This window comes from Bidens hawaiensis, unplaced genomic scaffold (assembly GCF_021521415.1).
Source record: "Bidens hawaiensis isolate Kalapana, Puna unplaced genomic scaffold, B.hawaiensis_p1.1 tig00009922_1, whole genome shotgun sequence".
Classification (NCBI taxonomy): domain Eukaryota; kingdom Viridiplantae; phylum Streptophyta; class Magnoliopsida; order Asterales; family Asteraceae; genus Bidens; species Bidens hawaiensis.
Genome location: NW_027491747.1, coordinates 328,746 through 400,834, shown reverse-complemented (window position 1 = coordinate 400,834; position 72,089 = coordinate 328,746). Strand labels below are relative to the sequence as shown.

Here is a 72,089-nt window from a genome sequence, read left to right as displayed (position 1 = left end):
TGAAATGGTATGTAATGTTCAGTTGAGCAAATGAAAAAGGAGTATGGTCCAAATGGGCTCCTAGAGAATAATGTCGGGTAAGGAATTTATTTAGTAGGGAATTATGTACGGAATGAGTTTTCTAAAGTCCTAATCTCCATATAGGTGGTGGTATTAAGATCTCGATAAACATGTGACAAGCAAGTTCTAATTCTGTAAAACATACCGGTTTCCCTTAATAAATGCCAAGACATGTTTTATATTTATTATATAATATGTGTATTAAGTATAGGTGCTAATCTCACAATATGCCTGGAAATACGGGCTGCCGATATGAAACATGTATACTCGTCCCCTTGACTCGTTATCCCCGCTTAAACGATTCCATTTTCAACTTCTCATTTTAAAAATATTTGTCGGGAAAACTATCGAGAAGCTAAAAAACCAACCATGACCATAAACCTCTAACTTGGCATTAATAGCAATAAGTGACAGTTAATAACTTAAGTTTCTGAATACTCTTCGAAGTACTATTGGGCTAAAAATTTCAATTTTCCCCCATCCCCACACTTGAAGTTGACATTATCCTCAATGTTAAAATAATAAACAATTAACGAACATTTGAGGGACGGGGTTGAACTGACAGTTTAACTACTTAAAAACTTAGGGAACAAATGTGATGGGTTTAAGCAAATTATACCATTACATTTCTAATGAACAAGCTTGCTAACGTTTCTGACGAGATGGCCTCAAGTATGGGCAGAAAGTGAGCACTCTTGGTCAAGCGGTCTACAATCACCCAGATGGTATCATGTTGCTTAGCTGTACGAGGTAGCTTAGTTATGAAATCCATGGTGATGTGTTCCCATTTCCACTCAGGTATCTCTAGCGGTTGCATTTTCCCATAAGGCTTTTGGTGTTCGGCTTTGACTTGTAAGCAAGTTAAGCACTTACCAACATAATCCACTACATCGTTCTTCATTCCTGGCCACCAGTAATCTCTTTTCAAGTCTTGGTACATCTTTGTAGCTCCAGGATGGATTGAGTACCTTGACTTATGAGCTTCATCTAAGATTCGACTTCTAAGATCACCATGGCGTGGGATCCACATACGGTCGAACCGAGTTTTAACTCCATGAGTGTTTTCCATCAACCCATCTTGCTGGCCATAAATCCTTTCTTTCTTTACTAACCCTTCGTCTACTAACACTTCTGACTGCACTTTGATGATTTCTTCAAAAAGACTTGAGTTCATGATTAACTTGTATGACTTCACTGCTACAAGGACTTCCTCATTCTTACAACTTAGCGCATCAGCGACCACGTTAGCTTTACCGGGGTAATACTTAATCTCACAGTCGTAATCCTTTATCAATTCTAACCATCTTCTCTGTCTCATGTTCAATTCTTTCTGTTCGAAGAAGTACTTTAAACTCTTATGATCTGTATAGATAGTACACTTAGTACCGTACAGATAATGCCTCCATATCTTGAGAGCATGCACTACAGCTGCTAACTCCAAATCATGCGTCGGATAAGTACTCTCTTGGACCTTCAACTGCCTAGACGCGTAGGCTATCACCTTCCCTCGTTGCATCAACACGCAACCTAACCCTTGATGCGAGGCATCAGCACAAACAACGAAATCCTCGTCGCCATCGGGTAAAGTAAGGATTGGAGCTTGCGTGAGTCTCTTCTTCAATTCTTCAAAGGCTTCCTCCTGAAACTTCCCCCAACTGAACACTATCGACTTTCGGGTCATACCGGTCAGCGGTGCGGCTATCTTGGAGAAACCTTCGATGAATCTCCTATAGTAGCCAGCTAACCCTAGGAAGCTTCGTATATCAGTCGGATTCTGCGGAGTCTTCCAATTCGTTATCGCTTCAATCTTAGCTGGGTCCACGGTAATTCTTTCCGGATTAATCACGTGACCTAAAAATTGCACTTCTCTTAACCAGAACGCGCACTTCGAAAACTTAGCATACAACTTCTCTTTCTTCAGAGTCTCCAATACCTCTCTCAGATGCTCAGCATGTTCAGACTCGTTCTTGAATAAATCAATATATCGTCAATGAAGACGATAACCGACTTATCCAACATCGGTCGACACACCCTATTCATCATGTCCATAAATGTTGCAGGAGCATTGGTTAGACCGAATGACATTACGAGGAACTCGTAGTGTCCATACCGCATTCGGAACGCTGTCTTAGGGATGTCTGCCTCCTTCACCTTCAGCTGATGGTAGCCTGATCTGAGATCTATTCGTGAGAACCAACTTGATCCTTGCAGTTGGTCAAACAGATCATCAATCCTTGGCAACGGATATCTATTCTTTACCGTAAGCTTATTCAACTCACGATAGTCTATGCACATTCTCATACTTCCATCCTTCTTTTTCACGAACAACACTGGTGCGCCCCACGGGGAAACACTCGGTCTTATGAAACCCTTGTCGAGTAGTTCTTGCAGTTGGGACATCAACTCCTTCATCTCAGACGGTGCTAGACGGTAAGGCGCCTTTGCGACAGGTTGGGCTCCTGGTATTAAATCTATCTGAAATTCTATCTCTCGCTCTGGTGGCAACCCCGGAAGATCCTCAGGGAATACTTCTGGGTAGTCGCGCACAATAGGAACATCTTTCATCTCTTTCGTCTCGGCCGTAGCGTTGACGACATACGCCAGGTAGGCACAACACCCTCGCCTTAGCAAACCCTCGGCTTTCATCATCGAAATGACATTAAGCCCAGAACTTTCCTTATCACCATAAACCGTCACCGCACTACCATCCAATGACTTTAACCTTATCATCCTACTTTTACATACTATCTGAGCCTCAAACTCAGACAACCAATCCATACCCAAAACCACATCGAACCCTCCCAAGGTCATAACGTACAAGGTAACCGGGAACTCATGTCCCTCCAGTTCTATCCTACAGTCCTTAACCATTTTCATTATTTTAACCGAAGTGTCACTAGCGGTTTCTATTATAAGAGTCTCAGACACTCGGCAACATTTCATTGTAGCTAGTTTACTAAATGTTATAGCTACAAAACTTCTATTCGCACCAGAATCAAATAATACGGCAGCAGAAATGCCGTTTACTAAGAACGTACCGGTCACAACATCAGGAATCTGTCTAGCTTGCTCTTGGGTTAACATGTAGGCCCTAGTCCTCGGCCTTGCTTGTTCAGCACCTTTCATCCCACTACCTCCAGCCTCACCTTCAGTGCACTCCCTTGCCATATGGCCTGGCTTGCCACATTTGTAACATGCTGGCTTTGCTCCGCACTCATTAGCATAGTGCCCTACCTTTCCGCACTTATAACAGACATTCAACCCCATTCTGCATTCGCCACCATGAGCCTTTCCACATTTGAGACAAACACCTGAACTTTTACCTCACTTGCACTCACCCCCATGCATCTTTCCGCAGGTCTTACACGATCTCTTCTCCCACACTCTCTGCTTCTTATCCTTGGGGTTCTACGACTGAGTACAGGGTCGTTTAGCAGAAGCGACCCATTTCTTCTCTTTCTTCTCATCTCCCACCACTACATCATCTGCAGCCAGGTCCTGCATAGACCATTTCTGCGAGTTCAACAGCAGAATCGAAAGTAGTAGGTTTACTTGTCCTGACTAACATGCGGATTCTCTGTGGTAATCCCCTCACATAACACTTGATTCTCTTAGCCTCAGTGCTGACCATATCGGGTACCAACCTAGACATTCGGTTGAATTCTGTAGTGTACTCACGATGTGTCATCGTCCCAGCTTTCAAGTTTAGGAACTTCATCTCCGCCCTTTCAACCTCGGCGTCAGCACAGAACTTCTTCATTACTAACTCCTTCAGATCGTCCCACTTCATCTCTTTGATCTCTTCTCTGGTCTTCCTCTGCTCCACACTCTCCCACCAATACATAGCCTCATCTTCCAATGATTGAGTAGCATAACCTACCGCTTGATCGGGACGGCACTCGCTAATGCGGATAACCTTATCCATGGCGGTTATCCACTGAAGAGTAGCGATTGCGTCTCCTAGACCAGTCAGCTTAGGCGGGTCACAACCTCTGAAGGACTTATAGTTGCAACCGCCTCGGCCCCTCTTCCTATCATCATCTTTCACAGACCTTACCTCACTTGAGTCACCCCTTTCCCTCTCGTCATCATTTCTGCCATTACCACCTGCCCCTTCAACAGTTCTTTCACGGCTTCCAGCAGACCTTCCCGGGGTAATATTCTTCACAGCAGTGGCCACAGCTTGAACAATAGCTGCTTGAATGGCGGGATCCAGTTGAACTCCTTCATTGTTTTCCGGGTTCCTTCCCGCTGCGCTTCCTTCAGCTTCAGTGTTGGAAGCGGTCTCAACCGAAGGTTGCTGGACACGACGAGGCCTGCCACGTCGTCCACTGCGACCTCCAGCCCCAACAATGTCTCTAGCTCCAGCCATCGTATTCTAAAAGGGAAAACACAAACATCATCATTCAAGGAACTATTTAGTACAAGGATAGCAAGGTTAACAGGTAATAACAGTGGCCACTGTGACTAGCTGATCACATTGCTTTCCGTGTCCTATACACTTCCCTTTATGAGTCTATTTGTGCTGATTCTACTTAAGCAATTAGTCAAATCAACAATCAATTATTCCTATCCCTTTTGTTCACATATATTCTCTTTCTCATTAACATATATCATTTAATCATACAATTTACCTTTACTGATCTTGCTTGAGCGACACATGGCATTCTTGGACTGGCATCTTCTTTCATTTCTTACTTATATCCCATACTCTGTTCGAGTCTAAGCATGTAGGATGCTTAAATCTCTCGAACTTTGCTCTGATACCAACTTGTAAGGCCCCGTTACCGGTAACCCTACTTTCGTGTTGGATTTACTCATAAACACAGTTCTAAATATCAGAGTTAATTAAAACATTTACGCGGAATATAAAACTTTCATAAAACATTACAATATTTCATAACTTGTCTCAAAACGTCCTTTGTCTTTCACATTAAAACATTAAAATTAAAACATCGTAAGTCTTCAGATGCCAGGCTCTTATTCTTCTGCCATATGTCCCCACTCAAGCCAGTTGTCTCATCCTACTCACCTGCGTGCATACTAAAAGTCAGCTACGCTGAGTGAGTTCTAGTTAATCACATAATCATACAATACATTCTTTACATTTCATACTTAACCTTTTAACTTTCTTTCATATACACCTAAGTGCTTTTACTTTCATTTTTACTTTCATACTTTCTTTACATTCATAATCATACTTTTTAAAGAGCCTTTCGCCCTATAACCTCACAGATATTATAAGGGTCTGGTCCCTAGTTTTCGAATATTAGAAGGGTTCGATTCCCTAACATCACAGATATTATAAGGGTCTGGTCCCTATCATCACAGATATTATAAGGGTCTGGTCCCTAGTTTTCGAATATTAGAAGGGTTCGATTCCCTAACATCACAGATATTATAAGGGTCTGGTCCCTATCATCACAGATATTATAAGGGTCTGGTCCCTAGTTTTTTAATATATTAGAAGGGTTCGATTCCCTAACATCACAGATATTATAAGGGTCTGGTCCCTATCATCACAGATATTATAAGGGCCTGGTTCCTAGTTTTCGAATATTAGAAGGGTTCGATTCCCTCTTCGTTACCATACAACCATACATCATACCTCGAGTATTAGTAGGGCTCGGTACCCTTTTCGTAACCATACATGATCATTTCGTTCTTCTATTATCTCTGTCATGTTCATACACATAAACATACATAACATACTTACCTTATACATAGCGTTACAACCTGACAGTACGTGCAATATCCGAAGATCGTTCACGTACTATCAAGCAATCATAAATACATTTCACATTATCCACATAAGGCATACACTTATCTCTTAGGATAAGTGTATTAACAAACATATTGAGTATGCACACAGCCCCGAAAACGTAACACATAAATGGGGCTAGAAACTCACCTGAACACGGTTACGTTCTCCGTTGATCGTAATCCCTTTCTTCAGTTGTGCACGGCTGACTGTATAACAAGTATACATATCAATTTAACTATCACTACTTATAACATCTTTCTAGTCTTAATTACTACCCACAACGAACGGGGGTCCGGGGGTAGCGCCCCTGGCAGCGGGTCTAGGGGCGGCAGCCCCTAGCAGGTCCAAGGGGCAGAGCCCCTGGCTGGGGTCGAGCTGCCAGGTCAGCTTGGAAAAATTTTATTTCCATTAACTGTCTTAACACATTTTTCATTAGATTTTTAATTTATTTCCTAATCGAACTTGACTTTAGGCGAAGTTAACCTTAGGCGAACTTAGCTTTAGGCGAAGTTACCAGCTAGGCGAACTTAGCTTTACAGCGAAGTTGCCATCAGGCGAACTTGGCTTCAGGCGAAGTTGTCATCAGGCGAACTTGGCCTCAGGCGAAGTTATCATCAGGCGAACTTGGCCTCAGGCGAAGTTACCAGTTAGGCGAACTTAACTTTACAGCGAAGTTGCCATCAGGCGAACTTAGCTTGCAGGCGAAGTTCATCGGGCGAACTTAGCTTGCAGGCGAAGTTCGTTGCTTTGAAGGCGAAGTTGCCCAGATGAAGGCGAAGTTGCCCAGATGAAGGCGAAGTTGCCCAGACAGCCGCTGTTTTAGCTTTTGATCGGCATTTCGAGCGATTTTAACACCCTTGCTATGGTTCAATATCACCCACTACGCTACCCGGCCATTTTCGGTCGTTTATACACTAAAAAGCTTGGATCTTTAAACTTCAAAGATCAAGAACCATACCTTTTTGGGCTTGTTTGGATCTCGTTTACTTGCTTAATCACAACCAACCGCTCTCTCTTTCTCGGACCTCGCTCTCCCTCTCCTCGGCTGCCGCCGGCGGTTGTAGGTGGTGTGTATGTTATGGAGTGTTTTTAGGAAAATGATGGAAATGAAGGTATTTTGGGGTTTTGGGGGTATTTATATCCCTGAAATCCCATTCTCATTTAACCCATCTCAATTAATCCAAGTCCAAGACCCGCTCCTTACCCGATATTAATTAATTACGTGAAATCACTAAACATAACTTCCTTTATTCATCAATAAAATTTTAGGATGTTACACAATAAAACTCTAGAATCGCCCAGACAAGTGTACTTTGTTTCCGGTTAGGGCATATATGTTCACACCCCTCACCCTATCAACACTCCACTGGGTTTAATATCTGGACTAGAAAAAGATGTGCTAGTATATGTCTCTGCCCTCAAAATACCTCGTATGAGTTACAAATTAATATGCTTGCGGGTTAGTCTTATCTCCACCCATTACCTACCGGTTGTATAAAGACTCGGACTAAGGGTTTTGCTGAGGCTTAGGTTTGGGTGCGGATTAGGCTTATTTAGTGACTCAGGTGGATGAAACCCAGTTAAACAAACCAATATACAGACTCACAATACAAACAAACTAATTACACAAATGACAGCTATTTACATACTCAACTGCTGATTACAACTGAACATAGTAAACAGATAACTTCTTTTTGTCTTTTTGCTGATTTTTCAATTTTTTTTGACATCACTGATAATTACATGTCAGAACTTTACAGCTTTACAACTCGTTTGACTAAGTACAACTCGATATATACTACCCGATAACAAACTGGATTTTCATCACACGGGTTAAAATAAAATAAAGGCAAAGGCTGAAATGGTATGTAATGTTCAGTTGAGCAAATGAAAAAGGAGTATGGTCCAAATGGGCTCCTAGAGAATAATGTCGGGTAAGGAATTTATTTAGTAGGGAATTATGTACGGAATGAGTTTTCTAAAGTCCTAATCTCCATATAGGTGGTGGTATTAAGATCTCGATAAACATGTGACAAGCAAGTTCTAATTCTGTAAAACATACCGGTTTCCCTTAATAAATGCCAAGACATGTTTTATATTTATTATATAATATGTGTATTAAGTATAGGGGCTAATCTCACAATATGCCTGGAAATACGGGCTGCCGATATGAAACATGTATACTCGTCCCCTTGACTCGTTATCCCCGCTTAAACGATTCCATTTTCAACTTCTCATTTTAAAAATATTTGTCGGGAAAACTATCGAGAAGCTAAAAAACCAACCATGACCATAAACCTCTAACTTGGCATTAATAGCAATAAGTGACAGTTAATAACTTAAGTTTCTGAATACTCTTCGAAGTACTATTGGGCTAAAAATTTCAATTTTCCCCCATCCCCACACTTGAAGTTGACATTATCCTCAATGTTAAAATAATAAACAATTAACGAACATTTGAGGGACGGGGTTGAACTGACAGTTTAACTACTTAAAAACTTAGGGAACAAATGTGATGGGTTTAAGCAAATTATACCATTACATTTCTAAAAACTAAAATAAAAATATCAAAATAGTGTATGATACCGAAATCACTTGATAATAATGACAATGAAATTTTGATGCTAAACTCAGGCCACAACTCTCAACATACTTGTGACACATGTCTCCACTACTGACCAATACCGACTAACCACATCTGCACAAATCTCGAGACATGTATAAGCAACCACTCACAAGTATAAGACTTAGGTCATTTGAGAATTAATATTATATTATGAAAACATTACCAAGCCGAGTTAATTAGCTTCATAAAAAAAATTTTGTTAACCAATTAAAAGTAATAAAAGACCTAACTCACTTTCGTAGGAATCACGGTTGCATTTAGAGTATGCAACAAGCCCTTTAAACCCTCCGGTAGCCCGGGTGGACGAGCGAGGTCTCATGAGGGTTTATAGTGAACACACTCACAAATTTTCAAAAGCAACACAAACATATATACAAATATACAAATATACAAATCAAACGCAGCAGACAAACATCACAAGATATATATACACTGTTACCCAACAGGTTACCCATACATGTTTTCCCAAATATAATATAATATTACATAGGCTAGCTGATAAAACAAAATGAAAGGAAAAACATCCCAAAATAGTAACCGACGTCTGCTGCTATCTAAACATCCCCTACTGGGTCAAGCTGATCAGCTGCCTGACCCGACCCTGATGCCACCGCCTGATCTCCAGCCTGCTGATGAGTCTGTAAAGATGCTGGGATCGGTACCTGCAGATGAGTAAATAAAATACGGAAGTAGTCATCCTGGCGGCCCATGTGGACCCGCATCTATGTCTGCATAGCCTGCTGCTGCTGATGAAGGATCTCCAATGTGATTGGCTGCTGCGGCTGGCGGAGCAATTGTTGCTGCGGTCTCATGATATGGGGGTCAAAGCAGGACCTGGGGTAAAATAGTCACGGAGATAGCGATCGAATACCCCAGGCTCTCTGCAATGCGGGTGATATAAGGACCCGTAGATAACTGGACTGACAGGCCCTGCCAACCACGACTTCGGGAGAACGACGCAAGAAATAGCGTCGCTATATTGGCCTCCCGGCTGGTAATCATCGATAGCAAACAAAAAAGATCAATGTTGCTGCACTTCTCGTGGCCCGAATGACGGCCAACGATAAAGCAGGCAACAAGGCGGTGAAAGTATCGGTAGACGGGGTCTCGAATGGACGACTCGACAACAGAGCTCGAGTGGGCCCCATCCGCTATCTTGGCCAAAAACTGGTCCAACTGGGCCTCTGTCAGCCAGAACTCTCGATGGGTCTGCGATCGGAGAGTATAACCCCAGATGCTCGTAAGGAACTCTGGGGTCAGCACCTCCTCCGCGGTGTAGTAGCCAGTGGCCACAGCGAACTGTGGTATAGACATCTCGAATGTACGCCAGCCAAGGGAAAACGACACCGCATGGGGCTTTGAGAAGTCGGTGGTTACTTGTCGAAATGTAGAAAAGAACTCACGTGTGAGCTCGACATACTATGCCGAGACACACGAGAGGACCTGGACCCACCGAGCACTCAACATAGCCCGGATGTCCTCCTCCCGGCCCACTGCGGAGAGTAGTGTCCAGTTGATTGTCCTATGTCGGAACAGCTGCATCGCCATGAAACAGCGATACAAGGTCTGCTCCTCCGACAAAGGAGCGAATCGCAAAATGATATGCGGGATCTGGAGGCCGTCCCCCATGATTAACTCCCGAACCGTATCGAGAGTGATCAGGATCTCGTCCCCATCGTACCTGATGACCCGTGGCGGGTGCACCACGGGCTGCGTGGGATCTGGAACTCCCCTTGGACGCGCGACGGGACCGCGTCGTCCCACATCTGCTGGCCTCTACCTCTTGCGCACGTCGGCGCCTCCTGAAGAACCAGGAATATCTGACATACCGCACAATCATAATAGAATATCAATAGAAGACACGAAAAACGAGAAAAATTCGGGATATCCTATTTACATCTAAAATAAACCCAGGTGTCTCCGCCCGAATGGAGATTGAGTACCGGCGGATAACCTAATTTCGATTAACACGAAATGACATAACTGACACGAATACAAACACAATTGACTACTTTCTCGAAAAACGTGCAACACAACGAAAATACTTCGGGATTCACAGAATCGGGCGGATCGATTCCAAAATTAATTTTGTTATTATAATATTATTATGTTATACTATTATATTATCTAATAAAATATTATTAAGATAGTATTAAATTATATTATATATATATATTAAATTAATAAGTTTTATGAAATTTGTTAAAATTTTATATATTATTAATATTATTGTTAGTATTAATTAAAATAATTTAAATATTATTATATGATATTATATATATTAAAATGTTAAAATTAAGTTTTTTATAATTCTTAAATTAAAATAATATTATAATATTAAAATATATTAACATAATAATAAAATATTACAATTTTTTATTTTTTTTTTAATTTTATAGAAATTCAAAACCCGACCCGTTCCCGAACGTTTAAAACTCGACCCAACAAATTCCGTCTCGCCAAAGACCAAACTGCCCAAAACCGACAACCAAAATCCATGACACATAATCCAACACCCAAACTAATTACTCAATTGGCTCAAATCAAACCACAATCATAACTAAACTCAACCACAACTCGAGAATCGGCTATCATACTACCCAAACAATATCCGACAACATTTGAATCCGACAACCCGAAACAATAGAGTAACATTACACTAACCTCGGAATCAAGATAAACTACAGAAATGAGTGGTGACGATGACAGGAGTGGAAGGCGAACGACGATGAAGTATGAGGATGATGATGGTGATGGAGGTGGATGGTGGATGATGGCGGTGGTATGGTTGGTAGTGAGAGGGGAAACAAGAGAAGATGGTTGCGATGATCGGCGATGGTGGTGATGTGGGTGGTGGTTAAAGAGGACGGTGGAGTGGCAAGTGATGGGGTGGTGGTTGGCTGGCGGTGATCGAAAAGAGAGAGAAAGGTGAGAGGGAAAGTGAGAAGGCAGTGGTGGGGTGTGTAATATTTATATATTTTATTATTATATTATAATTAAATTTTTTCTTCGGATTATCCATGGCCCATCACGTAGGGCGATGGGTCATGGACATGGGTATCGCGCTACGCGACCCAATTATTTAAAATTAGGGTTTCGCCACCATCGCGTAGCGTGATGGTGGCTGGTCTGGCGTCATCGCGCTACGCGATGACGTCAAACGTCCGGGATGTCCCTGTCATCATCGCGTAGCACGATGGTGTGATGTCCAGGGCCATCGCGCATGCGATGGTCCCCAGTGAACAGAAAGTTTTTTCCGATTTGGGGTCGGGCATTTTCGGACCGAGTCACTTTTCGACATCCCGACATTACCCTGAACACGTTTCCGAAGTTGGAATTTGCAATGCGTACCTGGATTGACGTGAAATTAACTAAATGCTTACCGGGCTTCCATGACTTGCACCTCACCAAAACCTCGCCACACTTGGGATTTGCTGCACAAAACTCGAGACAAAAGTTAAACAACAACTCAACAAATAGAAAACAAACTAGAACACACTTACAAACCCCGAGTTGCCTCCAATTCAGCGCTGAATTGTGTGTCTACAGCTTGGCAATGCCTCGAATGCTTCAAGTATTTTCATAAACCGACTAGGTCTCCATGGAACTCATCGATTCCTTTTTTCTCCTTCCCTTCCTTGCTGTCGGCTTCTCATCATCCTTCATCTTAATGACTCTCACATTCCACCCTTTTCTCTTCATGCTACTCTTCAGTTCGTTCCTATCAGTTACAAAACATTCCTCTCTTGCATGATTCGTGCTTAAAGATACACACTTGTCAACAAGAGGGTTAGTAGCATTTTCAAACAATAATAACCGCGTATCACGGTTCCCATACTTAATTCCTAAAATTCCCTTAGCACAATCAATTACCGCATGTGCTGTGGCAAGGAATGGCCTACCCAATATGACTTCAGATTGTGTAACATTTCCTTTAGCATAATCAAGTACAAGGAAGTCAACCGGGTAGCTATATTCATCCACCTGAACCAATACATTAGTAACCATGCCCCAAAAGAGTGTATAAGTTTGATTCACCAAAACCACAGTGGTGTTTGCACTTTCTAACGGGCCAAACTCATACTGATCATATAAACTGCCGGGCATGATACTAACACATGATCCAAGATCTAGAAGTGCCCGATCAGTTTTAAACTCCTCAATTTGAATTGATAAAAATGGCACTCCTGGGTCTTGGAGTTTACTCGAGGTGGTATTATCCTCCACCTCCCCATCTCTTGTGTTGGTCAATTTGCTATTTGAACATTTTTCACAAGTGCAATTTTCACAAAAATACAATTCATTTGTTTTTAATTTCAATTCATTTTGGAAAATTGTTTCCATTTGACCAACACAATTCTCCTTGTCACTAACATCTTCTGTCACCGCCTCAACATACTGTGGCGGTGAATCGACTTCGACACAAGTAATTTCAAAATGAGGTAAGAGACTTATCGCGTTGATGTGCACACTATTACCTTTCATAGAGCTTGAACTGGCAGGTTGCGGGTTGACCGTGGTATCGCTCGGTAACTGACCCGCATTTTTCTGAAATCTTGCCACATCTGCTGTGAGCTGACCAATTTGTTTCGCCATAGCCTCTGAAGACTTATTGTGACATCCGTGGCAAAACCGAGTACACCTTAGTACTTACAAACTCGAATAAGCGTTTAACCACTTATTGCGTAACGAACAAACTAATAACCAAACAAGTCTGGTTATGGTCCGATATCCCGGGGGGCCATCTATATGTGACATACGATCTATGCAAGCTAAAATATTAGTAATATAGCCTGAGTTCGATAGCAAACAAGTTAAACGAAAACATGCTCGTTTAACTACCTGCTATAGATTTAAACGCGAAAGATAGTTACAAACCAAGCATTGTATCATCCGTTAATCCGAAAATGACTTACCAAATACTTAAATGAAATGTTTTAAGCGATTCGTGAAAATATTTTTGATTTTTACAAACGTATAGTATGTTTTTATAAATTTACACAAAAATAGCCGAAAAACACTCGTTTTCGCACTGTTTGTCGTACCCGATATATTTTTCGTACAAAAAACGAACCCGAAATAAATTTGGACTTGGAATTTCATGTTCGGGCACGTAAATCAAGAAAAGTGGGCCAAATGGGCCCAAAAGGGGACCCAACGAACCCAGCCCGCCAAAGAAGACTTTTCCCCCTTTCTTTTCCTTTCACATATAAACTAGTTTTGAGATATTTTACAACATCACTTTCCTGAAATTTCTGGACACAAGCTGTTCTCCAGCCATAACCAACAAGAAACTAGGTAAGAATGTCTTAAATAATCGATTTTCGACTCGTTTAAACTCGTTTAACAACATATAAACATGTCTTGATTGCCAAAAATCATTCCTAACCATGTAAAAACCCTAAAAATGGTCCATAAACATGTTTTGATCATACACATTGTAAGGAACCTGGTTTGATAGTTTTTTTGGCCATAAACACGGATTAAAGGGTTGAAATGGCGTTTTTACGGTTCAAAAGTTCGTTTTTGTGCACTAGCCGAAACCCTAAGTTAAGGGCTGTTATGTTGATGAAAATTGCTTGGTTTGTGATATAGGACCTGTACCTAGCTTATATAGAAGCACAAGAACCCGAAAATTGGATTAAGAGAGTGAAAACGAACCAAAACCGCAAAGGTAATACCGATTTACTCGATTACGGGCTGTTTAGGTTAAGGTTGTGATTTGCATATTTTTAGGCCTTGAAATTTAGCAAGGACATCAGGGACCATGTCAATGATTCCCTGTTCAAATTTAGTAATTTTTCGACCATCCGAGAATATTTGGCGAATTTAGTTAATTTGGGAAAAATAGCTAAAATACTTCAAAAATTATGAAATTTTTCTGGAAAATCAGATTTGATGTATTTTGATCACATATGAATTTTGAGATCATTTGGAGAAGTCTAAAGGTGTTTTGTAAATATGTGTTCATGCGAATTTTTATAGCCGAATTTGGGCCGAGAAGAATATTGAACAAGCTTTTTACACTCTGGAATTGATACAGGTTGTTTTGGAACATGATTTGAGTATTCAGGAATTTTTGTGGAATTTTGGAAATTGTTTGGGATAAACGGATGATTTTCAGGCGAAATATAGCTGATAAAATGAATTTTTATAAATTAATAAATCAGTAAATAATTCCAGAAATATTTTTATAAAAATCTATATATTTTAATTGATAAGTGGCTAAATTTTCATAATTTAATGATTAACGGTTAATTAATTATGCTAATTTAAAGATTAAACAAATTCAGTTTTTATAAAAACCGGCAAGTTCGCGATTAACGAACCTGCGGGAATATCAAAACACCAAGAGTGATCAAAAATCATATTTTCGGATTAATTAAGTAAAAACAAACTTTTCTATGAGAAACCTGGACAATCCGGGTTGATTGTGCGCGTTTCTTCTCAAATCAAACTGAATAAACGGAAACGGGCCCCGTGGCTAATCCGGGACCCCAGTATGTGATCCTTCTTTATAACAAAATCATTTTATTAACCAATACATTTACCCAAGCTTATTTTCCCATAACTGTTTTCTGAATGCGCAAACGAACAACTTGGCCCAGCTGGGAAAACGGGAATCTGAGCCAAGTTCGATTTTAAGTATTAGACATTGAACAACATCACAACCTAAGCTTATTGCCACTTTCTGGACGTTCCAGCTATACCCAGATTAGTTATACAGCCCAGTTTAGTACTGAGATTATAATAATATTAAAATATTAATATTATTATAATATGGACTATAGGGACTAAGTGATAGCAGAGGAAACGAACCCCGAGCTGACCTCACACTGAGTGCCTACAAAACTGTGAGTTTCATGACCCCACTCTTTAAACTATTTTACGTACTTTTGGGGTGGAAAGCATGTTTATACACGTTATCTATCTGAAAAAGGTTCAGAATATAAAATATCTGAACATTTATATATGAAAAGTCCCTGCAAACATAATGATTGACTACGTGCTGATGAAAGATGATTATTATCGTTGATTGATATATTGAGTGGAGATAATACGAATTGCAAAATATAATAAAATTACACGTGACAACATGTTTATACAAACACGTTATGTAATGTTAAACATAACTAATTTGGGAAACAACGTGGTTTGTAATGGCCATGGGGATAACGTGGTATGTGTTGATTATGGGGCTATTGTGGGCGGAAGGGGGGCCACAATAGTACTAAACTAAAGTTGAGTATGGCCTATGAGCTAAGTTCTTCTGCAACTTACTAAACTAAAGTTGAGTATGGCTTATGAGCCAAGTTCTGCTGCAACTTATAAACTAAAGTTGAGTATGGCCTATGAGCCAAGTTCTGCTGCAACTTACTAAACTAAAGTTGAGTATGGCCTATGAGCCAAGTTCTGCTGCAACTTATAAACTAAAGTTGAGTATGGCCTATGAGCCAAGTTCTGCTGCAACTTACTAAACTAAAGTTGAGTATGGCCTATGAGCCAAGTTCTGCTGCAACTTATAAACTAAAGTTGAGTATGGCCTATGAGCCAAGTGCTGCTGCAACTTATAAACTAAAGTTGAGTATGGCCTATGAGCTAAGTTCTGCTGCAACTTATTAAACGAACTAACTTGATTATGACATGAATGTTAAGAAAATAATGTGATTATACGATTTGTGGGCGGATGGGGAGCCACAACATTTGGTGATACGTGATAAATACTATATGTGTATATGTGTCTATATACATGCTATGTGATTAGCCGTAGAAAATACTATGTGTAGAATATACTAATTATTTGCGTGTACACTATATAATGTTTGAGTTTACGTGGAATCGTTGTGGGTGGAAGGGGGACCACAGTGGTTGATGTTAACGCGGAACCGTTGTGGGCGGAAGGGGGGCCACAATGGTTGAGTTTATGTGGAACCGTTGTGGGAGGAAGGGGGTCCATAGTGGTTGGTTAAACACGAAAATTGGAAACAGGTAGTACGAACAAACAATCACGATTTTACCGAAATTTCGAATTCATATTATAAACTTACATGTGTGCATATGCACACAAAAAGATATGGCTTGACATATTTATACAAACGCAAATACATATTTTTACATACTCGCGTACATACAAACTATGACTTTGTGGTACGCAGAACTTATTTCGTTAAACTTATGAAACTCACCAACTATTCGTAGTTGACCTGTTTTAACATGCTTTTCAGGTAATCAGATATGAGAAGTAATTTCCTGTGCGTTACGTGTCTGAATGGTGATTGATGTCGTGGGCATTTGAGTTAGAAGTAAAGTAATTGAAGAACCGGTTTGATTGTATCACCTAGTGTGTAAAAGATGTTATAACAATGTAATATATTGTAAATTAGTTAGTAATGTTTCTTTATGAAAAATGTATTTGATACCAGTTGTGTATGTTGCATTTCCGTTTTACGCTTCCGCAATTCGCTTAACGGGGTGTGACACTTATCCCTCAACTCGAACTGTTTCTGCGTTTCCTTCTTATTATCTAACACAAGCTTCAACAACACATCGAGTTTGGAATGAACTGACTCGTCTGTACTACCTGAACTACCTTTCTGCTAGTCCTGATTCTGATTACCCGATGAATTGTTACCCCGGTAACCATCTCTGTTATACCCCCGACTATTACTCTGATTGTTCGAACCCTGCTGATAATCGCCCTGGCGGTAGCTGTTCTGCTGTCGGTTCTGACTGGACCCCAGAAAGTACGGATTCGACTGACTGGACTCGTTCCCGTATATGAAATTAGGTGATTCCTTAGGCCCGGGTGATAGGTGTTAGAATTATACCTTTGGCCCTTGGAATCCCCTTACGCGTAACTGACTTCTTCTTCATCGAGATCTTCATCCTCATCAAACCTAGGGCAATTTTCTGTCTTATGCCCTAATTTGCCACAGTCTCAACAAACCGAAAATTTCACCCCGACCTTACTAACCTCTTTCTTTTTCTCTTGTCTATAACCCGCGAGTTCCCTTTCCAACTCTGCAATTCTTTCTAACTCGCTCGAGGTTGATTTAACTGATCTGGTGACCCCAACTTTTCGTCTTCGTTCAGCAGCTGCTTCCGACTTTGAATCCTCACACATAAACTCAAGGAAATCCCAATCATCCTCTTCGGCTTGGTTCAATAACATACCATTACACAACGATTTCAAATATTTTCTATCCTCGTAAGTCAACCCATCAACGAAGCACTTAACCAATTCCCATAATTCAATCTGATGGTGCGGGCACTTAACCAATTCCCACCATCACTTCCATTCATCTCCGTATACCGAGTAAAGGCTTCATGAAACAACTCACTCAGTAACTGTGAAAATTATCGAATCTTGATCCAGGCCTCGTTAGTCTTCGACTGTGAATAATACTCGTTAAGGAAAACTTGTTGCATCTCACCCCCGTTCTCGATACTGTGCATCGGTAGCGAGTTGAACCAGTGTTTAGCTTTGTCTTTTATTGAAAACTGGAACAACCGCAACCGAACCTCTTCCTGATCATATGTACCATCCCCAATAGACCCGCAAATAGCCGTAAAATCTGACAAATGTGAATACGGGCCCTCAGATCCCAGTCCGTGAAAGTGAGGCACAATATAAATGAAAGACGAAAGGGATTTAAACGTCGGCTGTCCGGGCTCGTGAACCTGTGGGACAATAGGTGAGGCACTATCTGAAATAGCCGGTCTGAACAGGCTGTTTACACCAAGAATCGGAGGCCCATAATTCCTTCGTCTGGCCCTCGGTTACTCAAAACCCCCTTTGTTAACCTGAATCGTGTAACGCCCGTCACTTTCGTTTAAAGGATGGAAGCTATGTAGAGTATGTACATCTTTCGGGATTTATCCGGCATTCCCCGGGGGGCCTTCACGTCATTCCGGTAAGTAAAATCTATTAACTTTTCACTCAAGTTGTTCCACCTTTCATAAACAAGGGACTAGAGTGTAACTTGTTATTTTATATCATAAAACCCTAGCCCCTCCCCCCCTTGGCCTATCGCAGGAAAGCAGCAGCAGCAGCAGAGGCTCTTTTTTTCCTTTTTCCAGCCACAATCTAAGTTTAAAACTCATATTCAAGGTTAGTTTAATGTTAATACTAGTCTTCTACACCTTAAACCATCTTTATATCTCGCGTATTGATCGAGAAATCGCTTGGTCTAGGCTTACCGGGTGACTGTCCATTGGAGCAGTTTCGGGGATGCGGTGATTGAGGTTTTTTCTCCATAATCTTCCTAGGTATGTCCAGTATAACATACTTTAAAATCGTGTGCATTGGTGTCCGTTTGATTGGTCAACTAGTGGTAGATTGAAAGCTAGTATTCGGTTGTCTAGAATAGTGAATTGTTGCGATTAACGCGAGGTTTGAAGTAATTAACAACCAATTCAGTTCGGGTAGCTTCGGTTTGATATACGGGCTGTTGAAAAATTATTTTTTTAGGTATTGGGGCTGAATTGGTTGTCGGTTACTCAAACGGGTCGGTACAACGCGAATTCGCATTTATTAGATAGTTAGTGCATTGTGCTTGCGAGTTACCGACCCATCCAAGTTGTGTAGTGTCGTGTGGACTAGATGGCTGTGATTTTATTAATTTTTCTCCACTCGGGGCTGAGTTGGTTGTTAAGTGCTAAACAACTCATAAACACGCATATTCGTCTCGTCTAGCAACTCCCGAGGGTAATTTGGGAATTCTTTATTCCCGGGAGTATCTAAGGGTTGTTTTGGTATATTCAAGGCCTCGGGGGCTGTTATAATTGAACTTGGTGAGGTCGAAGCTTTAGGTAACTCGAACCATGTTAGAACGACTCGTAGGATAAACGAGTCCTTTCGGTATCGTTAGTAATTATTGTGTACAATCCGACACGCGTGTGAGTTATGGGAGTATTTATGGGTTCTCTAGCTCATGGTGACTTTGTGCCTCGTGTCAGGTGAGTTCATGATGTCCTTTTTCACTTTTTCATGTTTTGGGCTAGCATACAAACCTAACTGATTTTATTTGATAAACCGTTTAAATGATTTTGCGTAGGCTTACTTGTATTATGGTATATCTTGTGATGATATTTAGGTATGTATACACATGTGTTTCCTTAAGGCCCATAGGCATAATTGTATTATGGCATACCTTGGAATGATATATATGTATATTTACACCTGTGTTATCTTATAGCCTATGATTAGTGATGTTAATTAGTTATTATTGACTAAGGATGGTTGCGTATGCCTACTGTGTGATGGCGTACGGGGTATGGTGATCTTGGTTGGGCCAAACTATACTACTCAGGTTCTAAAATCCTATGGCGGGCCCTGGAAAGCCCGTGAGGGGGGAGGCTCGTGTGGCATGATCACCATCGGATGGAATGTCGCGTACATGATGATTTTGGCTGGGCCAAACTATACTACTCAGGTTTTAAAATTTTGTGGCGGGCCCTGGAAAGCCCGTAAGGGGGGTGGCCCGTGTGGCATTATCATTATAACGGGTCCCTAAAATCCCGTATCACGTGTTTGGGTCGTACGCGTGTTCGACCTTGATGTTATTACTTGGATGTTATGCATAGGGATATATATATATATATATATATATATATATATATATATATATATATATATATATATATATATATCTCCACCAGAAAGAAAGAAAAAATTGTTAACATACTCAAAAATATTCCAAACAAGAATTATCTAGGAAAAAGCAATTATATATATATATATATATATGTATGTATGTATGTATGTATGTATGTATGTATGTATGTATGTATGTATGTATGTATGTATGTATGTATATTTATAAGTATAGCTACATATCTTTTACCCTTTGCCTATTTGTGCATATCCTGTATTATATTTAAACTCTTGGAATGATTTATATAAATTTCGTTTATTAAAACTTGAACACACTCAGCTCATGCTGACTTTGTGTATATGTTATTGTGAGTTTCAAGTTATGAGGAGGATGCTTACCGCTTGGACGTGCTCGAGACTACTTGGACGGTTGAAGGCATATCTAGTCGGGGAATTCAATAATGAACTCTCTTTCTTTTCAATTATTACTAGACGTATTCAAATTTGGTTTTGGGCATATTTCTCGGGTTTTGGGAACTTGTTTTAGTTCTTATGACTTTCTGCTAATTTTATACTCTGAACTGGTTTTTAAAATAAAATGAATTTCTTTGGGTTTAAAATTTTGTTAAGTTTTTGATATGATTACCAACTGTAGGATACCCGGGATTCGGGATCTTACAAGTTTGTATCAGAGCCCATGGTTCGAGGGATCCTAGCATTCCCGAATGTTTGGACTCGAACTGTAAAGGAAAAGACTAGATATGCCAACCACGAGTAGCTGCACGCCAAGAGGTAATTTAAGTTGTTTAGTCATTCTTGTGAGTTTTAAAATTTCATTAGGTGAATAATTTCTTAAGTGTTAGATAGAATGTTAATATGGCTAGGGGCAGGGGGTTCTTAGGACAGGCGGGTAAAGTAAATGATTAATTACATTTGATTAACGTCATTAGCAGTTTACCCATCTTACGTGTTGTAAATGCTACTTGTACTTGACCATGTTAAAATTTTGTCTTTGTAGGGATAAGTCATGGTTAATACTCGTGCAGCTAAGAGAGGTCGTCCGAGTGTTCGTGTTCGTGGTCGTGGTCGTAAACTATGTGCCAGGGCCGAGAGTGAGATCCACATCCCCAGCAGGAAGAGACCCCGATTCATGAGTAGGGGATAACCCCGCCTTAGATCCTGCTATGCGCGCGGCAATCGCGGATGAGGTATACCAGGTACTTAATAGGGTCATTCCCGAGATCGTTTCTGAGGCTGTCAGGGCCATGGAGGAAACGTTGGTTGGTAAGAGTGCGGATAAGGAAGGGAAAGGGAAGGAGACTCAGGTCGAGGACGAGGTGATTGTGCCGAGTGAGGAGGAAAAAGAGGTTCATGTGGTTAGTGTATCTACTCGGGGCTGTTCGTATGGAGACTTTAAGAAATGTGACCCTCCTTCTTTCGATGGTACTAAGGATGCGTTGGCAGCACATCAGTGGGTGAGGGAGATGGAGGCCGTATTGAGGGTTAGTAAGTGTAAAGGGGAAGACATGGTGACTTATGCTTCTGCCTCGTTTTGCTCCGAGGTGCTGTGTTGGTGGGATAATTTGGCCCAGGCTATGGGCGATCGTTCTATTAGGAGGATGACTTGGGAGGAGTTGAAGAAGTTGGTTCTCGATCAGTTTTGTCATCAACGCGAATTGGATAAGATTGAACAGAATTTCTTGACCTTGGAGGCGGGTAGTATGACGAATCGGAAGTATACCATAAAGTTTAATCAAATGGCTCATGTATGTCCTGATCTGGTTACTCCCGAAGCTAAGAGAATTAAGAAGTATGTGAAGGGTCTTCCAGTGGATATTCGTAGGGGCGTGATGACCACCGACATGAGCTCGTTCCATTCGGTGGTTACCCTAGCGGGCACATTGTATGATCAGAGAGAGAAGCTACTGCCGTCTGAGACTAGGAAGACGTGGAACTCAAATTCGCACAGTAAGCGGCCCGGGGGAAACAACTTTAACTCGGCTGAGAAGAGAGTAAAAACTGAGACTTCGGATTTTAAGAGGGATACGACGTTTGGTAAATGCAAGAAGTGCGGGAAACCGCACAGGGGGGAATGTAAGTTTGGATCTGGTTCCTGCTTTCGATGTGATAAGACTGGACACCCCCATTACGAGTGTCCGATGTTGACGTGTTTCCGATGTAAGGGGGCCGGTCACTTAGCATCAAATTGTCCTACTAGTAAGACGGGGGGCTCCGACCAGGCGACTTCCTCGAGGGGGAAGATGGAAGAAAAGCCGAAGGCCAAGGCGAGGGCTTTCAACATCTCCAAGAGAGAAGCTAAGGACGATGCGGACGTTGTTTCAGGTACTTTTCCATTATTCATTTTTTTTATAATCTCCCGTTTGTAATTCCTCATTCTCGCAGAAATGTATGTGTAACTGTCTAGCTAAGTAGTAGTGTAATGTTATCCCAGGTGCCTTTTTACTTGATGAATTACAGGCTTCGGTCCTATTTGATTTAGGTGCCAATAGAAGTTTCGTGTCTACCGCTTTCTGTTCGACGTTGAATAAATTACCTGAGCGTGTAGTTGATGTGTTTAAGGTTGAGGTCGCCGTAGGGAAGTCCATTTCCGTGTCTAGGGCTATTCAGGGTTGTTCCATCGAGTTTTCTGGGTATAGATTTCCGTTGTGGCTGTATTTGATGCCGTTGGGCTGTTTTGATGTGGTTCTAAGGATGGACTGGCTCACGAGTGTAGATGCTCAGATTATTTGTGGTCAGAAACTTGTGCGTTTAAGGGCCCTGGATGGGACCCCATCACTGTTATCGATGATCGAAGTGGTGCGACACCACATATTATATCCATGATAAAGGCGGGAAAACTCATGCAGCGGGGTTGCGGGGCGTATCTGGCGTATGCTATAAACGTGAAAACCGAGGTGGCTACCGTCGGTGATGTTCCTATTGTTCGGGATTACCCGGATGTTTTCCTTGATGATTTTTCAGATGTGCCGCCGGATCGCGAGGTCGAGTTCCAGATAGACCTTGTGCCGGGTGCAAAACCCGTTGCTCGAGCTCCTTATTGTCTAGCACCAAATGAAATGAAAGAACATATGGCTCAATTGGAAGACTTTCTTGACAAGGGCTTCATTCGACCGAGCATCTCACCTTGGGGTGCCCCGGTCCTGTTCGTCAAGAAGAAGGATGGTAGCATGTGGATGTGCATCGACTACCGTGAATTGAATAAACTCACTGTGAAATATCGGTACCCTCTACCAAGGATCGATGACTTATTTGATCAGCTCCAAGGAGCTAGCTGGTTCTCGAAGATCGACCTTAGGTCCGGGTATAATCAGTTGAAAATTCGTGAGGAAGATATTCCTAAGACTCATTTCCGCACTCGTTATGGACATTATGAATTTCTCGTGATGTATTTCGGTTTGACCAACGCGCCAGCTGCGTTCATGGATCTTATGAACCGGGTGTGTAGGCTGATGCTTGATCGTTCTGTTATTGTGTTCATCGACGACATTCTCGTTTATTCCAGGAGTGAAACCGATCATACTCTTCATCTCACGGAAGCTTTGGAAGCACTGCGTAGGAATAAGTTGTACGCAAAATTTCTAAGTGCTCTTTTTGGTTACACGAGGTTCAATTCTTAGGCCACGTTATCAACCCGAGTGGTATTTTGGTAGACCCTGCAAAAGTGGAAGCCGTGAACAATTGGGAATCCCTTAGTCTCCGTCTGAAATCCAAAGTTTTCTGGGCTTGGAGGGGCATTACCGCCGTTTCATTCCTGACTTTTCGAAAATCGTTTCATCATCGACCAAGTTGACTAAGAAGAGCGTTAAGTTTGTTTGGGGTACTGAGCAGGATGAGGGTTTTCTCGAATTAAAGAACAGGTTGACGCATGCTCTGACTCTAGCTTTACCTAACTGACGATCTGGTGTCTATTCTGATGCCTCTTACCAGGGGCTTGGGTGTGTTCTGATGCAGCGGGGTCGAGTCATAGCTTATGCCTTGTGGCAGCTAAAGCCTCATGAGACGAATTATCCTACTCACGATCTGGAGCTGGCGGTGGTTGTGTTTGCTCTTAAGTTGTGGAGACATTATTTGCATGGTGTCCATTGTGTCATCCATACTGATCATTAAAGCTTAAAGTATTTCTTCGAGCAAAAGGAACTAAATATACGTCAGCGTCGGTGGTTGGAATTGATTAAGGATTATGATCTGGAGATTATATACCATCCCAGTAAGGCTAACGTGGTAGCCGACGCGTTGAGCCGGAGGGAGAGACCGAAACCTATTCGTGTGAAATCTTACCAGCTTATTCTCAAACCTGATATTTTGAAACAGATAGCCAACGTTCAGAATAAGGCTTTACAGGTGGAATGGATTATGTCAGAGCGTATTTGGGGTCAGGAAAAATTGTTGGAAGACGTCGGTGAAGGGTGAAGTATAAGGATGGTCGTTTATGGGTACCCAGGTATGGGGGGATTCAGGAGTAAGATATTGGATGAAGCACACAAGTCGCGCTATTCCATTCATCCGAGCGCGACCAAGATGTACCAAGACTTGAAGATGAATTACTGGTGGCCTGCGATGAAGTATGAGGTGGCTCAGTACATGAGTAAATGTTTGACCTGCCTACAAGTCAAGGCTGAACACCAGAAGCCTTTCGGGAAACTTCAACCTCTGGAAATACCTGAGTGGAAATGGGAGCATCTTATGATGGATTTTGTAACTAAATTGCCTCGCACTCCTAGGGGTAATTATGACACCATTTGGGTAATAGTGGATAGATTGACCAAGAGCGCTCACTTCTTGCCGATTTGAGATACTTATAATTCCGAGCAGCTGGCCGATGTGTTTATTCGTGAGATTGTTTCTAGGCATGGGGTGCCGTATCTATTGTTTCGGATAGGGATATGCATTTTACCTCCAGGTTTTGGAAGAAGTTTCATGAGGAGATGGGTACCAAACTCCTCATTAGTACCGCTTATCACCCGCAGACAGTTGGCCAGTCCGAGAGGACCATACAGACTCTCGAGGATATGTTGCGGGCTTGTGTTATCCATTTTGGTGGTAGTTGGGATCATCACTTACCGTTGGTCGAGTTTTCTAATAATAACAGTTACCACGCCATTATTGGGATGCCGCCGTTTGGGATGTTGTATGGGCGTAGGTGCATGACTCAAGTCTGTTGGGGCTCCATCGGTCAGAAACAGTTGGGTAGTTTGGAGGTGGTCGAAGCCACCACTGAGAAGCTTGATAAGATTAAAGCTTTTATGAAGGCCTCTCAGGATCGCCAAAAGTCCTACGCGGATAAAAGGCGAAGGCCTATTGTGTTTGAGGTCGAGGATCGGGTTATGTTAAAGGTTTCTCCTTGGAAGGGTATTATTCGTTTTCGTAAGAGGGGGAAGCTTAATCCGAGGTTCATAGGTCCGTTCCGTATCTTGTCATGGGTTGGTGAAGTAGCGTATAGACTGGATCTGCCCGATGAGCTCGCGGGGATTCATCCTACTTTCCACGTATCTCATTTGAGGAAATGTTTGGCAGATGAGGAGGCCCATGTGCCTCTTGGTGATATTGAGCTTGATAGTAAGTTGAATTACATTGAGGAACCTATCGCTATACTTGACCGTCAGGAACGGCGTTTGAGGAATAAGGTGGTCAGACAGGTGAAGGTACATTGGAGGAATCGTAGGGGTTCCGAGGCCACTTGGGGATCCGATGACGAAATGATGAAGCTCTACCCGCAACTGTTCCTTTCGCATCGGGATTCAAGGACGAATCCCATTGTAAGGGGGTGGACTTGTAACGCCCGTCACTTTCGTTTAAAGGATGGAAGCTATGTAGAGTATGTATATCTTTCGGGATTTATCTGGCATTCCCCGGGGGGCCTTCACGTTGTTCCACCTTTCATAAAAGAGGGACTAGAGTGTAACTTGTTATTTTATATCATAAAACCCTAGCCCCTCCCCCCCTTGGCCGATCGCAGGAAAGCAGCAGCAGCAGAGGCTCTTTTTTTCCTTTTTCCAGCAACAATCTAAGTGCAAAAATCATATTCAAGGTTAGTTTAATGTTAATACTAGTCTTCTACACCTAAAACCATCTTTATATCTCGCGTATTGATCGAGAAATCACTTGGTCTAGGCTTACCGGGTGACTGTGCATTAGAGCAGTTTCGGGGATGCGGTGATTGAGTTTTTTTCTCCATAATCTTCCTAGGTATGTCCAGTATAACATACTTTAAAATCGTGTGCATTGGTGTCCGTTTGATTGGTCAACTAGTGGTAGATTGAAAGCTAGTATTCGGTTGTCTAGAATAGTGAATTGTTGCGATTAACTTGAAGTAATTAACAACCAATTCAGTTTGGGTATCTTCGGTTTGATATACGGGCTATTGGAAAATTATTTTTTTAGGTATTGGGGCTGAATTGGTTGTCGGTTACTCAAACGGGTCGGTACAAGGTGAATTCGCGTTTATTTGATAGTTAGTGTGTTGTGCTTGCAAGTTACCGACCCATCCAACTTGTGTAGTGTCGTGTGGACTAGTTGGCTGTGATTTTATTAATTTTGGTCCACACGGGGCTGAGTTGGTTGTTAAGTGCCAAACAACTCATAAACGCGCATATTCGTCTCATCTAGCAACTCCCGAGGGGTAATTTGGGAATTTTTTATTCCCGGGAGTATCTAAGGGACGTTTTGGTATATTCAAGGCCTCGGGGGCTGTTATAATTGAACTTGGTGAGGTCGAGGTTTTAGGTAACTCGAACCATGTTAGAACGCATCGTAGGATAAATGAGTCCTTTCGGTATCGTTAGTAATTATTGTGTATAATCCGACACGCGTGTGAGTTGTGGGAGTATTTAGGGGTTCTCTTGCTCGTGGTGACTTTGTGCCTCGTGTTAGGTGAGTTCATGATGCCCGTTTTCACTATTTTCAAGGTTTGGGCTACCATACACACCTAACTGATTTTATTTGATAAACTGTTTAAATGATTTTGCATAGGCTTACTTGTATTATGGTATATCTTGTGATGATATTTAGGTATGTATACACATGTGTTACCTTATGGCCCATAGGCTTAATTGTATTATGGCATACCTTGGAATGATATATATGTATGTTTACACCTGTGTTATCTTATAGCCTATGATTAGCAATGTTAATTAGTTATTATTGATTAAGGATGGTTGCGTATGCCTACTGTGTGATGGCGTACGGGGTATGGTGATCTTGGTTGGGCCAAACTATACTACTCAGGTTCTAAAATCCTATGGCGGGCCCTGGAAAGCCCGTGAGGGGGGAGGCTCGTGTGGCATGATCACCATCGGATGGATTGTCGCGTGCATGATGATTTTGGACGGGCCAAACTATACTACTCAGGTTCTTAAATCCTGTGGCGGGCCCTGGAAAGCTCGTAAGGGGGGCGGCCCGTGTGGCATTATCATCATAACGGGGTCCCTAAAATCCTGTATCACGTGTTTGGGTCGTACACGTGTTCGACCATGATGTTATTACTTGGATGTTATGCATAGGGATATATATATATATATATGTATGTATGTATAAGTATAGCTACATATCTTTTAACCTTTTGCCTATTTCTGCATATCCCGTATTATATTTAAACTCTTGGAATGATTTATATAAATGTCGTTTATTAAAGCTTGAACTCACTCAACTCAAGCTGACTTTGTGTGTATGTTAGTGTGAGTTTTAGGTTTTGAGGAGGATGCTTATCGCTTGGACGTGCCCGAGACTACTTGGACGGTTGAAGGCATATCTAGTCGGGGAATTCAATAATGAACTCTGTTTCTTTTCAATTATTACTAAACGTATTCAAATTTGGTTTTGGGCATATTTCCCGGGTTTTGGGAACTGTTTTAGTACTTATGAATTTCGCTGATTTTATACTATGAACTGGTTTTTAAAATAAAATGAATTGCTTTGGGTTTAAAATTTTGTTAAGTTTTTGATGCGATTACCAACTGTAGGATACCCGGGATTCGGGGTCTTACAAATCGGCGGTCTACGTTCCTCCAGAAATCTTCCAATACCCTCTCTGTCTCGGTTTCTGTTCCTCCACCTGTCATATTTCACCCTAACCAGTTCCTCAAACTCCTCATCTACGTTTCTCGGCTCAAACCCGTCATTCCTTTAACCCACCCTCCAATCATCCCCATTACTACCATCATTCCTCGGTTCTCGTTCCTCCTCATCTCCCTCTTCTTCGTCTTCAGTATGAATACTGACATGATCAAAGTCCCGTATAATCGGCTGTCGGTGATGAGGGGTATTGTTCGGGGCTGATGGCCCGTGTCTGTCAAGGTTTTGGTTTCGGTTTCTGGATTGTCGGGCTGAATTATGTGGTTGTGGATTGGTGTTTATTGGTGGTGGTTGGTCATTATTTGGTGGAATTTGGTTATTTGGTGGGTTAGGCTCGGGTGGCGTGTTTTTGTTTTGATTCTGATTCTGACCTTCCATTTCTGACTCTCTGATCTGAGCTTGGTTCTGCCGAGCTAGCGTTCAATTTTTTGCTCGTAAATCAGTGGAGAATCTCTTCCTGAACGGCGGGTGTGCATAAATATGTTACCTGCACAAATAACACACCCTGCATAAAATGGGAAAATAAACTAAACTAAAATTAAAATAACAACTAAATTAAACTAAACAAAACAAAGAAATCAATTAACACAAAAACACAAAGCGACTAACTCCCCGGCAACAGCGCCATTTTGGTCCTAAACTGTCGCTATCTAGTAAAAAACAAGTAAATCAATGTCCTAATCACCTTAAGCTAGTCAGGGTAAGTAGGGTGTCGAACCACGAGGAGTATGTGGTCAGTGTGAAGTGAAATCAATTCCTAGAATTATGAAGTAACTTAGTTAATAGTGCTGATCACACTAGCCAATGGATTTGAGTTTTATACTAAACGAATAATTAATCAAGTATTCTATCAGTCGAACAAAGCAAATCACACCCAGGAATCCAAGTAAGTAACCAAACAGCAAACTCATGCAACTTAACAAATAAACTATTTTGTGTCAACTACAGATTGACTAACCGGTTAAACCTTAGGCATCCACGCTCGCTAACACACGACACTGGTTATCAAACGGTCCCTAACAGTGTGACACAACTAAGGGCAAACGTATGCTTTCTCACAATTAACAAGTCAAAACAATCCTACGAGCAATTATTATAGCGACCGACAAACTAATCATTCTGATCGAAATAAACCTAAACCGACTGATTGTACGGACATACTAAACATCAATACTCATAGATTAACATTAAAACAATTACAATTAGTTGTTCTAGTACATGAGAATTAAACTGAAATATTACAAACTATACATCCCGGGTATGACTCGAAGGGTCTAGCCGCGTCTCGGCGTCTCTCGGTCTTTGATTACAATGTTATGGAACATGTATGAGGCCTTGAGATGATTGGGAATGATGGTAGGCCGCTCTCCTTCTCTAAAAATGCTCTCGAAACTGAATTAATCCGTAAAGGGTCGTCAAAACGAGATATAAATCAAAACCCTAACTTTCATGATTCTGGGGACCATCGCGTAGTGCGATGGTCTCCTCTCCTGGTCCATCGTGCTACGCGATGGACCAAAAGTCAACGCTGATAAATAATTAAAGGTCATCGCGTAGCGCGATGGTCTCCTCTCCTGGTCCATCGCGCTACGCGATGGACCAAAAGTCAACGCTAATAAATAATTAAAGGTCATCGCGTAGCGCGATGCCCTGCCTTCAACACCCATCGCGCTACGCGATGGGTCGCTTCACTCAGCAGGTCCAAAATGATGACTCGGTTCACGTGCTGGACATCCCGAGTCTTCATCCTGTGCTCGTACAGGTCCAAATTAAGCGCGTTACGTACCTGTGACCTGAAACACAATAAACACATATGAAGTACCAAAGTTCCTAAACTAAACAAATAAAACAACTAAGTTAGCAAACTAAAATATGTACAAATAAACTGAATATCATCGAGTAAAGGGTATGAATTAGTACGTGGAAAGCCGAGTTGTTACACTCATTATGATGTAGATTTTGAAATAGTTTAGAAGATACGTGAGTTATTCATATCTTCCAATGGCATAAAGTTATGGTTAGCAATTGAGATCTTTAGGGTCTTAGGTTCGAAACTTGATTCAATGGGGGTTTTCCTACAGTGGTTGATTTCCTTCTTGATTGTGTTGTTTGGTGAGTCAAGCTTGAAGCGTCAAAATCAATATAGACGACTGACATCACATCTCAAACTCACTTAAGTATTGAGAATAGTTTCGCATGTTGTTCAAAGTAGAAAACAAACAAAGGATGATAAAAATAAGAACCAAAGGACAACACATATTCAACTCTGAAAAGCCGAAGAATATAAAGGAAGTCAGTACAAAGCCCAACGTAAAACATATAAAGCTATGAATAAAAAAGAACAAAGTAAAAAGTCAGGCAGGCGTACAACATCTAAAGCTGTAAATAAAAGGAATTTAGAAAACGAAAAATAAATTTAGTAAATAAGGGTGTCTAGGGTGGAGTTCACCTAGGATTCACTCATCAAAATTCGGTTTTCATTCGGCTAAGCCCCCTAATCGATTGGATACCATAAATCGGCTTCACAATCGAGTATGCTAACCAGAAGTGTGAAGGGGGGAAGGAAGAGAGAAAAACACATATGGGGCTTGATCATATCTTTTAATTTTTTTAGATTTTATATATTTTCTTTATAAATCTTCATACAACCCATAATAAATATTCATAAATCTCTACACACTCCAAAAACACTATTTTTTAGTTAAACGAGGATTTCTAGTTTTTATCAAAAAAAAAAAAGAAAAAGAAAAAAAATAGTGTAATTGGGTTGAATTATTTGACAACATTACACCATGGAAACACGGTAATGGTTAAGACTTGAGATCTTAATGGGGTATCAGATTGAGTCAAGCCTAAAACGTTAAAATAAGCATGAACAATTAATATTCTGTCATGTTGGTTCCAACTGCAGTTAGAAAAATCATATCGAAAATAAGTATTTATAGTTTTTAGAGTTAAGTGTCATTTTCATACATGTGGTTTGTTCAATTACGCAACTTCGTTGCTGTTTTTGAATTCATTACTAATGGATACCTAACATTTTTAAAAACATGTCATTTTAGTACTTTTTTTAATCCCGTCTATTTTGTTCGTTAAGTAAGGTGTAAATTGGTAATTTCGTTTATGTTATTTATTTTATCTTTTGAGTTAAGTGTCATTTTCATACCCGAGGTTTGTATAATTACGCAACTTTAATACATTTTTTGAATGTATTTCAACTGGATACTTGGTTTAGTTTTGGATTTATAACAAATCAAAAGAGACATTACATATTACAATTAAAAGGCCATCTTTATCCCTAAATGAACATATCACCCCCTACTCATAGATCTTCAATCCCTAACCATTGTTCATCTTCAAGTTTAATAAATTCAACTTGGTGCTTTGCCCATGTGGTTCGTAACCGTTGTTTAAACATCTTGGACATAATGTGATCCTAGTCGGCATTTTTATTGCTGTGGTAAAAAGGTATGCTAAAATATTATTTTTATTCACTTCTGACCTAATTAACGATGTTAGTCCTCCAATTTTTTACCTACCTGATGTTATACTGAAATGTGCGAAGTTGTGGGTTTATCGTACCCGAACTTCGAACAAAATTAATGCACATGAAGAAAATGTAAGAACAATGGCTAAGATGAACTTAGATATCTTGAAGCTACTTGAAGAAAATTGCCAATCAAGAACAAAAGGCTAAAAGTTGTGTTACGTATTTTATGGTTGTTTTTCATTTTCTATCACGCATTTTAGTGACATTTTAATTTTAATTTTAATTGTAATATGTAATGTTTCTTTTCGTTTGCCTATATATCCAAAACTAATCCAAGAATCCATTCGTAATAAATTCAAAAAATATAATAAAATTGCGTAATTAAACAAACAACAAGTATGAAAATGATATTGCCTATATATCCAAAACTAATCCAAGAATCCATTCGTAATAAATTCAAAAAATATACTAAAATTGCGTAATTAAACAAACAATAAGTATGAAAATGATATTTAACTCAAAAGAGAAAAATAAATAAAATAAACGAAATTACCAATTTACACCTGACTTAACAGTCAAAATAGATGGAGTTAAAAAAAATACTAAAATTGCATGCTTTTGAAATGACGGGTGTCCCAGATACAATAAATTAAAAAACCGTACTAAAGTTGGGTAACTAATTGAACAAACCAACTAAAATGACACCTAACTATGGTTTTTATTTCCAAAAAGGAGTGCAAACAATTGGGTTGAATAATTTGATGACATTAACACCATTGGCAGTCCGGTATTCCTGCACCTTGATCTCCAATGGCCTTGCATCCACACAATCTATTCTAAATTAAATAACAATTAATCAGGTAAAACTTCATTCTTTATCTCTATATATTTTTTTGCCCATCACCTGTTCGTTAAAACTCCTCAAAGAGCAAAAATTTATAAAAAAAGGGGAATTTTATAGATATTGGTTTGAGCTGAGGGAACCTTTGTGAATTTGAGTTGTTGATGAGGGAGAATCTGGTTTGTTTATTAAATCAATCTCCCTCATCATCAAACTTCAATATTGTTTTTCTCTCAGTTTGATCAATAAAAAGATCATCCCAATATTATTGCTCTTTTTATAAATTTTTATGCTTTAGTTGTTGAAGTATACCCAATTTCGATCGCCTTGATTCGGTTTCATTCCACATTTGATCAATCTTGTTTGGTTGATTTAAAAATAGGAAGGATTCTGTTTCTCCGTTTGTAAATCTTTTTTGTTTGAGAAGACGAAGCCCACCTCGGGTTTGGTGGGCTTCTTCTGAAACCTTCAAGAAAGATGGGAAAAAAACCCATAAATAAATTAAAAAAAAAAAAGATTTTTTTAAGGTTTTCATAATGTTGATCTACTTTGTTACCTTCCTCACTTTCATCTTCTTTTACAACTACTCTCTTTCAATCAAGCAACTTTCTTTCCAGTTCTTGGAAGATTTATCAATCTTGTTTCCATATGTTAAATCCTTAAACAATGCACTCTCTGCATACTTCAGCTCAAATATGGAATCCAAGGCCAAAAGAAGATGCTACAGCAAGCTGAACACAAAGATAGAGAATATTGAAACCAATACAACATCAGAGTCAAGTCTACTGGATTTGCCTGATTTGGCATTGGAAACCATTCTTGAAAAGCTTGAGCCTGCTGACCTTTGTAAAATGGCTTGTGTTTCCGCTTATTTTAGGGACATTTGCTTGAGTGATTACCTTTGGAAACAACATATGAAGCATAAATGGGGTACAATTATTGGCTTTGTTGCCCAAAAAGAGTGGATGCAGCATGTTGCGTCTCAAAAAGACAGCCTTGATGCGGTGGAAAGTAAAGGCTTTTTGTTTAAACTTTGGCCTGTTATGATGTTTAAGTTTAATGATGAAAGAAAACCTATTCAGCCACCCGACACTTGCTCGATTGTGTCATGTTACCGAGCCCTTGAGATCGGGAGGTTCTGGTTTCCTGCTCAGATTTTTAACCGTGAGGTATCGTCATCTTTCTGTTAATATTAATGCTTAAAATTGTAATATCTTTAATTTAACCGATATTAATATTTGGGATATGTTAAATTTCTCGGTTTTACAGAATGGGCCTGTTGGATTTGTGATGTCATGCTATGATGCGAAGCTGAGTTATGATTCTCAAACCGATACTTTTGAGGCTAGGTAGAGCTTAATAATATTTAAGATATTTTTAAATATTTGCATAAAAGAAACATAAAGTAGTAAAATTGATGATGTTTTGATTTGATCGAGCAGATATCCGCCACACGGACCAAGGGCTGTGGCATCAGAGAACGGGGTGACATGGGATAGGCTAAGGGAAGTTCCCGTTGATAATTCACCACATGATCTTCATAATTCAACATGCTTGAATGAATTGAGACCAAACGATCACATGAGATTCAATGGAGAAGAAACAAACAGTTTCCATACGGTATGCTCTTGTTCTACACACAATTATTATTCTGATGAAATTATACATAAGGATTTCTCTTATCTTTATGTTTGATACATCATACATGATTAGATATCTTAGCAATTGCAATCCTGAAAATGTATCATATTGGTTACAAGTCATCCATAATGTAATCAACCTTTAGATTGTTTTATTGGAAAATAAGTAAGTGTTTATTTCTGAAGTATTATTGAAATTAAACTCAATATATTTGGAAAAGATATAAGGAATTCTTATTATGAGTGAACAAAATCTATTGCAGGTTGGTGGTATGGTGTTATAGGGCACTTAGAATCATGTGATCCTAATGACGCTTAATGCAGGTGCCACGAAAGCGGTGAGTAGATCTTCATTTTCCTTCCAAAAAAAAATTGTTGTAAATTTTGTCTCATTTACTTAATTATGGCACAATTACACATTAGGTGTTTATGTTTTATCTCAAATAGGTCAAATTTAAAATCCATTTGTTTTTAAAATGTTTAAAAAATGATAATGTGACAGATATGGTGATGCTGGAGTTCAAGCAGTATGCACCTGGTTTGCGATGGAGACATATGACGATCAACAGGAAAGAACACCGTGAAGAAGGAAACGAGACGGACGGGTTTTATGGAGGAATTAAGAAACTATATAACAAGGATGAGATCTCTACGTGGCAGCGATTTTGGCAATAACTAAGCATAATAGCAAGTAGAGGTTATATCTTTTTGTAGGATTATTTTGGAGAAATGGGTATCACCCCAAATGTGACATAAACTACAAAGATAATCTTTTGGGATATATACAACTTCATTTACCTCTTTTTGTCTAATCAATATGTGCTTGCTTTGTGTTAAGTAATGGTGTAAAGTATGTGCATGTGTGATTAAAAGTAATCCTTTGGGATATATACAACTATTTGTTTCATTTTGTGCTTCAATTTGTTGTACTTTTTGCAGTAGTTGTTGTACATGTTTACTTTACACGTGCTCTTCAAACCTTAAAACTGTGGTCATTACAGTTTTGTCATGAATTCAATTTCTTTGTATATTGTTTCGTATAAATTCACATTAATGCATGTCTTCCTATAAGGTGTTTTTTGAAATGCTTAATGGTTTTTTACATCTTAATAGAAGATCCTTGGTGTCTTCCGGGCTGGACTGATGAAAGAGCTATATAGTCACGAATCAAGATTCTTTGAACTTAGGCATTTGGGTGTGCTTCATAGTGTAATCGTGGATACAAGATTAGAGGTTAAATCATAGATACCCTTTCAATAGTAATTTTCACAATAAATATGTTACTAACTATCACCTTCACTTAACCACTCGCATATACAATCTGTTATTCTAAATCATAATTGTTTTAAGCTCACATAATGTGTCCAAAAAAGCTATACCAAGATGGTAACTACGGCATCGGTGATACATGTAGACTAAGAGCTGTTCTACAATCACAATGGCAAATCCATTATTTAATTTCATCCATGGGGTCAAAATCAGTCATGTCATAACAACTAGGATCAAAACAGATGTGGTAAGAAATCATACGTTGAACAAAAATATATGTTCAAATTATCCCTTTTTGTCTTCCTCAATGATATTTTAAAATATGGGTGGATGAAAATATCTCTGATGTGAGGGGTTTTAAACGAAGAAGTTAATTGTTGTTTGCTAATTGGGTTGAAATATTTAAAAATAGAAATTTTAATGACTAAAATTGTCAAGAGTTTAGTGATTGGACCAAAATAGTTAAATCAACAAACCACTTACCATTGTCTCTTAATTTTTTTATTTTTTTATATATAAGAAAGCTAATTACTTATACCACCTTTTTTTTTCATAACCTAGACCACTATAGAACAAGATATGTGCTATCCGACAATTAAAAATAAACCAAACTAGAAGGTTTACCGCACTTCGCAAGCGTGGGCATGAAACTGGCAATTGTTGGTCTTATCGGTTCATTACCCTACACATCCAAGGGCATGAAATTGGCAGTTGTTGGTTTTATCGGTTCTTTATGTAACATTTCGGTTTTCCGTTTTTCTTTTACTTGTAATCATTACCCGACCCGATTGTATTCGGGTAAATAATCAATAAATTTCCGCATTTTTTAGTATAATTAGATTCGTTAATTCATATTAACTATCAAAGATGTGCAAAAATGACCCTTCATTAACAAAAATCCCATTTTGTGTCCAATATCAAAAAGCAAGGGCGTAAGAGTAAATATTATTTAAAATTAAAATAATATAATAATCCCTTCTCCTCCCTTTATCCGTCACCGACGGACCCCCCCCCCCCCCCTCCTTATCTTGAGCCTTAATTCTCGGGTATAATCAAAAACTGATCTCACCAAATCGTTTGTTACCAAGAAACGATCCCACCAACACTTCAAAATTGATAACGAATTATGCTTATGAACCCCCGACTGATTTAGGACGATAACACTATAAATACACCATGTAAATTCAGTTAATCGTGCACACACCTTCCTCACAACCCCGCGACATAAAGCCCTAACTCAATTACTCCATACAAAGCTGTTAAGATCTGTTTCTAGTTCGAGCAAAAGCCGCAAGTTTGATCATCGTTCTCCCCCGTTCCATCATCAAATTCTGTTAATTAAAGCATGTTTATAAATCGTTTTTGATCCATTAACAATAACCCCAAGTCAATTTAATCAAACAATGAACGAATCAACGAATTTAAGATTTAGGGTTTGTAATTGAAATTGGGTACTGGATTGTATCTGGTTATATGTTTTTAAATCTGTTATGAAACGCAAACTGAAGCACCAGCCTAATGGCTGGTGCGTCTCGTGTAAGGCCACTGGAACCGGTCTAGGCGCGGGTTCGAACCTCCCTGGACCCGGCTTTTATTTATTTATTTATTTTATTTTACTTAAATGTTTGTTATATTTTTATTATAATCATAATATAATAATAAATAAACATTAATCTAACGAAACTGAACCTCGAAAGTGTTATTTTGGCCATGGTTTTGTGTCATAAGTATGTATACACTTATACTCATAAACATACATATATATGCATATAATGCTATAAAACAAATATTATTCTATTTATTTATTTGTTCATATATATTTATTTATTTTTATATAGTACTAAACCGATCAGTCTTAAAGGTCCGAATAAAATCTCCCATGTTTTTTTTATATATATACATATATACGAATATTCATTTATATATATTTTTTATATAATTAATGTTTCATTGAAACATATATATATACACACACACACACATACATACATACTAGTAGGTGTGCCCGCGCGTTGCGGCGGGGACACAACACGTATTCAGTCGGTATGATCTGGTTTGGGGTGGAGATACTACAAAAATTCGATGACACCGGTACGGTTCATGACTGTATCGTAGTTCGCTATAGGTCAATGTAAGAGATCTTAGTGGAGGTTTAGTAAAAACAAGACAAATGAGACAAAGAGAGTGAGAAGTGTTTAAGGTCAACACAAGACAATTTGCAAGATGTTATTCGTTTATGTCAATCATATTGCTATATACTGTAGAGCAATCTGCTAGTTTCCTTATTTATTTATTTTTATTTATTTTATAGTTTTATTTAAATTAAAATTTTCGAGCTAATAGCATTAGTTTGTCATAAGCATGACATACTTAATCAAATAACAATAATAATATTTAAAATAGTTATATTAATAATACTAATACTATTGATTACAATGAAAGCAATAATAGAAAATATCATAAGTTGTAAATAATCAAAATACTATTATTAATAATTTTAACCAATAACAACGACGTACACTTAACTAAGTTTTAATTACTAACAAATATTATAAATAAATTCTAATAAAAACAACAACAGAAATCTAAATATTTATAAATATGAACTAATTTAATTTATATTCAAATAATACATTCCCAGATATTTATGTTATTCTGAAACTTTTTACCACTATTGATTACTTAACTTGTTTTAAGCATCAAAAGGTCAGCAATTGCAGCCAATTCCACTATACTAAAGAAGTGAAAGTTGAAAAAAAAAGTAAACTATGATAGGCTGTTTCTAAGCTAAATATATCAACAAATTCATAGAATTATAAGAAAATATAACGGTCTATTATGGACCTTAAAAAAACAACCAATTTCAACCAACAATACTGGCTATAATATGTCTTGACCCTGAGTTAAATGGATACATTTTTAAGATGTCCGCGTGTTGCAGCGGGGATACAATAGGAATTTGGTTTGTGGCACGTCGATCTGAGTTTTATTTAAAATGACAAGAGATTAGATGACTAAAAAGTCCTGGTATGAAGTCCACCTAGCGGCGAGTAAACTTGGTTTTGAATAAAATTCATATAAGACCATAGATACTTAGGGTCGCAACAGGAGTCATTAAGGGCTTGGTTCGTTATGGTACATTGTTGTTGTATATAAAATTGTGGTAATAAGTAAAAATAATATATTGTGTTATATATTAATTATCGAGCTGAGTTCGCGAGTTAAATGTAGAGTTGTGCAAAAAAAAAATAATCCAAAAAAATACGAAAATCGAACTTGAAAAAACCGAACCAGATGGTAAATTCGGTTATCTGATTGATTTCTAATCGTATCCATATTGTGAATTCAGTTCTGTTCGGTGACTGATTCCACAAATCTTTGTACTCGGTTTAATTAACTAACCAAATTATAACCGGTTTAAGCGAAAAATAAACCGAATAAATCTAATCAAATGAAACAAAAAGTGCCGAATAAACCGATATCTTGTTTATAGAAGTCCTTAAATTGCTAACACTTTGTTCCTCATAAAGACATAGTCATCTAGTCTTAGGCATGTGGTGATGACCCTGACAAAAAAATCAAAAACTTAAAAAGAATGAACTTACATATACATTCAAAGTGAAAGCAAATAATATTTATATTATATTTGTTTCTCCATCCATGGCCTCATTACCGCAATTTGCCAACCTTTACCCGCCTAAGCTCTTTAAGCTAAAGCCCCGCATCATAATCATAGCAAATGAATGCATTCAGTTATCAAGTTAGCAAATTACCACCGCTATCCAAATTAAGTCGCTAAAAAAACATTACAATTAATTGCTGAAATTACGAACCATGAAATCATGTATACAATTGATACAATTTGGTAATTTGGAACGTGAATTTGATACGAAATTGAATACCTGGATAATGGCGGTTGTAGAAGAAAAAGATTAGAGGTCAAATGAACGATAATTGGGAGGTGAAATAGGGGTTGCGACCTGAAAGGTGTAGGATTCAAACGGAAGGTAGGCTTATAAAGTGACACTGGTGGTTCACATTCATCTTGACACGTCTAAAGAACGGAATTGATTGCTTGGACCGTCTTATTGCATTACGTAACCGAAGTGAAATTGATGGTCGCTGGAGTAAGATCGGTGACATGCATTAGGGCTTTGCCGGAGCGTTAATGTACATTTGATTTTAAGGTGTCTTAAGGAGAGAGAATGAGGGAGTTGAAAAGGTGCCTATATGCATTATAATATAGATAATATAGATATAGATATATATATATATATATATATATATATATGTGTGTATATATATATAAATAATGTTATTAATACTTAATATTGGTTATTATTTATTTAAGATCTATTTACTTGAAAATATAAGCATGGATAAAATATATCACTTATATTATTTACCACATAATAATATTAACACTAATAATAATAATAATAATAATAATAATAATAATCTCAAGTATAATAACAATAAATAAGACATCTAAAACCTAAACGACTCCCATTTATCAAACCAATTAAATCGCAATAATGACTAATAATATCTCATCGACTCTCAAATCATTATTGGTTCTTTTCCTCATTTATTAATACTATTGTTAAACAATTAGGGCATCTTTGTTGACGTATCTCGAAGGCTTGAACGTGCTCTTTCTCACTTTTTATTATTATCTCACCCGTAGTTAATCCACACATATGTAAGTAATTCACATTCCCCTTTTTACTGTTTTACATTTTGAGGGCGTTATGCGTTAATCAATTTTTCATTACAATTCCACTGTTTGCGTTATATTGTAACGCTCATTAATTTCCGTTAAAAGATTGAAGCTTTGTAGAGTTTGTATATTTATCGGGACTAATCCGGCATTCTTCGGGGACCTCCATGTCATTCTTTTAAGTCACATTAATTAACTTTTGGTCCAAGAGTTTGCATTTTACAAGGTGGAGGGCCTAGGTGTAACATTTTAATATAACAAACCCTAACTTGCTTCCCTCTCTCTCTAGTTGCGATCGATAGCTTCTTCATCCCTCACCATCGATTTTTTTCAACAGTTCCAGCCATTCTCCAGGTATAATAATCTAATTCCATGTTGGTTCTAGGACTAGGAACTTCTTTTTCACCATTAAACCCTTTGTTGAACACGTTAGGGTTGAGTTTTGATTATAACAGTTTCTGACAGATTCATACTTGCTTATTTTTCTGTCTGTAACTCGATGTAAATTTATTGTTTTTGATCGATTCTTTTTACCATGATGTTCTACTTTTAGTCTAGTTTCCAGAAAAGTATAATATGTAATTTTTTGGAGATTTGAATGGTTTTTATGATTTTATAAGATCGTGTGTCAAAGCTGATGCGGGGTGACGGATTCTGGTCTGTCTTCCCGACATCATAACTCTTTTTCGACAAGTCCACGTTGGTTGATTCCACTTCTGAAAGTTCACATTTTGAGTTAAGATTACAACCCAATTGGAATCTATTAATTTGGTTTGGTAATCAGTTTTAAACAAATAAAACACTTTTGCTGCACACTGAAACAGCTGCACGTACCTTTCTGTGTTGGATAAATTTTTATGATTTTTGTATTCATTGGAAAAATATAAGAAAAATATTTTTAAAAGCCTAAGACATTTATTAAACTCTGGTAAAAATTTCATAATTTATTTCTATGGTTTTCCTATGTAATAAAATACATCTTTACATGCTAAAATCTGCATGTTATACTAGTTATTGATCGATACTTTCGTTTTAGGCTTAACCAGTGGCTGTCCTTTTGAACACTTTCAGGGCTGTTTTGATTGAGGTTCTTACTCCATAATCTTCTTAGGTATGTCTAGTGTAACATACTTTAATATTGTGAGCTATGGTTTTCGTTTGATTGGCCAACTAGTGATAGATTGAAAACTAGTGTTCGATTGTCTAGATTGTAAAATTATTGCGTTTAGCGCGAGGTTTGAAGGAATTAACAACCAATTCAGTTTGTGTAACTTCGGTTTGATATACGGGCTGTGGAAAAATGATTTTTGTAAGTATTGGGGCTGAATTGGTTTTCGGTTACTCAAACGGGTCGGTACAACGCGAATTCGCGTTTATTTGATAGTCGGTGCGTTGTGCTTGCGAGTTACCGACCCATCCAACTTGTGTAGTGTCGTGTGGGCTAGTAGGCTGTGATTTTATCAAATTTGGTCCACACGGGGCTGAGTTGGATGTTAGGTGCCTAAACAACTCATAAACACGCATATTCGTCTCACCTAGCACTTCTGGGGGTAATTTGGGAATTCTTTATTCCTGGGATTATCTAAGGGTGGTTTTGGTAAATATATGGTCATGAGGGCTGTTGTAATTGAAATTGGTGAGAACGAGGTTTAGGTAGCTCAAACCATGTTAGAACACCTCGTAGGATAAACGAGTTCATTCGATATCGTTATTAACTATTGTGTATAATCCGACAAGCGTGTGAGTTGTGGGAATACTTAGGGGTTTTCTAGCTTGTGATGACTTTGTGCCTCATGTCAGGTGAGTTCATGATGCCCCTTTTTACCTTTTTACGTTTTGGGCTAGCATACACACCCTATTATAATTTTACCCGAATTTACTCATTTAAACTATTTGGATGGTATTACATAGCCTTATTCGTATTTGTGGATTTATGAAACTATGTGTGAATTATATTCTATGCCTTAGGATATTTTAGACTCGTTTATGGTCATATCTTCCTTAAGGTTATATATATTACTTATGGTCTAAGCTCGAGGATGTTATTAGGCCTAGTATTAATTCCTAGATTATCCATTATTTATGGATTGTATGTGATGATATTGTTTGGTTGAATATTTGAATTAGATGTTTGTAAGTGTGTATGTGAATGTGTATGTTGGTAAACTGTGACCGGGTCAAATATATTACTTGGGGAAAACCCGGGGTGAGGAGGCCCATGTTGCATGTTTATATCTCGGCGGGTCAAATATATTACTTGGGGAAGACCCGGGGTGAGGAGGCCCGCCGTTCTGCTAAACCGTGGTCGGGTCAAATATATTACTTGGGGAAGACCCGGGATGAGGAGGCCTGTTTTATGTGTTTAGGTTTGTTAAACCGTGACCGAGTCAAATATATTACCTGGGGAAGACCCGGGGTGAGGAGGCTCGTGTTGTGTGATTTTTATTTTATTAAACTATGACCGAGTCAAATATATTACTTGGGGATGACCCGGGGTGAGGAGGCTTGTGTTGCATGATTTTGTTGGTTTTTGTTAAACCGCGGCCGGGTCAAATATATTACTCGGGGAAGACCCGGGGTGAGGAGGCCCGTGTTGCGTGTTTGACCAAGAGAAAAGTATTTATCTAATTACTTATGCTTTTCTCCAAATCTTTTTATATTTATTAAATAAATCTGAATTATGGATGTTACTTATAAAACTTGAATTCACTCAGATCAAGCTGAATTTGTGTGTACGTTAAATTGATTTTCAGGTTAAGAGGAGGATGCTTACCGCTTGGATGTGCTCGAGACTACTTGGATGTTTGAAGGCATATCTAGTCAGGGAAACTAATAATGAAGACTTTTTACTTTTAATTATTATTAAACGCATTTAAATTGGTTTTGGGCATACCTCCCATTTTTTTTGGGAATTTGTTTTTGACACTTTTGGTTTCTGTTGAATCTATACTCTGAACTGGTTTCAAAATAAAGTGAATTGATTTGGGTTTTAAATTTTTGTGAAATTTTGAATATAATTACCAACTGTAGGATTCCCAGGATTCGGGGTCTTACATATATGATATTGCTCAATTAGCTATACGTGCAAATGTGATTATGTGTTTAATTTATGTTTTGGTGGTGGGTATCTCATCCTCATCCTCATTAGTATGATCATACGCTATTGTAGTAGCTCGTGATCCATGGGATTTGAGTGAAAAGACAACTTTTATATTATTGTTATATTATTGTTATGCTAGTTGTAGTATTTCATATTATCGCAAGGAATTGTCATTTTTATATTATATGTATTCAAAAACCGTGATTACTTGCTCAACTTTATCTTGACAAACTATGTATTTTCCCGCATGGTGCAGGTAGCTATATTGGATGAAGCAAGAGGTTTAAAGAGTAGATTCGACCTTAGGATGCATGATGATGAACTTATTTGAATTATTTTTAATTGTAATGTATACATTTCTTGTAAGACAATGCTTGTGTTTTTGTGTACTTGAATAATATGAATTTAATAATTTAGATATTGACACGTGGATTTATTTTAGTGCTTTTTGAGCTATGATACAATTATGTCACGCCCCGGCAGATTCCGCCGTAGGTTGGGGTGTGACAGATTGGTATCAGAGCCGAATGCTATAAGATAGGTGGTTAGATGTAACGACCTAGTAGCATGTTTAGGGTCCCTATGAGTGTTCCTATACATGCACCCTATTTGTTTAAATTTTTGAACATAGCTTAATTTATTTAAATTTTTTATCATATACAATTGCATACGAAAGCATACACTTATTCTGAGGCCATGCCACAAAATCATTTTTCAAAAATTTAGGACGATTTTTAAATCGGGAAATTCCTTAAGAATTCCCACCTTTTACCTCCCCTCTCCTTGAGGATGATTCGTATAACGAATACGTAGTAACTGTAAGGATGATCCCTTGACACCAAGGCTTGCGAGCCTAAGGAAGTGCAATGCGCATACATCTGAATTAGCCGTGAGACATGGTTGCCTTCCTGGAGGGTGAGGTGTGAGTGTGCAACTTGTTAGGCCAAAGCGTATCACACCAAACGTTCACGAATCTACTACCCTCATTATATCAATCGTGGTCATGTGACGATCACATCCTTAATTTATAACCGAATTCATGGTGATACGTGACTAAACTTGGTTTTCCGTATTGTGTTTTAGTTGAACAGTTGGGTGAAGTACGCAAATACAGGGTGGTTCCCGAAGTACTTCAACCATCTATCTCAACACCCCCCTCACAACTCAATTTTAATCAATTTTATTTGGTTTTCGATATCTTCATTTCGTTGGAAGGAACCATGGTGATTCATGAAATCCTAACCAAGAAATGAAACCCCATGTTTCAATTTTAAGTTATGTTATGAAAATTTATTTATTTATTTATGTATTTATTTTATTTATTATTCCTCATTACGTCAACACTTATAAAATCACGTCTCATAAATGACCTCATTCTCAAACTCAACCACAAATTCAACCTCAAATTGTTAAATAGAATTCACAAGTATCAATTTACACAAACTCATACATTTACAACAATTACCCAAGTCACATGAATTTTACACATTTGATCCTTGCAGTATGTCTTCCCGTCTCATCAACCGTACCCACCGCACCGACAACTCGGGCCGTCGCATGTCGTCTCGCATTACGAAGGGAATCGTGGAAACCCTCCCAATGGTCATCTCTCAACTCCAAGCCGTGAATGCCGCTAATGTTTCCGCAAACTCTAACGTTTTCACTATCAAGCAATTCACCAATGCTAACCCGACCGACTACTTTGGGACTGAGGGTGCTACAACCCTTCTTCAATGGTTCGAGCACACGGAGAGTGTGTTCCTCCACTGTGCATGTCTGGATGACAAGAAGACCATGTATGCATCAAGTGTTTTCAAATCGAATGCCCTTACTTGGTGGAATAGCAAAAATAATGACCTTGGGGCTGAGGTTGCCATGGCCTTGCCATGGGATGACCTCAAGAAGCTCATGTTAGACCAATTCTGCCCGAAATATGCCGGAAGTTGGAAGAAGAATTCTGGGATTTAAAGCAAGTAGGAGGTGATAATACCGCTTACAACAATCGGTTCCACGAATTGAGCGTCCTTATCCCACACATGGTTACTCCTTTGGAACGTGCCATTGATAAGTACATCACGGGTTTGCCAATGCAAATCCAAGATTCCGTCCTTAGTCGTGACCCGAAAGAACTTCATAATGCCATCACCCTAGCCGGTACACTTACTAAAAACCACGTCAAGGCCGGGACCTTGACGCGGAAAAGTTCCAAGAAGCCCAATGATAAGTTCGCATCCAAGCCCATTAATGAGTCCAAGCCCACATCCTCAAAGCCCGAATCCTCCAAACATAACCACAACCTCAACTCCTCTCATTACCGCAATAACAAACGAAAGCCCAATTCACAAAATTTTGTTATAGCCCAACCACAAGCCCAACAAGCCCCTCCAACCAAGAAACCATACACCGGCCCACACCCATATTGCAACACTTGCCAACGCCACCATCTGGCCCAATCCACTCGCCGAGTGTGCACCAACTTCCACCAATTCGGCCACCTCACCCAATACTGCCTAGAAGCACATCGTGTGCAAGCCGCTCCACCGCGGTTCGCACCGTCAAACCAACCCAACCGAACCATCCCTCATGCTCCAATCACTAACACCGTTAGGGCTTGCTATAATTGCGGTGATCCAAACCACCTCCGCAACGCGTGTCCTCGACTCGCTCAAGCCCATTAAGCCTATGTTGCCCCACAACCCTACTACACCTTCCAAGCCTACCAAGTTCAAACTTACCAACCTCAATTACCCCAACTTATGCCTCCTCCAAACCCTCAAGCTCAACCCATGCTCATGCAAGCCTACCAAGCTCCAACCCCTCAAGCTTCAACTTCTTAAACACAAGCACCTCAAGGAACCCAAGGGCGAGCTTTCACCATCAATGCTCATTAAGCCCGAAACTCGAACGATGTAGTGAACGGTACGTTTCTAGTTAACAAGCATCATGCGTCGATATTATTTGATTTGGGAGCCGACAGGAGTTTCATTTCCTTCGATTTTGAGTACATACTTGATGTGCCCCATAGAAAATTGTCTAAGCCATTCACGGTAGAGATAGCTAACAATAGTTCGATCGTTATTGACTCTGTTGTCCGTAATTGCACGTTCACCCTTAACGGGAAAAAGTTCTCCGTTGATCTCATTCCGATGCAAATGGGTAGCTTCGACGTCATCATTGGTATGGATTGGCTCTCTCTTCACCGTGCTGAAATTCTATGTTTCGAAACGATTATTCGTATCCCTATCGAAGGTGGCGTAATTCTAAACGTCGCCGGAGAAAGACCATTCTCAAAGCTAAACCTCATGTCGTGCCTTGAAGCCCAACGTTAGTTGCGTCAGAAGTATGTCGCTTTCTTAGACCATGTCACCACAAAGGCCCATAAGGAAAGACAACTTTCCGATATTCCAATTGTTCGCAACTTCCCCAAAGTCTTCCTCAAACACATTTCTGGACTCCCTCCCATACGTCAAATGGAGTTCCGTATTGATCTTGTACCCGAAGCAAACCCCGTAGCCAAGGCACCGTATCGTCTTGCACCTTCCGAGATGCAAGAACTCTCGAACCAAATCCAAGAACTCACGGACAAGGGTTTTATTTGCCCGAGTTCGTCTCCAAGGGGCGCACCCGTTTTGTTTGTCAAGAAGAAGGACGGTACTCTTCGTATGTGCATCAATTACCGTGAGTTCAATAAGCTTACTATCAAGAACCGCTATCCCCTTCCAAGCATCGATGATCTCTTTGATCAACTTCAAGGATCCGCTTGTTTCTCTAAGATTGATCTCCGTTCAGGTTATCACCATCTTCGTGTCTACGAGGATGACATACCCAAGACCGCCTTCCGTACTCGTTATGGACACTTTGAATTCCAAATTATGCCTTTTGGGTTGACTAATGCTCCCGCCGTTTTCATGGATCTTATGAATTGCGTTTGTAAACCCAACCTCGACAAGTTCGTGATTGTTTTCATCGACGACATCTTGATATATTCTAAATCTGAGGACGAACACAAAGATCATTTGCCCGCCATTCTTTACTTGTTGCGAAAGGAATAACTTTATGCTAAATTCTCCAAATGCGAATTTTGGCTAAAGCAAGTTCAATTCTTGGGCCACATCGTCAATGACAAGGGTATTCACGTTGACCCCGCTAAAATCAAGGCCGTTAAAAATTGGAAAACCTCGTCCTCTCCAACGGAGGTTCGCTCATTTCTTGGTTTAGCGGGATATTACCGTCGCTTCATCCGTAACTTTTCGAAGATTGCTTCACCCCTTACCGCACTAACCCACAAAGGGAAGGTTTATGAATGGGGTCACGAACAAGAAAAAGCGTTTCAAACTCTAAAGGACATGCTTTGAAATGCTCCTATCCTTGCTCTTCACGAGGGCAACGATGATTTTGTTGTGTTTTGCGACGCCTCAATCCAAGGTCTTGATTGTGTTCTTATGCAACGAGACAAGGTCATGGCTTACGCTTCGCGCCAACTCAAGGTTCACGAGAAAAATTACATGACGCACGACCTCGAACTTGGTGCGGTCGTGTTTGCCTTGAAAATTTGGAGACACTATCTTTATGGCACGAAATGTGTGGTCTTCACCGATCATAAAAGTTTGCAACACATATTTGACCAAAAGGATCTCAACATGAGACAAAGACGATGGGCCGAATTGTTAAGCGATTACGATTGCGAGATTCGCTACCACCCTGGGAAAGCAAATGTCATGGCCGATGCTCTTAGTCGTAAGAGTCACATCAAATCCGTCTTGCTCAACTGTGTCACCATGCAATCCGACCTTCAATACCGCATCTTCGACACTCAACACGTCTCCGTCACCAAAGAAAGTTTATAGGACGAGATGTCATGTGGCGCCGAACATCAACTTGAAACCAAACGCAACAGTTTGCTTTATTATTTGAACCGTTTATGGGTTCCCGATTGTGACGGTATTCGCACGTTCATCCTTGATGAAGCTCATAAGTCACGATACTGAATTCATCCCGGTGCGGATAAAATGTATGCCGATCTTCATCCCAAGTTTTGGAAATGGGAGGACATATCTATGGATTTTGTCACCAAACTCCCCACTACTAAAAGCCGCAATGATAGTATTTGGGTAATTATTGATCGGTTGACCAAGTCGGCTCATTTCATACCCATTCGAGAAAAGTTTACTGTGAGTCAACTAGCTCAACTCTATGTCAAGAATATCATTTGTCGCCATGGAACACCGTTGACCATTATCTCCGATCGTGATGGTCGTTTTACTTCTCATTTTTGGAATTCGTTGCAAACCACCTTAGGTACCCGTATCGATCTAAGCACCGCTTATCACCCGCAAACCGATGGTCAATCCGAGCGAACGATTCAAACGCTCGAAGACATGCTCTGCTCTTGTGTGCTAGACTTTGGTGGAAATTGGGATACTCACTTACCACTTGCTACAGTAATAGTTTCCACACTTGTATTGGCATGGCACCCTTTGAAGCTCTCTATGGTCGAAAATGTCGTTCCCTGATTTGTTGGAACGAGATTGGTGAATCGCAAATCACCGGTCCCGAGCTGGTCCAAGAAACTTTCGACTGGATTGCTCTTATTCGTCAAAATCTTCTTGCAGCTTGTAGCCGCCAAAAGAGCTACGCCAACAAGCGCTGCAAACCCCTCAAGTTTAATGTTGGTGATCGAGTTCTCCTCAAAGTATCTCCTTGGAAGGGAGTAGTTTGATTTGGTAAAAGAAACAAGTTATCTCCTAGTTTTGTTGGCCTGTTTGAAATTGTTGAAAGAGTTGGTAGAGTTGCATATCGTCTCGATCTTCCCGAAGAGCTCTCCAATGTTCTTCCGACTTTTCACGTTTCCGACCTCAAAAAGTGCTTGGCCGAGGGGAATCTCCACATACCCCTCGACGAAGTACAAGTTGATGAATCTATGCACGCGATCGAGAAACCCGTTGAGATCATTGATCGCATGAACAAAGAAATTATGCGTAGCCGCATTCTGCTTGTCAAACTTCGTTGGGAATCTAAGCGTGGTCCCGAGTTCACATGGGAACGAGAAGACCAAATGGAAGCTAAGTACCCGCATATCTTCGTTACGGCTTAATATCTAATTTCGGGACGAAATTTTAAAAAGTAGGGAACGCTGTAACATTTCGGTTTTCCGTTTTTCTTTTACTTGTAATCATTACCCGACCCGATTGTATTCGGGTAAATAATCAATAAATTTCCGCATTTTTTAGTATTATTATATTCGTTAATTCATATTAACTATCAAAGATGTGCAAAAATGACCCTCAATTAACAAAAATCCCATTTAGTGTCCGATATCAAAAGCAAGGGCCTAAGAGTAAATATTATTTAAAATTAAAATAATATAATAATCCCTTCTTCTCCCTCCATCCGTCACCGACGTACAACCCCCCTCCGTATCTTGAGCCTTAATTCTCGGATATAATCAAACTGATCTCACCAAATCGTTTGTTACCAAGAAACGATCCCACCGACACTTTAAAATTGGAAAAACGAATCAAAATTGATAACGAATTATGCTTATGAACCCGCGACTGATTTAGGACGATAACACTATAAATACACCATATAAATTCAATTAATCCTGCACACACCTTCCTCACAACCCCGCGACATAAAGCCCTAACTCAATTACTCCATACAAAGCTGTTAAGATCTGTTTCTAGTTCGAGCAAAAGTCGCGAGTTTGATCATCGTTCTCCCCTGTTCCATCATCAAATTATGGTAATTAAAGCATGTTTATAAATCGTTTTTGATCCATTAATAATAACACCAAGTCAATTTAATCAAACAATGAACGAATCACGAATTTAAGATTTAGGGTTTGTAATTGAAATTGGGTACTGGATTGTATCCGGTTATATGTTTTTAAATCTGTTATGAAACGCAAACTGAAGCACCAGCCCGATGGCTGGTGCGTCTCGTGTAAGGCCACTGGAACCGGTCCAGGCGTGGGTTTAAACCCCTTGGACCCGGTTTTTATTTATTTATTTATTTTATTTTACTTAAATCTTTGTTATATTTTTATTATAATCGTAATATAATAATAAATAAACATTAATCTAACGAAACCGAACCTCGAAAGTGTTATTTTGGCCATGGCTTTGCGTCATAAGTATGTATACACCTATACTCATAAACATACATATATATGCATATAATACTATAAAACAAATATTATTCTATTTATTTATTTGTTCATATGTATTTATTTATTTATATATAGTACTAAACCGATCAAGCTTAAAGGTCCGAATAAATTCTCCCATGTTTTAATATATATACATATATACAAATATTCATTTATATATATTTTTTTATATAATTAATGTTTCATTGAAACACACACACACACACACACATACACATATATATATATAATGTTATTAATACTTAATATTGGTTATTATTTATTTAAGATCTATTTACTTGAAAATATAAGCATGGATAAAATATATCACTTATATTATTTACCAAATAATAATATTAACACTAACAATAATAATAATAATAATAATAATAATAATAATAATAATAATAATAATAATAATATTCATAATAATAATCTCAAGTATAATAACAATAAATAAGGCATCTAAAACCTAAAAGACTCCCATTTATCAAACCGATTAAATCGCAATAATGACTAATAGTATCTCATCGAATCTCAAATCATTATTGGTTCTTTTCCTCATTTATTAATACTATTGATAAACAATTAGGGCATCTTTGTTGACATATCTCGAAGGCTTGAACGCGCTCTTTCTCACTTTTTATTATTATCTCATCCGCATTAAATCCACATATATGTAAGTAATTCACATCCCCTTTTTTACCGTTTTACATTTTGGGGGCGTTATGCGTTAATCAATTTTTCACTACAATTCCGCTGTTTGCGTTACATTATATTGCTTAATTAGTTATACATGGAAATGTGATTGTGTGTTTAATTTATGTTTTGGTGGTTGGTATCTCATCCTCATCCTTATTAGTATGATCATACGCCGTCGAAGTTGCTCGTTATCCATGGGATTCAAGTGAAAAGACAACTTTTATATTATTGTTATATTATTGTTATGCTAGTTGTAGTATTTCATATTATCACAAGAAATTGTCATTTTTATATTATATGAATTCAAAAACCGTGATTACTTGCTCAACTTTATGTTGACAAACTATGTATTTTCCCGCATGGCGCAGGTAGCTATATTGGATGAAGGAAGAGGTTTAAAGAGTATATTCGACCTTAGGATGCATGATGATGATTCCTCAAAATTCTCCTTGAATTATTTTTAATTGTAATGTTTACATTTCTTGTGAGACAATGTTTGTGTTTTTGTGTACTTGAATAATGTGAATTTAATAATTTAGATATTGACACGTGGATTTATTTTAGTATCTTTTAAGCTATGATATAATTATGTCATGCTCCGGCATCTTCAGCCGTAGGTTAGGATGTCACACTTTTTGTTACACGCCCAAACATCAATAGTCCGTAATCGAATTGTGGAAGTCTAACACATTCCAATCATGATGTGTTTTTCAATCATGGAACCATTGTAAAACTGGGTTACAACCATTCTACCCATATTAATTTGAAAGTTCAGGATCTCTCACAGAATCTACTACTGTTCTACCTATAGTCATTTTCATACGTATAGTTCAAGTCCTTGTAGCTTTTATTTATTTTGCCAGCTATATATATATATATATATATATATATATATATATATATATATATATATATATATATATATATATATATATATATGGTAAGGATCCTAAGAGAACCGTTGGAAAATTGAGAACTTTGAGAACCATTTGGGACCACAAAAAAACCTCTAAAAAAATATTTAAAAATTATTAAACAAAAAAAGCGAAAATTTTAAAAAAGTAAAAAAAACCAAAATTCTTATATTTCATTCCGGTTTCATTAAAAAAAACCGAATTTTTTTTCTTTTTAATTCGTATTATACCTATACACATATGTATACTTTCATTTAATCTCTAGTTACGTAATGTACACATATGTACATTATAATTTACCTTAAATTATACATATGTGTATAGGAAAAAACATGTGTGTACATATTATACATATCTGTATAATAAAAAAAAGATTTTTTTTCTTTTTAATTCGTATTACACCTATACACTATATGTATACTTTCATTTAATCTCTAGTTACGTAATGTACACATATGTATATTATCATTTACCTTAAATTATACATATGTGTATAGGAAAAAAACATGTGCGTACATATATATACATATTATACATATATGTATAATTTGGCTAAACCGAGAATTTTTTTTTACGTTTTTTTTTAGAAACCGGGATGATAAATAAGATCTTTGGTTTTTTTAGTTTTTTTTTGTTTAATGATTTTTTTTTATTTTTGGGTTTTTTTGTGGTCCAAAATGATTCTAGCAGTTCTCAATTCCCAAAAAGTTCTCACATGATCCTGATCCTATATATATATATAGATAAAGGATCCAATAAAATAATCCTTTATCATACATTACTTGCGCGAGGCTGTGGAACGTTGATTTCAATTAGCGATCTAGGGTTCTCTAATCAGAATAGTGAGCAACAACAACGGCAAGCCGGTCTTCGTCCATAGCCGCTCCTATCGATTCCGTCCACCTTCACCATCGACGATTCCATCCACTTTCCACCGTCGCGACCAACTACGATACCGTCGTGAACACCATCTTCTTCCGTCACGAGTTGTTCACAGGTCAATTGATCAAATTGATCAATTAAAATTGAAATTGTTGAACCTAATTGATCAATTAACCTTGAAATTGATCCAATTAATCATCAGTTTTAAGCTTCAATTAATCAGTTTTGAGTTTTGAGTGATGGGTTTTAACCTTGAATGTTTAAGATTTTGGCTTGAACGTTTAAAGTTTTTTGTCTGAACGTTTTAGATTTTGGCTTGACTGTTTAAAGGTTTATCGATTCAATTAATCATCAATTTGAAGTTTTAATAAATCAATTTTGTGTTTTGAGTGATGGGTTTGACCTTGAACGTTTAAGTTTTTTGCCTGAACGTTTAAACTTTAACCTTGAATGTTTAAGTTTTTGCCTGAACTTTTAAACTTTTAACCTTGAACGTTTAAGTTTTTTGCCTGAATGTTTAAGTTTTTGCCTGAACATTTAAACTTTTAACCTTGAACGTTTAAGTTTTTTGCCTGAACGTTTAAACTTTTAATCTTGAACGTTTCAGGGTTGGGATATTGGCTTGAACGTTTTAGTGTTTTTAACCTTGAACATATTTCGCGTACGTAATGTATGTTAAACGATTATTGTACGTTAACCTTCCCCTATATATATAGGGGGTAAGGGGGAGGGATATTTTGAGAGCCTTGTTAAGTTTAAGAAATTCATTTTTGACCACACATTTAATTAAATAGATTATATTATGTGGTTGAGATTAAATGTGATTAAAAAATTAAATTATGAGAGAGAATAAAGATGTACAGTGATTATACGGCTTTAAACGTCCGTTATACATATGTAATAAGTCGACTCGGTGCATAAAAAATTCTGTAATTTTTTTTATGTGTGTGTATATATATATATATATTATGTATGTGTAAAAAAAATTCAAAAAAAAAATTGTTACGTTGAGTTCGTTCGAGTTATTAAAGCTTAAAGTGGTTCTCATTTGAAATCTTGTGACATCCCACATCGGTTGGGGAGGAGAATCAAGACTTCTTTATAAGGAGGTGGATACCTTCCTCATCAGAACGAGTTTTGGACGCTTAATTGTAGTAGATGAGAGGGGAACTTCACAGTTAAGCGTGCTCCGGTGGAAGTAGTATCAGAATGGGTGACCTCCTGGGAAGTCTTCAACGGGGCAACCAAAAGCAAATCCGTGAGGCGATAGTGGTACGTCCCAACCAAATTGGACAATGTTATGGTGCGGCATAGCTGGGCTGTTACAGATGGTATCAGAGCCAAGGCCAGACTGGTGGTGCCAGGACCCGCGAGGATGCTGGACCCCTTAATGGGGGTGGATTGTGACATCTCACATTGGTTGGGAAGGGGAACAAAGCCTTCTTTATAAGGAGGTGGATACCTTCCCCTTCATTACGCGTTTTGGGCGCTTAATGGTAGTGGATGAGAGGAGAACTTCACAGTTAAGCATGCTCAGGTGGAAGTAGTATCAGGATGGGTGACCTCCTGTGAAGTCTCCAATTGGTCAACTAAAAGCAAATCCGTGAGGCGATGGTGGTACGTCCCGGCCAAAGCGGACAATATTAAGGTGCAACGGTAGCTGAGCTGTTAAAATCTCCCCTAGGGTAAGGATCCTAAGGGAACCCTTGGTAAATTGAAAACTTTGAGAACCATTTTGGATCACTAAAAAAAATCTCCAAAAGTATTTAAAAAATTATAAAACAAAAACAAAACAAAAAATTTTAAAAAAGTGAAAAAAACCAAAATTCTTATATTTCATTCAGGTTTCATAAAAAAAATTAATTCGTATTATACCTGTACACATGTGTATAATTTTATTTAATCTCTAGTTACGTAACGTACACATATGTACATTATCATTTACCTTAAATTATACATATGTGTATAAAAAATATATGTTTACATATACGTACATATTATACTGTAAGACCCCGAACCTCGGGAATCATACAGTTGGTAATCATATCCAAAAATTCTCAAAAATTTAAAACCAAACATGTTCATCTTATTAAAATCAGTTCAGAGTAATAAACAGCGGAATAATAAACATCAAAAACCGGGAAGAGTGCCCAAAACCAAAATTTAAATTCTTATAGTAATAAATTAAAAGAAACAGATTGCGTTATCAATTCTTCGACTAGATATGCCTTCAACCGTCCGAGTAGTCTCTAGCACGTCCAAGCGGTAATCCCAATCCTCAACCAGAAAGTCAATCTAACATACACACAAAGTCAGCTTGAGCTGAGTGAGTTCAAGTTTTCAATAAGTAACATCCAATAAATAATTTAACTCCATAGGTATAAAATGTAAGAGAAAGTCGTAAGTAAATAGATAGATAACTTTCCTTTGTCAAATCATAAGTCAATAAAATAATAAATAGCTATTCTTGACCAAATCATAAATAAATAAAACAATAAATATCTTTTCTTGATTAACACGCAACACGGGGCTCCTTACCCCGGGTCGTCCCCAATAATATATTTGACCCAGCGGCGGTTTAACAAAAACCAACAAAATCATGACACACGAGCCTCCTCACCTCGGGTCATCCCCAAGTAATATATTTGACTCGGTCACATTTTAATGAAACAAAAATCACGCAACACGAGCTTCCACACCCCGGGTCATCCCCAAGTAATATATTTGACTCGGTCAGTGTTTATTAAAACAAAAATCACGCAACACGAGCCTCCTCACCCCGGGTCATCCCCAAGTAATATACTTGACTCGGTCACAGTTTAATAAAACAAAAATCACGCAACACGAGCCTCCTCACCCCGGGTCATCCCCAAGTAATATATTTGACTCGGTCACAGTTTAACATACCCAAACACGTTATACTGGCCTTCTCACCCTGGGTCTTCCCTAAGTAATATATTTGACTCGACCACGGTTTAACAGAACGGCAGGCCTCCTCACCCCGAGTCTTCCCCAAGTAACATATTTGACCCCCAGGACATAAACATGCAACACGGGCCTCCTCACCCCTGGTCTTCCCCGAGTAATATATTTGACTCAGTCACAGTTTACCAACACATACACATTCACATACACACTTACAAATATCTAATTCAAACATTCAACCAAACCATATCATCACATTCAATCCATAAATAATGGATAATCAAGGAATTAATACTAGGCCTAATAATATCCTCGAGCCTAGACCAGAAATAATATATATAACCTTAAGGAATATAAGACCATAAACGAGTCTAAAATATCCTAAGGCATAGACTATAATCCACACATAGTTTCATAAATGCACAAATACGAATAAGGCTATGTAATACCATCCAAATAGTTGTAACTAGTAAAATCGGATAAAATTGTAATACGGTGTGTATGCTAGCCCAAAATGTAAAAAGATTAAAAGGGGCATCATGAAACTCACCTGACACGAGGCACACAATCACAACGGTTTAGAGGACCCTTAAGTACTCCCACAACTCAAAAACCTATCGGATTACGAATAATAATTACTAATGGTACAGAATCGACTCGTTTATCCTACGAGGCGTTCTAACATGGTTCGAGTTACCTAAAGCCTCGACCTCATCAAACTCAATCATAACAGCCCCCGGGGCCTTAAGTTTACCAACACAACCCTTAGATACTCCCGAGAGTAAAGAAATCCTAAATTACCCCTGGAAGCACTATGTGAAACTAACACGCGTGTTTAAGAATCGGTTAGGCAATTAATATCCAACTCAGCCACGTGCGGACACAATATGATAAATTCACATCCAACAAGTCCACACGACGCTACACGAGTCAAATGGGTCGGTAACTCACAAGCACAACGCACCGACTAATCAATAAACACGAATGCGCGTTGTGCCGACCCGTTTGAGTAACCGACAACCAATTCAGCCCGTACATTAACCCAAAACTTTTCGAACTAAATTGGTCATCACTTACTTCATCCCTCGCGTTAAACGCAACAAAACACTATTCTAGCCAACCGAAAAAAATCTTTCAAACTACAACTAGTTGACCTAACAAACAAACACCAAAGGACATGATTTTAAAGTATGTAATACTAGACATACCTAGGAAGATGTTGGTGTAAAAACTCACTTCAAACAGCCCCGACAAGAACACAATTAAACATCCACCGGTTAAGCCTAAAACGAACTTATCGATCAATAACAAGTAAAACGTGCAGATTTTAGCATGCGAAGATGCATTTAATTACATCGGATAACCTTTAAAATAAATTATTAAATTTTTACCAGAATTTAATAAATGTAATAGCTTTATCAAAATATTTTTATTATATTTTTCTAGTGGACACAAAAATCGTAAAAATTCCTCCAACACAGAAAGGTATGTGCAGCTATTTCAGTGCGCAACAAAATGGTTTTATTTTTATAAAAATCATTAGACAGCCAAATGAAACGATTCCAATTGGGTTTGGTTTCTAATTCAAAATATTAACTTCCAGAAGTGTAACCAACCAATTTGGACTTGTAGAAAAAGAGTTATGATGTCGGGAAGACAGATGAGAACTCGTCATCCCGCATCAGCTTTGACACTCGATCTTATAAAATCATAAAAAACATTCAAATCTCGTCCAAAAATTATGTATTATACCTTTCTGGAAACTAGACTCAAAGTAGAACATCATAGACACAAGAATCGACCAAAAAACATATTTTCATCGAGTTACAGACCGAACAATAAACGAGTACGAATCTGTCAGAAATCGTTTTAACCAAAACTCAACCCTAACGACCAATAAGCGCGTTAATATGATCAATTAAGGTGTAGAAGACTAGTAGGAACATTGGACTAACCTTGAATATGAGTTTTCTACTTAGGTTATGGCTGGAAAAAGGAAAAAGAACCCCTGCTGCTGCTGCTCTCTTGCGATCGGCCAAAAGGGAGGGGGCTAGGGTTTTTCTTTTATGAAATAAAACAAGTTATATTCTAGTCCCTCATATAAGAAAGGTGGAACAATTTGAGTGGAAAGTTAATTAATTCAACTTACGAGTATGAAAAGGAGGTCCCCGAAGTAAGCCGGTTCAAACCTGATAAATATACAAACTTTACAACGTGCATGCGTTAAACGAAAATGTCGGGTGCTACATACTAATATAATACTTTAAGTTATGAGAGGGGATGTTTGGGAAAAAGGATGGATAAAAGGACTTTTAAAACGTATTACAAGGCTCCAAATTAGAAAGATGAAACCCCGGATTTTTTTTTTGACAAACATTTATAAACGATCAAGCCGATTAACGAAATTTACGGGCGTTACAAGTCCACCCTCCTTACAATGGGATTCGTCCCCGAATCCCATCGCAACAGGACGGATGCGGATAGAGACGAAAATCATCTAATCGCACAAGAGGACGATTGGGACAAAACCTTTACTAGCACCCGAGTCAAACAGAAACGAATCTTAAAGCTCAACAAATAGTAAGAAAACCTAGAGTGATAGTATGTTACGCCTCAGCTAAACAATCACACGCAAAGCGTTCGAGAGGATAAGAAATGAATGGGAGAATTTAAGGAACGAGAGGAACTCTAATGCTAAGACACGAGCATTAGCTATATCCTATCCCTACAAAGGCAGAACCCTAACGCAGTCAGGCCCAAGTAGTATTTAGAACATGGAAGGTAACGGTAAACTGCTAATAACGTTGCTCAAGTGTTATTAATTGTTTACTTTACCCGCCCATCCTAAGCACCCCCTGCCCCTAACCATACTAGCATTTATCTAACACTTAAGCAATTATTCACAAAATGAAATCTTAAAACTAGTAAGAATGACTAAATAATTAAAATTTACCTCTTGGCGTGCAGCTACTCGTGGTTAGCATTTCTAGTCCCTTCTTTTACAGTTCGAGTCCAAGCATTCAGGAATGCTCGGTTCCCTCAAACCATGGCTTTGATACCAACTTGTAAGACCCCGAACCTCGGGAATCCTACATTTGGTAATCATATCCAAAAATTCTCAAAAATTTAAAACCAAACATGTTGATCTTATTAAAATCAGTTCAGAGTAATAAATAGCGGAACAATAAACATCAAAATCCCCAAAAACTTGGAAGAGTTCCCAAAACCAAAATTTAAATGCTTATAGTAATAAATTAAAAGAAACAGTTTGCGTTATCAATTATTCGACTAGATATGCCTTCAACCATTCGAGTAGTCACTAGCACGTCCAAGCGGTAATCCCAATCCTCAACCAGAAAGTCAATCTAACAAACACACAAAGTCAGCTTGAGCTGAGTGAGTTCAAGTTTCCAATAAGTAACATCCATTAAATAATTTAACTCCATAGGTATAAAATGTAGGAGAAAATCGTAAGTAAATAGATAGATAACTTTCCTTTGTCAAATCATAAGTCAATAAAATAATAAATAACTCTTCTTGATCAAATCATAAATAAATAAAACAATAAATATCTTTTCTTGATCAACACGCAACACGGGGCTCCTCACCCTGGGTCTTCCCCAGGCATAAGGAATATAAGACCATAAACGAGTCTAAAATATCCTAAGGCATAGAATATAATCCACACATAGTTTCATAAACGCACAAATACGAATAAGGCTATGTAATACCATCCAGATAGTCGTAACGAGTAAAATCGGATAAAATTGTAATACGGTGTGTCTGCTAGCCCAAAACGTATAAAGATTAAAAGGGGCATCATGAAACTCACCTGACACGAGGCACACAATCACAACAGTCTAGAGGACCCTTAAGTACTCCCACAACTCAAAAGCCTGTCGGATTACAAACAATAATCACTAACGGTACCGAATCGACTCGTTTATCCTACGAGGCGTTCTAACATGGTTCGAGTTACCTAAAGCCTCGACCTAATCGAACTCAATCATAACAGCCCCCGGGGTCTTAAGTTTACCAACACGACCCTTAGATACTCTCGGGAGTAAAGAATTCTCAAATTACCCCCGGAAGCACTAGGTGAAACTAACACGCGCGTTTAAGAGTCGTTTAGGCAATTAACATCCAACTCAGCCACGTGCGGACCCAATATGATAAATTCACATCCAACAAGTCCACACGACGCTACACAAGTCAAATGGGTCGGTAACTCGCAAGCACAACGCACCGACTAATAAACACGAATGCGCGTTGTGCCGACCCGTTTGAGTAACCGACAACCAATTCAGCCCGTACATTAACCCGAAACTACCCAAACTGATTCGGTCATCACCTACTTCATCCCTCGCGTTAAACGCAACAAAACACTATTCTAGCCAACCGAAAACAATCTTTCAAACTACAACTAGTTGACCAAACAAACAAACACCAAAGGACATGATTTTAAAGTATGTAATACTAGACATACCTAGGAAAACGTTGGTGTAAAAACTCACTTCAAACAGCCCCGACAAGAACACAATTGAACATCCACCGGTTAAGCCTAAAACGAACTTATCGATCAATAACAAGTAAAACGTGCAAATTTTAGCATGCGAAGATGCATTTAATTACATAGGATAACATTTGAAATAAATTATTAAATTTTTACCAGACTTTAATAAATGTCCTAGGTTAATCAAAATATTTTTATTATATTTTTCTAGTGGACACAAAAATCATAAAAATTCCTCCAACATAGAAAGGTATGTGAAGCTATTTCAGTGCGCAACAAAATGATTTTATTTTTATAAAAATCATTACATAGACAAATGAAACTATTCTAATTGGGTTTGGTTCCTAACTCAAAATATTAACTTCCAGAAGTGGAACCAACCAATTTGGACTTGTAGAAAAAGAGTTATGATGTCGAGAAGACAGACCAGAATCCGTCATCCCGCATCAGCTTTGACACTCGATCTTATAAAATCATAAAAAACATTCAAATATTGTCCAAAAATTACGTATTATATCTTTCTGGAAACTAGACTCAAAGTAGAATATCATAGAAACAAGAATCGACCAAAAACAACATATTTTCATCGATTTACAGACCGAACAATAAACGAGTACGAATCTGTTAGAAATCGTTTTAACCAAAACTCAACCCTAACGACCAATAAGCGCGTTAATATGATCAATTAAGGTGTAGAAGACTAATAGGAACATTGGATTAACCTTGAATATGAGTTTTGTACTTACATTATGGCTGGAAAAAGGAAACCCCTGCTGCTTCTCTCTTGCGATTGGCTAAAAGGGAGGGGGCTAGGGTTTTTCTTTTATGAAATAAAACTACAAGTTACATTCTAGTCCCTCATATAAGAAAGGTGGAACAACTTGAGTGGAAAGTTAATTAATTCAACTTATGAGTATGAAAAGGAGGTCCCCGAAGTAAGCCGGTTCAAACCTGATAAATATACAAACTCTACGACGTGCATGCCATTAAACGAAAATGTCAGGTGCTACATACTAATATAATACTTTAAGTTATGAGAGGGGATGTTTGGAAAAGAGGATGGATAAACGGACTTTTAAAACGTATTACAAGGCTCCAAATTAGAAAGATGAAACCCTGGTTTTTTTTTTTGACAAACATTTATAAACGATCGAGCCGATTAACGAAATTTACGGGCGTTACATATACATATAGGGAAAGGATCAAGAGAGAACTCATTGTTATGGAGAGAACTAGAGAACTCTTAAGTATAGGGTTATTTTTTTAAAAATGCCCCAAATACATCTTAGCACGCCTGGCATACGACCTTCCCTTGTGTGAACCCTACTCTGTGCGACGGATTATCCCCCAAACACCTATAGATTGTGAATCCTTACACATACATATCGTGGATCTACAAATTGATGATTAAGAACCCTAAGTCATCAAATAAATTGAATTTGATCCTCTAATTGTGTGTAGTTACACAAATTTAGCCATTAATCATCTCTTCATCTTTGATTTCAACCATTGAGTAACAGCCCGCCGCACCATAATATTGTCCGCTTTGGCCGGTACGTACCACCATCGCCTCAGCACGCTTAACTATGGAGTTCTCCTCTCATCTACTACCATTAAGCGCCCAAAACGCGTTATGATGGGAAGGTATCCATCCACCTCCTTATAAAGAAGATTTAGTTCTCCTCCCCAACCGATGTGGGATGTCACACATTGCACATGACTTCTGAAGGTAATTTTAATTCAGACCTTTATCTTCCTTAATCACGTGATTTGTTACTGTTTGATTATATATTGCTCTATCTTCACGTTTTACATTCAATAATGACTTTATAATTCCAGAATTTGGCGATTATAATTCAAAAGGGCTTGAATTAGGTGATTTGAGGTAAAAAAAAAAAGGCCAAATTTGGTATTTTAGGTAAAAAGAATAGTTATTATTCAAGGAAAACCATAATTTGTTTACTTTTATATATTGATTTGATGTTTAATTGATTAATAATGAGTTCAATGCATTATTATGAGATAACCGAGTATTATAAATTTGTAATACAGAGTATTACACATATGTAATACTATCACTGCTGGATATATATAATACTATCAGTTACAAACCTATGATATTGTCTGATGTTTAAGTCATTATGTTTTTATTGCATATATGTATTCTACGTGTTATACTCCATACGTGTTTTAGTTGCTTATTGTTACTTTGTACATGGATTTAAAGGTAATGATTTTAACTGCTAATTGTTAAATGCATAAAAGCATTTCATTCTACTTAATAGTATTAATGCGAGGTCTATCTATAAGTTGATTTTAGAATCAGGTAGGGCTTTAGGTTTTTTGACAATAAATTTTGCCATGCTTTGTAACTGATCGCTTGTCCATCCACTTTTTTATTTAAATATGGAACTAAGGTTTGTGTCCTAATGTTTTGTTTTTGAGCATTTGCTTGCAGCAACTGATTAAAGTTTACACATTTTACACATTACTACATGCTGAGTTATGGGTGACATTTTCAAAAAAAAATCATCTTATCAACTATATAGTCATCAGTCTGAGTATCACAAAGGTGAGTATTTGATAGTTGGATGACAGTAAAACACTTTTTAAATATATATTTTTGAGTTTGATGATCAGATTATCCGATACATTTTTTCTCTTAACAGAAGGGGTGCTCGGTTATGCACCATACCAATTCTTACGGCTCAGGTTGACCTTGATGCGCTGACCATTCGAGTTACTGTATTTATTGTTTAATTATAAATTTGCAACAGTCATATGATTTTTAGTTTGTTAATGTTACAAGTGCATGTATAGCACTCTGTTGGTGTTGTATCTAATTGATTCTTAATGTGCCACATTCATTGAAGTGAGAGAGAGAGAGAGAGTTATACAAATAACTTGAGTTGTATGGTGTATATATTTTGGCAGGTATAGTATCTAATATGTTTGCACGATATGCATGCATCAGAAGCAATCAATAGCAAGTGTTGATTTGCTTAGTGGTTTAAAGAACTTTCTTGTAGTTGTTGACCTTATTATCATGCTTTTATTTAATTTAAAGTAGCATTAACATTAGCTTGATAATGTTTCTTATGTATTATATGTTTGTATTACATTAGTGTATTAGTCGTTTAATTATACTTTAAACATTTTTTTCATGCGCTCCATAATATACCGCATTCGTTCAACATTACATGTTTATGTTGCGTATATGTAATGTACGCTGGTATTGCATATGTGTATTACATGCATTAATGCAAATATAAATACGAGTTTTAATCATAACAGTCAGCTACCAAATCATACATCAATTAACACCACTACCATGTAAATATACCATAACATTCATATTCAAATTTCATCACATATTCTAACAAACGTTGCGCATATTCTGTAACGTCCTCGTTTCGATAATAATAAATAAAGTATTGTGAGTTTATTCTAATTATCGTGTCGTGTGATGTCGTTAAATTAATTAAATAATATGTAGAGTATGGATAATATTAATAGGAGGGTATTGAACTTGAGAGAGTGATTTGGGCCTAAAAGCCTTTGGGCTTTGCCTATTTAAACACTTAAACCCTAATTTAATCCTTATCATCATCATTTCATCATCATCCTCCCAATCATTGTTAGACACACCCATACACATAAAAACCTCCTGTACACCAAACACCCCTATTACGTTTATTTCCATTTCATTTTCTTAGCAAGATTAATAACAGATGAATGAACGAAACCTGAAAGTTAACAACCCAAGCAAATCATTCGTTGAGGACAAGGTTCAATGGAATAAAATACATGATGATAATAATAATAATAAAGGTCTGACATAAACAAATAATAAGAGCAACAGGGTGTTGTTAACCCTAAGTCCGGTGACCGACGAAACCCGGATCTACGAGAGCTTGGCCCAAAACCTTAAAACTTGAACCACCGAACCCGTAAAAGTTCCTTATTTTCCACGCAAAACACCAATAGCCGAGGTGTGATCTAGATCTAAGTTCCGGTAAGCCGTGTCTCCTGTGAACAGTAGATCTGCACGAAACCCGAGGTGGGGTAATCAAACCTAGAATGAAACCCGAACCAGATCCGTCTTCGATGAATAGTGGGTGTACGCAAAACCCTCGTGCGTCTGGTCTGAAAGAAACAAGTAGCATAAGCCCGTGCGAACTCTTACCCGTGTGAATTCCTTACCGTGCGAACTATAACCCGTGCGAATTCCTTGTCGTGCGAATTCCTTGCCGTGCGAATTCTTTGCCAGATTTAATTTGCATCCCATGCAAACCCCTCTCAGTTGCGCGAAGTTGATTGGATGCAAATCGTCGATGAGCATATTAGGGGCGAATAAGATGGTAAGCGACTCGATTGGCGCCCGTGTCTCGTGTGACGTGGAGGTCGGAAATGGCAGAGAGGGCGGCGGCGGTGGGTGTAAAGTAGAAGGAGGAAGAAGAAGACGAGGGGGTGGGGGATGGCTTGGAACCGGTTATGCAGGGTAAGGGTTGGGGGTTGGTAAGGGTTATAATAATAATAATAATAATAATAATAATAATAATAATAATAATAATAATAAAACTAATATTAATAATATGGCATAATAATTATAAAAGAAGAATATGTACCTAAGAACCTAAGCGGAACCCGAGACCCGATTCGTTTAAAGATCCGTAACCCGTCTAATAATGGGATGTGGGTTGAAGAAGAGCCAAACGCATGAACCCACTCATTAAGAAATGTGATTATAAATAAAGGTTAGCTTATAAAGAACCTAGATAGGAACCTAACCGAGCATGAGTCAAACACAAACCCGGCACTAAACCGAACTCGCTTAAGAAAATGCTAACTCATAAACGAATTAAAGATGTGAATTAGTACTAATGAAGCAAGTAAAATATAAATACATAATAATAATAATAATAATAAATAAGGTCAAGTATATTAAATTAAAATGAACAGTTAACCTCGTTAACTTTAGAGATTAAATAACAAGCAAAAATAAACGATTAATACGTGTATGTCATTATCAGTTAGTCGGGCACAGTTGAAGAAAGGCATTACGATTAACTCGGAAAGGAATCTTCTACAGGTGAGTTCTAGCCCCTTTTTTCCTTAAACGTTTTGGGGTTGTATGCATACTCAAGAAAGCAGATAAAAGACGAATGAGATACGCTCAAAAGAGAAAGTAAATGCGTAGATTAGTAAATAAACTACTTAACTACAAATATTAAGAATGTATTATGAATGTGAGTAAGTCATGATGTGGACATCAGGGGGGTCGTCGTACCTTATACCTATCCACATCACGAATACTCGTGAGCAATATACAGACACGTACGCGATAGACAGATGCTCAGATTAAGGAAACAACAGAGTTCTATGAACGGGAAAACACATGCACGAATACAATAAAGGACTTAAAGCCAATACTGTGTTCATGCACGTGTTGTGATAGTAATGTGGTCTAGTTATAGATACAACGAATTGATTGATTTAAATAATATGTATAATATGGTCCAGTTATGGATACTATGGTGAGGTGGTCTAATTATGGATACAATGAATAGGCGGTCCAGCTATAGATTCCATTAATAGGCAGTCCAGTTATGGATACAACGAATAGGTGGTCCAGTTATGGATACAACGAGTAGGTGGTCCAGTTATGGATACAACAAATAGGTGGTCCAGTTATGGATGCAATGAACAGCTGGTCCAGTTATGGATACAATAAATAGGTGGTCTAGTTATGGATACTAAGTACAGTAGCTATTAGTTATGTGTGTAGGTGTAGTACGATTGCATGGCATGATAATTTTAAATGTATAAGTGTACGTTGTGTGAACATATGGTCCAACTATGGATACTATTTGTACGGGTAAAAGTCAGTGGATAAAACATAAAGAAGATAGGGGACAAGTCCTATCAATTACCTGGGTAGAATAATAATATGTACCTTGATGTGAACGAATGATTGCATGTTCGTGCGTAGAGCCTTCGGGCCTCATGCACGCGCAACAAGTTAGGATGGCAAACCCCTTTAGTGTGATATGGTTCAATTACGAGTAAGAGCAGAAGGCTCGATTTTGAGTAAGTATGTACGGAACTAGTTATAGACAAGTGTTACCTTTCATATGAATAAAGAATGTAATTTAATTATAATTCAAAATATAATGAAAAGAAAGAAACGTTAGAACTCACTCAGCATGTAGCTGACTTTTAGTATGCATGCAGGTATTATTGATGACGTGGCAAGCTTGAGGCGCATACGAGGCTATCCATTTTGAAGAATAGATAGAGAAAGAAGTATTATAAATGTTTAAAATTTCCGCTGCGATTTGTATAGACTTCCGCTGTAACAAACTACGTTTATGAGTAAATCCAATGCTAAAGTAGGGCACCCGGGCTTGGGGCCTTACAAGTTGGTATCAAAGAAAAATTTTGAGAGATTTAAGCATCACATGCTTAGACTCAAACAGAGAATGAGACCGAAGAAGAAAGACAATATGGATAGCCGTATGCCAGTCAAGCAAGCTAAATACGTAAATTTCCTTACGTATACCGTAGAGATAAGTAAGAAAGTTATGTGAATTGTTAGAGATAGAATTGCTTGCTTATATATTGAAATATTTGATTATTTAACTGCTTTAAGTAGAACCATGCACGAGTAAACTCACAAAAGGAAGTGTATATGTAAGACCCCGAATCCCGGGAATCCTACAGTTGGTAATCACATCCACAATTTCACAAAAATTTAAAACCAAACAATTCTTTGTATTTAAAAACAGTTCAGAGTGAATAACCGCGGAAAAAGTTTAAGTACTAAAAGTCCCAAACACGGGTACATGTGTCCAAAATCAAATGTAAATAAAATATTTGTTTTATTTGAATTCCTCGACCAGAAATGCCTTCAACCTCCCGAGTAGCATCCAGCACGTCCAAGCGGTAGCATCCACTTCTTAACCTGAAAGTCAATATAACATACACACAAAGTCAGCTTGAGTTGAGTGAGTTCAAGTTTTCAAAAACAATAATTTATACTTTATCTCAAAGTTATAGTTATAAACCATAGAGAGGATAAAAATAAAATAAATAATATAATTCACCAAGTAATACATTCATCGTCGAACACACGTACACGGGCCTCTCCACCACGAGTCAAGACTCGAGTAATATATTTGACCCGGGCGCAAGCATGTGACACGAGCCTCTCCACCACGGGTCAAACCCGAGTAATATATTTGACTCGGTCACAGCTTACACATCCAAGCACGTGATACGGGCCTCTCCACCACGGGTACAACCAGAGTAATATATTTGACCCGATCTCGGCTCACACATCCAAGCACGTGATACGGGCCTCTCCACCACGGGTACAACCCGAGTAATATATTTGACCCGATCGCGGCTCCACATTCAACGGGCCTCTCCACCACGGGATTTTAAAATCCGAGTAATATATTTGACCCGCCAAAATGATGATCACGTCACACGGGCCTCTCCACCACGGGTACAACCCGAGTAATATATTTGACTCGGCCCTGAATCACCATGCACACACACATCAATAAGCCTACTCACATCATTTTTAGTCACGAGGAACTAAATATCATCACACAACCGTAGGCTATAAGGTAACACATACCCATACATACATACATACCTCCATACATATATATATATATCTATATATGTGTATGTATATATATATATATCATATATATATATATATATATATATATATCATCCCATACGGGAACTAAGTAAATAGGTCTACTCATATTCAATTTCTACCAAGTCTATTAACATCCTCGAGTCTAGACCATTGATAATGTATGTAACCTTAAAGGATACAAGACCATAAACGAGTCTATAATATCCTAAAGCATATAAAATAATTCAAATATAACTTTCAAATTGCACAATCACGAGTGAGACCATGTAGTACCATTCAAATAGTTGTAACGGGTAAAATCGTATAAAATTGGATTTCGGTGTGTATGCTAGCCCAAAACGTAAAAAGGGCATCATGAACTCACCTGAGGTCAACCAAACACCAGCAATGAGCTAAGGACTCCCTAAGTACTCACTCACAAGCAAGGGCCTGTAAATTGCACGCAACGCGTCACTAAACTGGACCGTAAAAACACTCTTGCCTAATGGGCCGTTCAAGCCCAACACTTTGGCCCAAGGCCCAACAACTTTGCCCAAGGACCAACACTTTGGCCCAAGGCCCAACAACTTGGCCCAAGGCCCAACACTTGGCCCAAGGCCCAACCACTTGGGCCGAGGCCCAACCTAAACCCAATTACTTTACCTCAGCCCCTAAAACCTTTCAACTAACTAAATCCACCCTACGATTATGGCCGGGGCTAACCATGATGCACAACTCACCCGCCGGTAATCAAATCGAGTCGAATACGCGTGTAATAAATCTTAAAACAAATTTTCAAATGAATCAGCCCCAAATGGACCAAATTCCCATCTTAACCTTTTCTGACATCATAATTATGTCACCCGAGTTGATAGGGTTGACGGTTCCTTTTTACAACTTTCAATTTAACATTTAAACGAAAATTCACTCACCGCCGACTCGATTGACCAATCACCAACCAAAACAGCCCCGAGTATCAAAATTTTAATTTTCCCACAGCCCTTAAACCCCCTAGGGCTGTACAAACTGATTCGGTCGGTCATCGATCGATTAACGCATCAAATTCAACAATTGCCAATCCTACACCGGATAAACCCTAGTTTTCAAACTAAAATCAATTGACCGACCTAAACACCTCCATTGGTCATGAAATTATAATATGATGTACATGCCATACCTAGTGGGATTTTGATGCGAAAACCTCACTCAAAACAGCCCCGGAAAAGCTTAATTGGACAGCCACCCGGTTAGCCTACAACAAGACTTTTTCGATCAATACGCGCAATATAAGGATCAATTAATGTAAGGCCCCAAACCTCGGGAACCCCACAGTTGGTAATCATTGAAAACACTTGTAAAAATATTTAAACTTAAAAATGATTCATTTCATTAAAATAAGCAATACAGAGTATAATTCAGCGGAAAACATAAATAATAAAATAAGTTCACAAAACCCAGGAATTTTGCCCAAAATCAACATAGTTATCTTTAAATAAAAACTTGTAAAAATAAATGTTTAAAAGTAAAACTTCAATTCCCGTATGCCCTTCACCGTCCAAGTAGCTTCGTGCACGTCCAAGCGATAAGGCATCCTCTTCCTAACCTGAAACTCACACTAACATGCACACAAAGTCAGCTTGAACTGAGTGAGTTCAAGTTTTAAGTAAATAATATCAGTAGTAATAGTTATGATAGTCATACCAAAAGTTTTAAAAAGTAAAAGGGTGCGTCCATCAAATCATCATTACCGAAAACTAAACATCCTCATACATACATATACAAAATGTATATGTAAACATCCTTTCAATTACATCTCTATATATATAACAGTATATATATATAACATCCACGTATAACATCAGGGTCGAGCAAATGTACAACCCAAACATGTAACATCAGTGTATGCAAACACAAAGTAGGCATACACAACATCAGTAGTCGAAACTACTACAATATCGCCAAATATAGGCCAAGCAATAATGTGTATATATATATATATATATATATATATTTAACATCCCAAGGCCTACCATATGCTAGCAAGCCTATATAAATTCGTTTAAAAACGTTTCTCATGTAAGAAAACACTTAGGTGTGCATGCTAGCCCAAAGTAAAAAGAGTAAAAAGGGCATGATAAACTCACCAGAAATCAATCGAACACTTGCAACACAAGCAAGGGCCTGTAAATTATACACAACACGTTACTAAACTAGACTGTAAGAACACTCTTTCCTAATGGGCCGTTCAAGGCCCAACACTTGGCCCAAGGCCCAAGGGTAATCAAATCGGGTCGAATGCGCGTGTAATAAACCTTAAAACCATTTGTTAACCGAATCAGCCCCAAATGGACCAAATTCCATTTTAAATCTTTTCATTCATCAAGATTATGTCACCCGAGTTGATAGGGTTGACGGTTCCTTTTTAAAACTCTTACTTTAACATTTAAACGAAAATTCACGCACCGCCGACTCGATTGACGAAGCACTAACCACAACAGCCCCGAGCATCAAAAAAATAATTTTTCCACAGCCCTTAAACCCCCCTAGGGCTATACAAACTAATTTGGTCGGTCACCCGATCAATTAACGCATCAAACTCAACAATTTGCAAATCTACACCCGATAAACCCTAGTTTTCGAACTAAAATCGATTGACCGACCTAAACACCTCCAATGACCATGAAATTTTAATATAATGTAAATGCCATAACTGGGGATCTTTCTACACCGGAAACTCTAATTTTTATCCACGGGAAGTGGGTCAATTACACCTTTGCCAAAAATCTGTCTAATGAAAAGTTTTGGCAAAACTGAGCATCAAAACGATTACGGGTGAGCAAAAAGAGTGTTGAGGATTGTAGTACATACCTTGAACTACTTCTATCAGCTTGGTATCAATAAAAAAGTCAAAGCAAAGAAGGGAGGGGGGGCTGCACCCAGCCGATCGCAACAGCAGCAGCTAGGGTTTCTCTTTTTTTTGTTTATGATATATTACAAATATGTTTCATCCAAGTCCCTCAAATTTGCAAGATTTGGCAAATTGTAAGAAAGGTTAAGTGTTTTTAACGTAGCGGGGATGACGTAAAGGCTCCCGAGAAACGTCGGTTAAGTCCCGAGAGTTATACATACTCTACAAGCTTTAGTTCTTGAAACCGGAATTAACGGACGTTACAATTAATGTGTAAAAGACTTGAGGAATCATAGAACCGACCTGGAATTGGAGTTTTATAGCCTAATCACAGCTGCAAAAAAGAAAAATCGAGGGTGCTTGGCTCTTGCTTTCTGCCGATCACAGATGGGGGGGGCTAGGGTTAGGATTGTTTGTTTTATGATATAAAATAATAATTTACACTCTAGTCCCTCTAGTATGAAGTGTGTGGCAACTTGGGTTGAAATTTAAGTGAGAAACGTTTACGAGGGTGGCCAGGAGCTCTCCGAAGAATGCCGGGTCAAGCCCGAAGGTGTACGCAACACTACAAGGCTAAATCTTTTTATCAAAAATTTACGGACGTTACAGTATAGGACACGGAGAGTAACGTGAGCAGCTAATCTCAGTTGGCCACTGTTATTACCTGCAGCCTTACTATCCTTGTACTAAATAGTTCCTCACATGACGATGCTTGTATTTTTTCTTTAGAATAGATGGCTGGTACTAAGACTGCTAGACAAGGAGGACGCAAGGGACGCCGAGGTAGGACACGCGTTAACCGAGTACCCTCCAAAGAACCGATTACTGAACCTAGTGAAGAAGGAGCCTGACTGTACGTGAAGAAGAGTATCAACTCAACCCTGCTATTCAAGCTGCGATTTCTCAAGCTGTTGCTGCTGTAGTGAAGAACCTCCAATCAGACAAGTCTACTGAAAGTCGTACTAAGACTGTTGAGAAGACTGGGGAGAGTAGTAAGAAGGATACTGAGACTGAGGTTGAAGCATCAAGTGAAGTTCGTTCTGTGAAGGTTAATGACGGTAAGAGAGGCCGAGGTGGTTGCAACTATAGAACCTTCAAAGGTTGTGACCCACCTCAGCAGATCGGTACTGGCGACACAATCGCTACCCTTCAGTGGATAACTGCAATGGATAAGGTTATCCGCATTAGCAAGTGCCGTCCCGACCAAGTTGTGGGTTTCGCTACTCAGTCATTTGGTGATGAAG

General features: G+C 38.4%; 1 pseudogene across 1 annotated transcript; it reads left to right on the top strand.

Moving 5' to 3' along the window:
• Positions 1 to 32,983: 32,983 nt before the first annotated feature.
• Positions 32,984 to 34,783, top strand: LOC143533825 (F-box protein At2g26850-like; annotated as a pseudogene). Its single transcript, XR_013135426.1, has 5 exons — positions 32,984 to 33,637; positions 33,738 to 33,817; positions 33,911 to 34,088; positions 34,372 to 34,446; positions 34,611 to 34,783. The product of XR_013135426.1 is annotated as an F-box protein At2g26850-like (transcript).
• Positions 34,784 to 72,089: the final 37,306 nt, after the last annotated feature.